General features: G+C 39.8%; 5 protein-coding genes across 5 annotated transcripts; 3 read left to right on the forward strand and 2 right to left on the reverse strand.

The window, feature by feature from the left end:
- Positions 1–39,333: 39,333 nt before the first annotated feature.
- LOC148567594 (uncharacterized) lies at positions 39,334–44,301 on the forward strand. The gene is made up of 3 exons (XM_088484580.1): positions 39,334–41,607; positions 41,869–42,957; positions 43,225–44,301. Exons 1-3 carry the CDS (start codon positions 39,334–39,336, stop codon positions 44,299–44,301), a joined length of 4,440 nt encoding a protein of 1,479 aa, XP_088340706.1.
- A 439-nt stretch (positions 44,302–44,740) lies between these two features.
- LOC148567595 (uncharacterized) lies at positions 44,741–46,508 on the reverse strand. The gene is made up of 3 exons (XM_088485547.1): positions 45,749–46,508; positions 45,267–45,676; positions 44,741–45,202 (listed from the first exon to the last, which is right to left on the reverse strand). The coding sequence occupies exons 1-3, from the start codon at positions 46,506–46,508 to the stop codon at positions 44,741–44,743; spliced, it is 1,632 nt and encodes a 543-aa protein (XP_088341673.1).
- A 2,375-nt stretch (positions 46,509–48,883) lies between these two features.
- LOC148567596 (uncharacterized) lies at positions 48,884–50,651 on the forward strand. Its single transcript, XM_088485548.1, has 3 exons — positions 48,884–49,643; positions 49,716–50,125; positions 50,190–50,651. Exons 1-3 carry the CDS (start codon positions 48,884–48,886, stop codon positions 50,649–50,651), a joined length of 1,632 nt encoding a protein of 543 aa, XP_088341674.1.
- Positions 50,652–51,090: 439 nt separating this feature from the next.
- Positions 51,091–56,058, reverse strand: LOC107615355 (uncharacterized). The gene is made up of 3 exons (XM_088484581.1): positions 53,785–56,058; positions 52,435–53,523; positions 51,091–52,167 (listed from the first exon to the last, which is right to left on the reverse strand). The coding sequence occupies exons 1-3, from the start codon at positions 56,056–56,058 to the stop codon at positions 51,091–51,093; spliced, it is 4,440 nt and encodes a 1,479-aa protein (XP_088340707.1).
- Positions 56,059–57,681: 1,623 nt separating this feature from the next.
- LOC148567597 (uncharacterized) lies at positions 57,682–59,416 on the forward strand. The gene is made up of 3 exons (XM_088484582.1): positions 57,682–58,441; positions 58,514–58,923; positions 58,988–59,416. The coding sequence occupies exons 1-3, from the start codon at positions 57,682–57,684 to the stop codon at positions 59,414–59,416; spliced, it is 1,599 nt and encodes a 532-aa protein (XP_088340708.1).
- Positions 59,417–61,942: the final 2,526 nt, after the last annotated feature.

Consider the following 61,942-nt stretch of genomic DNA (forward strand, 5'->3'; position numbering starts at 1 on the left):
CTTATTTCATGAAGCATGATGGAGTGCTCTTGATGTTCCACCCTTAGTTGTCCCATATTGGAACTCAATTCTTCTAGGAAGGTGTTGATTTTCTCCCAATAGTTTTGTGGAGGAAAGTGCATTTGAGGCATCTCCGGGATCTCATGGTGATGAGCTTCCTGTGCCTCTTGAGCTCCATGAATGGGCTCTCTTGCTTGCTCCATCTTTCTCTTAGTGATGGGCTTCTCTTCCTTAATAGGAATGTCTCCTTCTATGAAAGCTCCAGCTGAGTAACATAGATGGCAAATGAGGTGAGGGAAGGCTAACCTTGCCATAGTGGAGGACTTGTCAGCCACCTTGTAGAGTTCTTGAGGTATAATCTCATGAACTTCCACCTCTTCTCCAATCATGATGCTATGGATCATGATGGCCCGGTCTATAGTAACTTCAGACCGGTTGCTAGTGGGAATGATTGAGCATTGAATGAACTCCAACCATCCTCTAGCTATAGGCTTGAGGTCCAATCTTCTTAGTTGAACCGGCTTGCCTTTGGAGTCAAACTTCCATTGAGCTCCTTCTACACATATGTCCATAAGGACTTGGTACAACCTTTGATCAAAGTTGACTCTCCTTGTGTAGGGGCGTGCGTTCTCTTCCATGTTTGGCAAGTTGAACGCCAACCTCACATTCTCCGGACTAAAATCTAAGTATTTTCCCCGAACCATTGTAACATAGTTCTTTGGATCCGGGTTCTTACTTTGATCATGGTTCTTGGTGATCCATGCATTAGCATAGAACTCTTGAACCATTAGGATGCCGACTTGTTGGATGGGATTTGTTAGAACTTCCCAACCTCTTCTTTAAATTTCATGTCGGATCTCCGGATACTCATTTCTTTTGAGTTTGAAAGGGACCTCAGGGATCACCTTCTTCTTGGCCATAACATCATAGAAGTGGTCTTGATGGGCTTTGGAGATGAATCTTTCCATCTCCCATGACTCGGATGTGGAAGCTTTTGTCTTTCCTTTCCCTCTTCTAGAGGATTCTCCGGTCTTGGGTGCCATCAATGGTAATGGAAAAACAAAAAAAGCTATACTTTTACCACACCAAACTTAGAATATTGCTCGCCCTCGAGCAATAAACAAAAGAATAGAAGAAGAAGAAGAAGAAATATGGAGAGGGAGAGGGAGATGTGGTTTCGGCCAAGAGGAGTGTAAAGGGGTGTGTTGTGTGAATTTGATGAAGAATGGAGGGCTTTATATAGGGAAGGGAGAGGGGGAAAGGTTTCGGCCATATGGGTGGGTTTGGGTGGGAAATTGGTTTTGAATTTTTGAAGGTAGGTGGAGTTTATGAGGTAGGTTTATGGGGAAGAGTGGATGGATGTGAGTGGTGAAGAGGTGATGGGGAAGAGAGTTTGAGGTGATTGGTGAAGGGTTTTTGGGGAAGAGTGTTTATGGGGTTGTGTGAAAGAGAGTGGTGAGAAGGAGTGAGTGGAGGTAGGTGGGGATCCTGTGGGGTCCACAGATCCTGAGTGGATCCTGTGGGGTCCACAGATCCTGAGGTGTTCAAGGATTTACATCCCTGCACCCATTAGGCATGTAAAAATGCCTTTGTACCCAACTCTGGGCGTTCAGCGCCAGGTTGGTGGCCATTTTGGGCGTTCAACGCCCATTTGTGTGCCATTTCTGGCGTTGAACGCCAGAACCATGCTTGTTCTGGGCGTTCAGCGCCAGGATGCTGCCCATTCTGGGCGTTCAGCGCCAGAACCATGCTCTGTTATGGCGTTTGAACGCCAGACAGATGCTCCTCCAGGGTGTGATTTTTCTTCTGCTATTTTTGATTCCGTTTTCAATTTTTATATTTATTTTGTGACTCCACATGATCATGAACCTAAGAAAACATGAAAAACAATAAAAATAAGAATTAGATAAACATTGGGTTGCCTCCCAAGAAGCGCTTCTTTAATGTCAATAGCTTGACAGTGGGCTCTCATGGAGCCTCACAGATGTGCAGAGCTTTGTTGAGACTCTCCAACACCAAACTTAGAGTTTGGATATGGGAGTTCAACACCAAACTTAGAGTTTGGTTGTGGCCTCCCAACACCAAACTTAGAGTTTGGCTGTGGAGGCTCTGGTTGACTCTGCTTTGAGAGAAGCTTTTCATGCTTTCTCTCCATGGTTGCAGAGGGAGATCCTTGAGTTTTAAACACAAGGGAATCCTCATTCCATTGAAGGACTAGTTCACCTCTGTCAACATCAATCACAGCTCTTGCTGTGGCCAGGAAAGGTCTTCCTAGGATGATGGATTCATCCTCTTCCTTTCCAGTATCCAGGACTATGAAATCAGCAGGGATGTAAAGGCCTTCAACCTTTACTAACACATCCTCTACTTGTCCATAAGCCTGTTTTCTTGAACTGTCTGCCATCTCTAATGAGATTTTAGCAGCTTGCACCCCACAAATTCCCAGTTTCTCTATTACAGAGAGGGACATGAGGTTTATTCCTGAACCAAGGTCACACAGAGCCTTAAAGATCATGGTGCCTATGGTACAAGGTATTATGAACTTTCCAGGATCCTGTCTCTTCTGAGGCAATGTCAGTTGATCCAGATCACTTAGTTCATTGATGAACAAGGGAGGTTCAACTTCCCAAGTATCAATGCCAAATAATTTGGCATTCAGCTTCATGATTGCACCAAGAAACTTGGCAGTTTGCTCTTCAGTAACATTCTCATTCTCTTCAGAAGAGGAGTACTCATCAGAGCTTATGAAGGGCATAAGGAGGTTCAATGGAATCTCTATGGTCTCTAGATGAGTCTCAGATTCCTTTGGTTCCTCAGAGGGAAGCTCCTTATTGACCACTGGACGTCCCAGGGGGTCTTCCTCCTTGGGATTCACATCCTCTCCTTCCCTTACAGGTTCGGCCATGGTGCTTATGTCAATGGCCTTACACTCTCCTATTGGGTTCTCTTCTGTATTGCTTGGGAGAGTACTAGGAGGGATTCTAGTGATCCTTTTACTCAGCTGGCCCACTTGTGCTTCCAGATTTCTAATGGAAGACCTTGTTTCATTCATGAAACTTACAGTGGCCTTAGATAGATCAGAGACTAGATTTGCTAAATTAGAAGTATTTTGTTCAGAGTTCTCTGTCTGTTGCTGAGTTGATGACGGAAAAGGTTTATTATTGTTAAACCTGTTTCTTCCACCATTATTAAAGCCTTGTTGAGGCTTTTGATCCTTCCATGAGAAATTTGGATGATTTCTCCATGATGAGTTATAGGTGTTTCCATAAGGTTCACCTAAGTAATTTACCTCTGCTATTGCAGGGTTCTCAGGATCATAAGCTTCTTCTTCAGAAGATGCCTCTTGAGTACTGTTGGATGCAGCTTGCATTCCATGCAGACTCTGAGAGATCATATTGACTTGCTTAGTCAATATTTTATTCTGAGCCAATATGGCATTCAGAGTATCAACTTCAAGGACTCCCTTCTTCATAGGCGTCCCATTACTCACAGGATTCCTTTCAGAAGTGTACATGAACTGGTTATTAGCAACCATGTCAATGAGTTCTTGAGCTTCTGCAGGCATTTTCTTTAGGTGAATGGATCCACCTGCAGAAGTGTCCAGTGACATCTTTGATAGCTCAGATAAACCATCATAGAATATATCCAGGATGGTCCATTCTGAAAGCGTGTCAGAAGGACACTTTTTGGTCAACTGTTTGTATCTTACCCAAGCTTCATAGAGGGATTCACCTTCTTTCTGTCTGAAGGTTTGAACATCAGCTCTAAGCTTGCTCAGCTTTTGAGGAGGAAAGTACTTGGCTAAGAAAGTCGTGACCAGCTTATCCCAAGAGTTCAGGCTGTCTTTGGGTTGAGAATCCAACCATAATCTAGCTCTGTCTCTTACAGCAAAAGGGAAAAGCATGAGCCTGTAGACTTCAGGATCTACTCCATTAGTCTTAACAGTATCACATATCTGCAAGAATTCAGTTAAGAACTGAAAAGGATCTTCAGATGGAAGTCCATGAAACTTGCAGTTCTGCTGCATCAGAGAAACTAATTGAGGTTTCAGCTCAAAGTTGTTTGCTCCAATGGCAGGAATAGAGATGCTTCTTCCATGTAAATTGGAATTAGGTGCAGTAAAGTCACCAAGCATCCTCCTTGCATTATTATTATTTTTGGCTGCCATCTCCTCTTCCTGTTCGAAAATTTCTGAAAGGTTATCTCTAGATTGTTGTATTTTAGCTTCTCTTAATTTTCTCTTCAGAGTCCTTTCAGGTTCTGGATCTGCTTCAACAAGAATATTCTTGTCCTTGCTCCTACTCATATGACAAAGAAAAGGGTACAGAAAAATAATAACAATAATGGAGATCATTTATACCACAGTATAGGGATCCCTTTGTAAGTGGAAGAAAAGGGGGAGACAAAGAATGTAATATAATGGAAGAAACACAACTGTGAGGATGGCAGAGATGTGAGATGAGATGTTAGGATATGAATGAGTAAATAGAATAAGATGGAAGAGAGAGAATTTTCGAAAAATATTTTTGAAAAAGAGTTAGTGATTTTTGAAAATGGTTTTTGAAAAATGTTAGTATTTTTCGAATTTTTTTTTAAATCAAAAATAAAAATAATTAGTTAATTAAAAAGAAATTTTTGAAAAAGAGGGAAGATATTTTTGAAAATTAGAGGGAGAGAGTTAGTTAGATAGTTTTGAAAAAGTTAAGAAACAAACAAAAAGTTAGTTAGTTAGTTGAAACAAATTTTTGAAAAGATAAGAAGTTAGGAAGTTAGAAAAGATATTTTGAAATCAAATTTTTTAAAAAGATAAGATGAGAAGATATTTTTGAAAAGATATGATAAAATTAGTTTTGAAAAAGATTTGATTTTTAAAATCACAATTAATGACTTGATTCATAAGAAATCACAAGATATGATTCTAGAACTTAAAGTTTGAATCTTTCTCAACAAGCAAGTAACAAACTTCAAATTTTTGAATCAAAACATTAATTGCTATTGTTATTTTCGAAAATTTGGTATAAAAATAAGAAAAAGATTTTTGAAAAATTTTTTTTGGAATTTTCGAAAATAACTAAGAAATTTTGAAAAAGATAAGATTTTCAAATTGAAAATTTGATTTGACTCATAAGAAACAATTTGATTTTAAAAATTTTTGAAAAAGTCAATCCAAATTTCAAATTTGATGAGAGAAAAAGGAAAAGATATTTTTTTTTATTTTTGAAATTTTTTTGAAAAACATGAAAATTATGCAATGCATGAAATTTTTAGATCAAAACAATGAATGCATGCATGAATGATATGAATGTCAAGATGAACACCAAGAACACTTTGAATGTCAAGATGAACATCAAGAACCTATTTTTGAAAAATTTTTAATGCAAAGAAAACATGCAAGACACCAAACTTAGAATTCTTTAATGCTTAGACACTAAGAATTCAAGAATGCATATGATAAACATGAAAAGACACAAAACAAAAAATCATCAAGATCAAACAAGAAGACTTACCAAGAATAACTTGAAGATCATGAAGAACACCATGAATGCATGAAATTTTCGAAAAATACAAGATGCACATGCAATTGACACCAAACTTATGATATGACTCAAGACTCAAACAATAAACACAAATTTTTTTGATTTTTACGATTTTCTAATTTTTTTTTTTGAAAATTATATGAAAAAGAAAAATAAGGATTCCAAAATTTTTTACATGAATTCCAGGAATCTTGCATTCTTAGTCTAAAGCTTCAGTCCAGGAATTAGACATGGCTCACTAGCCAGCCAAGCCTTCAATGAAAGCTCCGGTCCAAAACACTAGACATGGCCAATGGCCAGCCAAGCTTCAGCATGTAATTCAGATATGACATGCCTGACATACTCATTCCCAAAGGAACAGACATGGCTTTACAGCCAGCCAGGCTTCAACATGCTTCATGAAACACTAGAATTCATTCTTAAAAATTTTGAATAAATTTTTTTTGAAAAACATTTTTATATTATTTTCGAAAACAGATGAGAAAATTTTAGAAATATTTTTGAAAAGTTTTTTTTTTTTGAAAATAAAATAAAAAGAAAATTACCTAATCTGAGCAACAAGATGAACCGTCAGTTGTCCAAACTCAAACAATCCCCGGCAATGGCGCCAAAAACTTGGTGCACGAAATTGTGATGTCCAGGTGCAAACTATTCCTGGCACGTGAGCAACTTGGTACGCGTAATCGTGATTACACATTCATAATTCGTCACAAATTCGATACAACTAACCAGCAAGTGCACTGGGTCATCCAAGTAATACCTTACGTGAGTAAGGGTCGAATCCCACGGAGATTGTTGGTATGAAGCAAGCTATGGTCACCTTGTAAATCTCAGTCAGGCATATATAAAGTGATAATGGTGTTTTCGAATATTATATAATAAAATAGGGATAGAGATACTTATGTAAATCATTGGTAGGAATTTCAGATAAGCGAATGGAGATGCTTTTCGTTCCTCTGAACCTCTGCTTTCCTGCTATCTTCATCCAATCAGTCTCATTCCTTTCCATGGCTAGCTTTATGTGATACATCACCACTGTCAATGGCTACTTTCGGTCATCTCACGGGAAAATGATCCAATGCCCTGTCACGGCACGGCTAATCGTCTGGAGGCATCACCCTTGTCAATGGCTTCATCTTATCCTCTCAGTGAATAATATGCTCACGCACCCTGTCACGGCACGGCTATTCATCTGTCGGTTCTCGATCATGCCGGAATAGGATTTACTATCCTTTTGCGTCTGTCACTAACGCCCTGCAATCGCGAGTTCGGAGCTCGTCACAGTCATTCAATCATTGAATCCTACTCGGAATACCACAGACAAGGTTTAGACCTTCCGGATTCTCTTGAATGCCGCCATCATTCTAGCTTATGCCACGAAGATTCTGGTTAAGAGATCTAAGAGATATTCATTCTAGCTTATTTCATGTAGAACGGAAGTGTTTGTCAGGCACGCGTTCATAAGGGAGAAGGATGATGAGCGTCACACATAATCATCACCTTCATCACGTTCTTGGGTGCGAATGGATATCTTAGAAGAGAAATAAGAAGAATTGAATAGAGAACAGTAGTACTTGCATTAATCTTTGAGGAACAGCAGAGCTCCACACCTTAATCTATGGAGTGTAGAAACTCTACCGTTGAAAATACATAAGTGAAGGTCCAGGCATGGCCGAGATGGCCAGCCCCCAAAACGTGATCAAAGGATCATAAGGTAATCCAAATATTCCAAATACAATAGTAAAAGGTCCTATTTATAATAAACTAGCTACTAGGGTTTACATGAGTAAGTAATTGATGCATAAATCCACTTCCGGGGCCCACTTGGTGTGTGTTTGGGCTGAGCCTGAGTGTTGCACGTGCAGAGGCCATTTGTGGACTTGAACGCCAGTATTTGTGCCAGTTTGGGCGTTCAACTCTGGTTTTGGATCCTTTTCTGGCGCTAGACGCCAAATTTGGGTAGAAGGCTGGCGTTGAACGCCAGTTTACGTCGTCTATTCTTGACCAAAGTATAGACTATTATATATTGCTGGAAAGCCCTGGATGTCTACCTTCCAACGCAATTAAAAGCGCGCCATTTCGAGTTCTGTAACTCCAGAAAATCCACTTTGAGTGCAGGGAGGTCAGAATCCAACAGCATCAGCAGTCCTTCTTCAACCTCTGAATCTGATTTTTGCTCAAGTCCCTCAATTTCAGCCAGAAAATACCTGAAATCACAGAAAAACACACAAACTTATAGTAAAGTCCAGAAATGTGAATTTAACATAAAAATTAATGAAAACATCCCTAAAAGTAACTAGATTCTACTAAAAGCATACTAAAAACAATGCCAAAAAGCGTATAAATTATCCGCTCATCACTAGCTCTGGAGATTTGCGGCAAAGTATTATTGCAGAAGCTCATCAAAGTAGATTTTCTATGCATCCTGGAGTAACAAAGATGTATCAGGATTTGAAACAAATGTTCTGGTGGCCGGGCTTGAAGAAAGAGGTAGCTGATTATGTCTCAAAATGTTTAACCTGCCAGAAGGTGAAGGTGGAACACCAAAAACCGTGAGGAACCCTGTAACCCTTAGAAATACCACAATAGAAATGGGAGCAGATCACTATGGGTTTTGTCACGGGATTGCCAAGGACCTCAACAGGACACAATGCCATTTGGGTAATTGTGGACAGGTTGACAAAATCAGCGCACTTCCTTCCGATTTGAGTTGACTATACATTAGAAAGGCTGGCATAGATATATATTCAAGAAATCGTACGATTGCACGGAATACCTTCGTCAATTGTTTCAGATCGAGATTCAAGGTTTACTTCCAGATTCTGGGGAGCTTTCCAGAAAGCATTGGGAACAGAATTGCATATGAGTACAGCATACCATCCTCAGACAGACGGACAATCAGAGTGTACAATCCAGACATTGGAAGACATGCTAAGATCTTGTGTGATGGATAACCAAGGCAGTTGGGATAGGTATTTGCCATTGGTCGAGTTCGTCTACAACAACAGTTACCAACAAAGTATCGGGATGGCACCATATGAAGCTCTCTACGGAAGGAGATGTCAGACACCATTGTGTTGGAATGACGACGGAGAAGCTAGTGTCTTAGGTCCAGACTTAGTGCAAGAAACTACTGAGAAGATAAAGGGGATCCACCAGAAGATCCAGACAGCACAGAGCCGTCAAAAGAGCTATGCCGATAATAGACGTAGACCCTTAGAGTTTAGTGAGGGAGACCATGTTTTTCTTAAAGTAACCCCGACTACTGGAATAGGAAGAGCCTTTAAGACTAAAAAGCTTAACCCTCGATACATAGGACCTTTCCAAATACTTAAAAGAGTCGGTCTAGTAGCTTATCAAGTAGCCCTTCCTCCATATCTGTCAAACCTTCATGATGTTTTTCATGTCTCGCAACTTAAGAAATATATTCCCGATGAGAGTCACATTTTACAACCAGAGACAGTACAGTTACGAATTGATTTGACATATCAAGCATCACCAGCTCTGATCGTAGAAAGAAGTGATAAGCAGCTGAGAGGCAAGACTGTTCGCTTAGTCAAAGTAGCTTGGGGACAAAGAGGAGAAGAAGAGCACACTTGGGAACTGGAAGATAAGATGAAAGCTGATTATCCGCATCTATTCTCAGGTAACTAAAATTTTGAGGGCAAAATTTTCTGTTAGGAGGGTAGAATGTAACAACCCCGATTTTCGAGTACGTGAGATCTTTTCTGAAAGTACGAATTTCTCCGGAAGATCAGTAAGGGGAAAACCTTTGATATATCATCAAGTATCTCAATCCTAATTGTCATTATGTCATCTTTAAGTTAGAACCTTTTCCGAGACAAGCTCAATAATGCGGTCGCGAAGAACCTAGTTTTTGAACCGTATCGGTTAGGAGTTTTGATTCGGTTTTTCGTAAATAGTCTTAGTTTGACAAACCGGACCCGCTTTATGAGAGAAGAGAGATAATAGGATGATATTATCATTATATTAGTATTAGAAGCTTCTTGAATGATATTATAAGATTACCTGATCAGTTTTAGTTAAAAACAGAAAAACCGATTTAACTGGGTTCACAATTTACTGGTGCAGCTTAGCACAAGCACTCTCTGATGAATTTAGCAATGCTAAGGCCTCATTATTCATGTTTTATTCTCATAATAAATATGTTACTAGTGTCATTTATGCTAGTAGCTCAGAAAATAATTTTTAGAGATGTTTTTGCAAGTGTTCCGATACATCTAGTTTTAGTAGTTATACACCTGAGATATTTTAATATTATTTTAATCCACCTCCAAGCCAACCAATCACAACTCACCCTACACCCCCAAAACCCCCAAGGCTGGCTCATTTTCACTTTGTGGCCGAAAATAGGTAGAGAGAAAAAGAGAGAAAAGTTCTTAGTTCCAAATCTTCAAAGCTTGATTTCTACTGAACTAAAACTCAAATCAAAATTCCAATCCGACCAAAATGATCCTCTCTTCTTTCTCTACATGATCATATGACTTATCAAGGCTGGGATCAAGGTGAGTTGGCTGCACCATCTCTCTTTTGATTCGGTTTCAAGGAAACATGCTTAAATATGTGTTTCCTTGATGTGATTTAGGAGGAAAAAGTGCTTAAGGACCACCTGAAAGTTTGATTGAATTAGGAGCAGCAAAACCAGGTAGGGTGTCACAAAATTAATCTTGATTATTTGTGTTTGAGTTGTAATTGGTTGCATATATGATTGATTCTTGGTGAAAATTTAGTGAAATTTTGATGAAATTTGATGAAATTCAAGCTTTAAAGTTCATGTTCTTGGGCAGCTGGAAAAACGAAACCCTAAGCTTAAATTGAGATTCAATTTGTGTTAAAATCATGTAGAAAAGATGGGGTTTTAGTGGCTGCTAATTTATTATGAATTATAGTAAAAATCGGTTGCCGAAAAGATTGAAAAACGGGTAAAAACAGAGAAAGAATCTGAAGAATTTATGAAGAACATGAAGAACACTTTGAGTGTGATGAAGAACAGTGAAGAACAGGCCTTAGATCTTAAAAAGGGCAAGGAAGTAAAATTTTTGGTGTCTAAGGGGTTGCTTGGGAATTTCTGAAAGTTAGGGTGGTAAAAGTAGAAATATTAAAAGTTACGGGTGGTAAAAAGTGAATTTTAAAGGATAAATGTAAAAGTAAGTTAATTTTCGAAAATTTAACGATAAAATAATAAAAAATAATAAAATATTAAATAATAATATTTAAATTAAAATAATATTTTAATAAAAATAATAAAATAATGCGGAAAAGGCAGTTTTCTGTAAAAGCTTTAGAAAGACAACTTTAAGCGCAGAATCTCATAATTACCTTCATAAAATAGTTAGAGAGTGGTAAAAACATATTAGTGAGGCAAAGATAAATAAAAGATAAAAAGTTGAAGAAAAGATAAAAAATCGAAGAAAAAGTCTGTAAAGTTTTAATGACATAAAAGCAGACAGAGACTAGTGAACGAATTAAGGCAACATAGTTAGTCCTGGAATTGCGAATAGGGTTAGGTATTATATGAAAAGTTAAACTGTTTCAGTATAGACTTAATGAACCTATACTTGGGATAGGCTAACTGTTCATAACGAAATTTACATAAGCTTTAAATACATACGTTAAACAGAAAAATCAGAGCAGAGTAGAGAGATACAGAAAACAGAATAACCAGAGTAAAGTAAAGAGATGAAGAGAAAAAGAGTAATATAGATACAGATGAAAAGAGTAATCAGAGAAGAGAAAAGAGATACAGAGAACAGAGTAATTAAAACAGAGTAAAGAGATACAGATAAAAGAGAAACTAGAACAGAGTAAAGAGATATAAAGAGAAGAGTAATATAATAAAGAGATATTTATATATATTAGTTGCTTGATGCAACCCAGAGCTATATATATATATATATATATATATATATATATATATATATATATATATATATATATTAGTTGCTTGATTCAACCCAGAGTTATATTTAATATATATTAGTTGCTTAATGCAACCCAGAGCTTCTGTAGGGAAACTAAGTCACCTATAGCTATTTTTCGCTTCCCCAGAGCAGAGCAGAGTATATATATATATATATATATATATATATATATATATATATATATATATATATATATATATATATATATATATATATATATTTTCCTGTAGTAAGCAGAGGCTGTCTCAAATGAGCGGCTATTATTATATGCACATTTATTTAGGAACGAAAAATCGTATTCGGGAAATCGGGATTACTCGTGACCGGATAAATGTCGGGATTGCGGGCAGCCAACCGACACATGAGCTCATGGCCTGTACTAGGGCTAGACATGCATCATTCTTGTTTGCGCATCACTCTCTGTTGCATTCTTTTTTGTGTGTGATCTATTTCTTTATGTTTGTTTGTTCGAGTGCTATGTCTATGCTTTATCTTCTTGTATTTTTCTGCTTGTGTTCTGTTCTTTGTTTTTCTATCTATTTTTAACCTCTGTTTACTACATTACTGTATTCTATTATCTATCTGCTAATCGAAAACGAATAAATGAACGTAACTAACAACCCCGACCCTACTAAGAACTCTCCAGTTCTTACCCCTTCTCTCCCTTCCTCCCCCTCAGATGGAGACGGGCGTGATCTTCTATGAATTCGAGGACCCTTACGTCTACGAGGATCCGATACATCACAGTTACTTCATCATGGGATTGGAGCCTCGTATTAGACGATATGCATTACCTAATCGAGCTTCTCAACATCCTCTGTCTAGCCCACATTTTGACCCTGATGCTCCTTACGACTTTCCCTTATCCTGGTTACATCCTGACGCACCTGGACATCCTTTTCCTGATGAACCTGAGCACCCTATACCAGCTCAACCTTTGAATGAGGCGGTACCTGAGCCTATCATTCCTGATGAGCCTGAGTTAGCTGGTGACTACGTACCTGTGATACCACCAGAGTGGGATTTTCCCCCTGAGCCGATCCCCGACTTGCCACAGCCTGATGAGCCGGCACTACCGGACGGTGGAGTGGCTCCTATAAACGCGAACGGACCTGTGCTCGCGAATGATTTTGTACATAGTGACAGCAGTATTTCTGGTGGATCTGAGGGTATAGCTGTAGCTGCGGACGATGAGGAGGAGGAGGATCCTGAGATAGAGATAGAGCAGGATGAGGAGATGGACGAGCCTCACGGCAATTCTCCGAACGGCCACGTGTAAATATAGTTTGACTGCGGAAGGGGCATTCTTTTGATGACACTCTAGTCTGACATTATCTGATAGTTAGTCTCTCACTTGTGTTAGTATACCCGAGAGCTAGGAGCTATATAGTGGTTAGGCTAGCCTGGGCGCCAGCTTAGTGGCTTTTTGTATGGGCCAGGCCCTGGGAGTGTCGTGTAAATATTAGCTACGTAGGATGACGAGGATGTAAACTAACTTGATCTTGTGTAAACGCTACATGTTTTGTTATAGTGTACATGATGTATATTATCAGCTGTATTTCTATGTTTCTTTATGCCGCTTTTCTATTACTCTCAAGGTATGCTTGTCTATTTTACCTGAACATTCAAAACAAAGAAAAAGTTACTCGTAAAATTGGCATCGCTCTAACAAGGAACAGGCTCATATATTAAAAAATAAATAATAATTAGGAAGGATAAGTTAGTAACACTTAGCTTCTTGTATGACCATGGCATACTGGGAGTTGGGTTGTTACACAAAGTTCCTTCCATGGCAAGCTCTATGTAAGGTGTCACCGTTGTCAATGGCTACTTCCCATCTCCTCAGTGAAAATGGTCCAAATGCTCTGTCACAGCACGGCTAATCATCTAGAGGTTCTCGATCATACTGGAATAGGATTTACTATCCTTTTGCGTCTGTCACTACGCCCAGCACTCGCAAGTTTGAAGCCCGTCACAGTCATCCAATCCCAGAATCCTACTCGGAATACCACAGACAAGGTTTAGACTTTCCGGATTCTCGTGAATGACGCCATCAATTCTAGCTTATACCACGAAGATTCTGATTATGGAATCTAAGAGATACTCATTCAATCTAATATAGAATGGAGGTGGTTGTCATGCACACGTTCATGGGTTGAGGAAGGTGATGAGTGTCACGGATCATCACCTTCTCTATAATTAAGCGCGAATGAATATCTTAGATAGGAACACGCATGTTTGAACGGAAAATAGAAGTACTTGCATTAATTCATCGAGACGCTGCAGAGCTCCTCACCCGCAACAATGGGGTTTAGAGACTCATGCTTCCAAAAGGTACAAATTTCAGATCTAAAATGTCATGAGATACAAAATAAATCTCTAAAAGTTGTTTAAATACTAAACTAGTAACCTAGGTTTACAGAAAATGAGTAAACTATGATAGATAGTACAGAAATTCACTTCTGGGGCCCACTTGATGTGTGCTGGGGCTGAAACTAAAGCTTCTCACGTGCCTGGGCTGTTTTGGGCATTCAACGCCAGGTTGTAACCTGTTTCTGGCGTTGAACTCCAACTTGTAACCTGTTTCTGGCGCTGGACGCCAGACTGCAACATGGAACTGGCGTTGAACGCCAGTTTACGTCATCTATCCTTGAGCAAAGTATGGACTATTATATATTTCTGGAAAGCCCTGGATGTCTACTTTTCAACGCAATTGGAAGCGCGCCAATTGGACTCCTGTAGCTCTATAAAATTCATTCCGAGTGCAGAGAGGTCAGAATCCAACAGCATCAGCAATCCTTTTTCAGCCCGAATCAGATTTTTGCTCAGCTCCCTCAATTTCAGCCAGAAAATACCTGAAATTATAGAAAAGTACACAAACTCATAGTAAATTCCAGAAATATGAAATTTTCCTAGAAACTAATGAAAATATACTAAAAACTTAACTAAAACATCCTAAAAACTACATGAAATTAACCCCAAAAAGCGTATAAAATATCTGCTCATCACAACACCAAACTTAAACTGTTGCTTGTCCCCAAGCAACTAGACAAATAAAATAGAATACAAATAAGTCACGAAGCAATAATATCTCCGTATTTTTGAGTGAAGCGCAGATTCTAATTAAATGAGCGGGACTAGTAGCTTTTTGCTTCCGAACAGTTTTGGCATCTCGCTTTATCCATTGAAGCTCAGAATGATTGGCATCTATAGGAACTTAGAATTCAGATAGTGTTATTGATTCTCCTAGTTCAGTATGTTGATTCTTGAACACAGCTACTTTTATGAGCCTTGGCTGTGGCCCTAAGCACTTTGTTTTCCAGTATTACCACCGGATACATAAATGCCACAGACACATAATTGGGTGAACCTTTTCATATTATGACTCAGCTTTGCTAAAGTCCCCAATTAGAGGTGTCCAAGGTTCTTTAGCACACTCTTCTTTTTGCTTTGGACCTTGACTTTAACCGCTCAGTCTCAAGTTTTTACTTGACACCTTCACGCCACAAGCACATGGTTAGGGACAGCTTGGTTTAGCCGCTTAGACCAGGATTTGATTCCCTTAGGCCCTCCTATCCACTGATGCTCAAATCCTTGGATCCTTTTTACTACCCTTGCCTTTTGGTTTTAAGGGCTATTGGCTTTTTCTACTTGTTTTTTTTTTTTGCAAGCTTTGTATTCACTGCTTTTTCTTGCTTCAAGAATCATTTTTATTTCAGATTATCAATAACATGTATCATGTTCATTATTCTTTCAAGAGCCAACATATTTAACATTCAAGAACATCAAATTCCAAAGACATATGCTCTGTTCAGGCATTCATTCAGAAGGCAGAAAGCATTGCCACCACATGTAAACAATTAGAATTTGTTTTATTAAAAATTCGAAAAATATTGCCTCCTTATTCTAAAGAAAATTTTCTATTTTATTCATGTTTAATGATGATGAGAAAAATAAATTATAGCTTAATTGGAGTTAAAATAACTACTAATTACCACTATATCTTCTAAGGTAAAACTAAAAATAAGAACAATTATCACAGAGTTAAGGTTAAGATTAGAGCTCAACAACCTTGAGTTTGGGATGTGGATGTTCCTCTAGTCTGTGGAGTGCTTGGTCCTTCAAGAGTTAACTTTTGACGCTTTAGTTCCTTTAAGTCACGCCCTTGCTCTTCTTGTTCCCTGAGCAGTTTGCAGAGCATACTGTTTTGATTTTGCTGTTCTTCCTTTATTTGGTCCATAGATTCTTGCAACTTGGTGACAGATGCTTCAAGCTGTTCCCAATATTCAAATTGTGGGACTTCCAGGAGGAATTCTTGCGCCCTCCTCTTGATGGGGTCATCCTGCATTTGTTGTTTTTCCATTGTGGTTTTAGTGATTGGTTGCTCTACTGAGATGTACTCCGTTATTCCCATCCTTACTCCAGCATCTTTGCAGAGCATAGAGATTAGGCTTGGATAAGCCAACCTGGCATCTTTGGAGTTCTTGTTTGCAAGTATGTAAAATTTAGATGGAATCAGTTGATGAACTTCCACTTCTTTTCCCAACATAATGCAATGGATCATCACTGCTCTTTTGACGGTGACTTCAGAACGGTTGCTAGTAGGCAATATAGAACGCCCAATGAAGTCCAGCCATCCTCTGGCGACTGGTTTGAGATCTTCTCTCTTGAGTTGATTTGGGACACCCTTGCTGCTGGTGGTCCACCTGGCTCCAGGGATGCATATATCCTCTAGAATCTTATCCAGGCCCTTGTTTGTTCTCATCATTCTCCTATTGAAGGAGTCTGGGTCATCTTTCAGCTGAGGTAGCTTAAAGATCTCTCTGATTTTGTCAGGGTAGATGTGAACAATCTTTCCTCTGACCATAGTCCGATACTCATAGAGGGCAGTTCCAGATATTCTCTGCCTGTCTGTTTGCCACAGATTAGCGTAGAACTCCTTAACCATATTCCTTCCCACTTTTGTTTCAGGATTAGCTAGGACTTCCCAGTTCCTGTTTCGAATATGCTCTTGGATCTCCGGATATTCATCTTCCTTCAGATCGAACTTGACTTCCGGGATCACTGATCTTAGACCCATTATTTTGTAGTAATGGTCTGAATGTTCTTTGGTTAAGAACTTCCCTTGATTCCAAAGTGGTTTTGGAATACTCTATTTCTTGCCTCTTGGAGTGATTTATTTTTCTTTAGGAGTCATGATCTTAGTGGGTATAATTTAGTGATCACGGATAAACACACCGAACTTAGAGGTTTGCTTGTCCTCAAGCAAAAGAAAAGAAAGGAGAGGGATAGAAGGAGAGCTAGTGTCGAATGGTGGATTTAAAAGGGAGGGGGGTGGGTTTTCGAAATTTTAAAAAAAATAAGATAGAAGATATGATTTAAAAAAAATAAGTATGATATGAAAAGATGTGATTTAAAATTGAAAAGATATGAAAGATATTTGAAAAAGATAAATTTGGATTTTGAAAAAGATAATGTGGAGATTTGAAAAAGATATTGATGAGTTGAAAGGAATTTAGAAGGAAAAGAGATAGATTTGTTTTGGAAATTTTTGAAAAAGAGTTGGATTGGATTGAAAAAGAATTTGTGTTTATGGATTAAGATACATTTGATATTTTTAAAGTAGGATTTTTAGAAATTAGGGATTTTAGAAATCAGGGTTTGTAACATGTTTATGCAAGAAATCATGAATTGAAACATGAAAATTAAAATTAAGTAAAAATTATGAAGTAAAAATGAATTTACCTCCTCCCCACCATCTTGGCGTTAAACACCCAAACGCTGCATGTCTTGGGCATTTAACGCCCAATTGCTGCTTCTCCTGGGCGTTCAACACCCAGCTGTTGCTTCTTTCTGGCGTTGAACACCAGGAACTCCTTTGTAACTGGGCGTTTTTTTGAACACCCAGGACACTGTAAATCTGGCGTTAAATGCACAGAAGGAGCTTCTTTCTGGCGTTCAACGCCCAGAAGATGCTTCTTTCTGGCGTTTAACGCCCAGATAGCTATCCTTACTGGCGTTCAACGCCCAGTGGATACTTCTTTTGGGCGTTGAACGCCCAAAACAGACTTTTACTGGCGTTTTCTTGCCAGTGAGCTCTCTTTCTCTGTTTTGTGTGCTGAATCCTTCTGTAACCCTGTGAACTTATACAATTGACTCTTTACCTTAGTAGCAATGAACTTTATATAAATAAATAAAATCAAGAATAGGGCAAAATAACAGAAAAAGTCTTCCCAATGGCTGGGTTGCCTCCCAGCAAGCACTTCTTTATTGTCTTTAGCTGGACCTTGCTGAGCTTTTAATCTAGCTTCAGCCTTGAGCACTCTTGCTCAACATTTCCTTCAAGATAGTGCTTGATTCTCTGTCCATTAACAATGAACTTCTTATCAGAATCAATGTCTTGAAGCTCCACATAACCATATGGTGATAAACTTGTAATCATATATGGTCCCCTCCACCGGGATTTCAGTTTCCCTGGGAATAGCCTTAGCCTAGAGTTAAATAACAGAACTTTTTGTCCTGGTTCAAAGATTCTAGATGACAGCTTTCTGTCATGCCACCTTTTAGATTTCTCTTTATAAAGCTCAGCATTTTCGAAAGCAGTGAATCTGAATTCCTCTAGCTCATTCAACTGGAGCAATCTTTTTTCTCCAGCTAATTTGGCATCAAAGTTTAGGAATCTGGTTGCCCAGTAGGCCTTATGTTCCAGTTCCACGGGCAGGTGACAAGCCTTACCATACACAAGTTGGTACGGAGAGGTCCCTATAGGAGTCTTGAATGTTGTTCTGTAAGCCCACAGAGCATCATCCAAGCTTCGTGCCCAATCCTTTCTACAGGTACTTACAGTCCATTCCAGGATTCTTTTCAGTTCTCTGTTAGAAACTTTAGCTTGCCCATTTGTCTGTGGATGATATGGAGTCGCCACCTTGTGGCGAATCCCATACCGGACCATGGCAGAGTAAAGCTGTTTGTTGCAGAAGTGAGTGCCCCCATCACTGATTAGTACCCTAGGGACACCAAACCTACTGAATATATGTTTCTGGAGGAACTTCAGCACTGTTTTAGTATCATTGGTAGGTGTGGCAATGGCCCCTACCCATTTTGATACATAGTCAACTGCCACCAGAATATAAGTGTTTGAGTATGATGGTGGGAAAGGCCCCATGAAATCAATTCCCCATACATCAAACAACTCAATCTCCAAGATTCCTTGTTGAGGCATGGCGTAACTATGAGGCAAATTACCAGCTCTTTGGCAACTGTCACAGTTACGTACAAACTCTCGGGAATCTCTGTAGAGTGTAGGCCAGTAGAAACCACATTAAAGGACCTTGGTGGCTGTTCGCTCACCTCCGAAATGACCTCCATATTGTGACCCATGGCAATGCCCCTTCTGCTGGCTCTATTCGGGACAGATGATCAACCACTTGGTTTTCTGTCCCTTTTCTGTCTCTTATTTCTATATCAAACTCTTGCAGAAGCAATACCCATCTTATAAGCCTGGGTTTTGAATCCTGCTTTGTAAATAGATATTTAAGAGCAGCATGGTCAGTGTACACAATCACTTTTGATCCTACTAAGTATGATCTAAACTTGTCAATGGCATAGACTACTGCAAGCAATTCCTTTTATGTGGTTGTGTAATTTTTATGGGCATCATTTAAAACACGGCTAGCATAATAAATGACATGCAGAAGTTTGTCATGCCTCTGCCCCAGTACTGCTCAAATGGCGTGATCACTGGTATCACACATTAATTCGAATGGTAATGTCCAGTCTGGTGCAGAGATAACTGGTGCTATGACCAGCTTAGCTTTCAGAGTTTTAAATGCCTGCAGGCACTCTGTGTCAAACAAAAATGGCGTGTCAGCAGCTAGCAGGTTGCTTAGAGGTTTTGCAATTTTTGAAAAATCCTTTATAAACCTCCTATAGAATCCTGCATGCCCCAGAAAGCTTCTGATTGCCTTAACATTGGCAGGTGGTGGTAATTTTTCAATTACCTCTATTTTAGCTTGATCAACCTCTATTCCCTTGTTTGAAATTTTATGCCCAAGGACAATCCCTTCAGTCACCATAAAGTGACATTTTCCCAGTTTAAAACCAGGTTAGTCTCTTGGCATCTTTTCAAAACCAGTGTCAGGTGATCAAGACAGGAGCTGAATGAGTCTCCATATACTGAGAAGTCATCCATGAAGACTTCCAAAAATTTTTCTATCATATCAGAGAAAATAGAGAGCATGCATCTCTGAAAGGTTGCAGGTGCATTACACAGCCCAAATGGCATCCTTCTATAAGCAAATACTCCAGATGGACATATGAATGCTGTTTTCTCTTGATCCTGGGGATCTACTGCAATTTGGTTAGAGCCTGAATAGCCATCCAAAAAGCAGTAATAATCATGACCTACTAGTCTCTCTAGCATCTGGTCTATGAATGGTAAAGGAAAATGATCCTTCCTGGTGGCTGTATTGAGCCTTCTGTAGTCAATACACATGCGCCACCCTGTAACTGTTCTTGTAGGAACCAGTTCATTTTTTTCATTATGAACCACTGTCATGCCTCCCTTTTTGGGGACAACTTGAACAGGGCTCACCCAGGGGCTGTCAGAAATAGGATAAATGATCCCAGCCTCCATTAATTTGGTGACCTCTTTCTGCACCACTTCCTTCATTGCAGGATTTAGCCGCCTCTGTGGTTGAACCACTGGCTTAGCATTGTCCTCCAATAAGATCTTGTGCATGCATCTAGCTGGGCTTATACCCTTAAGGTCACTTATGGACCACCCAAGAGCTGTCTTGTGTGTCCTTAACACTTGAATTAGTGCTTCCTCTTCCTGTGGATTTAAAGCAGAGCTTATGATCACTGGAAAAGTATCACCTTCTCCCAGAAATTCATATTTCTGGGATGCTGGTAATGGTTTGAGCTCGGGTTTAGGAGGTTTTTCCTCTTCCTGAGGAAATTTCAGAGACTCTTTCAATTCCTCTGAATCCTCTAGATCAGGCGGAACATCTTTAAAGATGTTTTCCAGCTCTGATTCGAGACTCTCAGCCATGTTGATCTCCTCCACCAAAGAGTCAATAAGATCAACTTTCATACAGTCTTTTGGTGTGTCTGGATGCTGCATGGCATTGACAGCATTCAACTTAAACTCATCCTCATTGACTCTCAGGGTGACTTCCCCCTTTTGAACATCAATGAGAGTTCGTCCAGTTGCTAGGAAATGTCTTCCTAGAATGAGAGTAGCACTCTTGTGCTCCTCCATCTCCAGCACTACGAAGTCAGTGGGAAAGGCGAATGGGCCAACCTGACAATCATGTCCTCAATCACGCCTGATGGATATTTAATAGAGCCATCAGCAAGTTGGAGACATATCCGGGTTGGTTTAACTTCTTCAGTTAAACCAAGCTTTCTGATAGTGGATGCAGGTATTAGGTTGATGCTTGCTGCAAGATCACATAAGGCTGTCTTGGTGCAATTACCCTCTAATATGCATGGTATCAGAAAGCTTTCGGGATCTTTAAGCTTTTCAGGGAAGCTTTTCAGAATGACTGCACTGCATTCTTCAGTGAGGAGAACTTTTTCAGTTTCTCTCCAATCCTTCTTATGACTTAAGATCTCTTTCATGAACTTGGCATAAGAAGGTATTTGCTCAAGTGCTTCTGCAAACAGAATCTTTATTTCAAGAGTCCTGAGATAATCTACAAAGCGAGCAAATTGCTTATCCTGCTCCTCTTGGCAGAGTTTTTGAGGATAAGGTATCTTGGCTTTATATTCCTCAACTTTGGTTGCTGCAGGTTTATTTCCTACAGAAGTGGTTGAAGAAGCCCTTTTAGAGGGGTTGTCATCAGCACTTGTGTGTGTTTGATCCCTCACTAGCAATTGAATGCCAGGGTTGGAAGCTGGAGTGACGTTAGATGCCAACTCCTCAGCTGTTCCTGGCGTCTGAACGCCAGAACTGTGCTTCCTTTGGGTGTTCAACGCCAGTTCCTTGCTTGTTTCTAGCGTTGAACGCCAGTCCTGAGCATGGTTTGGGCGTTCAGCGCCAGCCTTCCACCCAATTTCTGGCGTTTTAGCGCCAGAATTATTTTTCCCCGGGCTCTTACTGTCCTCAGATGGAATTTGGGTAGTTTGCTCATTTCTTGGCTTCCTGCTGCCTTGAGGTGGGGTATTTAATGTTTTCCCACTTCTTAATTGAACTGCTTGGCATTCTTCTGTTATTTGTTTTGATAGCTGCTGCTTTGTTTGCTTTAATTGTTCTTCCATATTTATATTAGCCATCCTTGTCTCTTGTAGTCTCTCCTTGAATTCGACTAACTGTTTTGTTAGAAAATCCAATTGCTGATTGAATTCAATAGCTTGTTCAGCAGGACTGAGTTCAGTAGTCACTGTTTTAGCCTCTTCTTTCATGGAAGGTTCACTGCTTAGGTACAGATGCTAATTTTTGGCAACTGTATCAATGAGCTCTTGAGCTTTTTCAATTGTCTTTCTCATGTGGATAGATCCACCAGCTGAGTAGTCTAGAGATATCTGAACTCTTTCTGTAAGCCCATAATAGAAGATGTCTAGCTGAACCCACTCTTTCTTAGCATCTCTCTGTATCTCTCCCAGGCATCATAAAGATATTTATTATCTCCTTGTTTAAAGCCTTGGATGTCCAGCCTTAGCTGTGTCATCCGTTTTGGAGGAAAGTATTGATTCAGGAATTTTTCTGACAGTTGTTTCCATGTCCTTATGCTAGCCTTAGGTTAGTTATTTAACCACCTCTTAGCTTGATCTTTTACAGCAAATGGAAACAGTAATAATCTGTAGACATCCTGATCTACTTCCTTATCATGTACTGTGTCAGCAATTTGTAAAAACTGTGCCAAAAACTCTGTAGGTTCTTCCTGTGGAAGACCGGAATACTGGCAACTTTGCTGCACCATGATAATGAGCTAAGGATTCAACTCAAAGCTACTGACTCCGATGGAGGGTATACAGATACTACTCCCATATGAAGCAGTAGTGGGGTTAGCATATAACCCCAGAGTCCTTCTGTACTGTTCATTTCCACTTAGATCCATGATGGAGAAAGGGAGATGATGTGGCTTTATTTTATTTATTTTATTATATTAAAAAAATTCGAAATAATAAAACTATAATAAAAAAAATTGAAAATATTTTAAGAGGATTTTCGAAAAAAATGAAGAGAGAATAAGTGGTTAGGAGGTTTTGGAAAAGATATGATTTTCTTAAAAACTTGACAACTAAGATATAATAAGATAAAATTTTTGAAATTGAAATCTGAATTTTTATGAAGAATTTCGAAATATTAGCTTAAAAATAGTTAGAAAAGATATTTTTTTTTGAATTTAATAAGGAAAGAGAAAAATAATAAAATAGCACAAGATTTAAAATTTTTAGATCTAATGCTCCTTGTTTTCGAAAATTTTGGAGGGAAAACACCAAGGAACACCAAACTTAAAAATTTTAAGATCAAGACACAAGGAAAACTCAAGAACACTTTGAAGAATCACAAGAACCACAAGAACATGAAGGTAGAACACCAAACTTAAAATTTTTAGCAAACCAAACTAAAATTTTCGAAAATTATAGAAAGATTAACAAGAAAATACCAAACTTAAAGTTTGGCACAAGATTTAATCAAAGAAAAATTATTTTTGAAAAAAAGAAGATTTTAACAAGAAGATACCCAATTACCAAGAACATAGACCAACGCTCTAGCCAATTGGGCAGTAAATGTAACACTTGTTTTGAAGAAGTATTTTTTAATAACTAAAAAAAAAAACTCAATTATTAGTAAAAAAAATTTTGAAAAATTTAAAAAAAAAAAAGAGAAAATAAGGATTTAAAAAAAATAATTTCAACCAAAAACAATAATAGAAGATTCTAAACCAAAAAGAAAAATTTTTCCTAATCTAAGCAACAAAATAAACCGTCAGTTGTCCAAACTCGAACAATCCCCGGCAACGGCGCCAAAAACTTGGTGCACGAAAATTACTTCACACTATGTAATTCCGCACAACTAACCAGCAAGTGCACTGGGTCGTCCAAGTAATACCTTACGTGAGTAAGGGTCGAATCCCACGGAGATTGTTGGCTTGAAGCAATCTATGGTTATCTTGTAACTCTTAGTCAGGAAAACAATTCACTTATCAAATTGAATTACGAAAAATAAGAGAGTATGAAATAAATACTTATTATGCAGTAATGGAGAATATGTTGGGGTTTTGGAGATGCTTTGTCTTCTGAATTTCAGCGTTTCTCTTGTATTCCTCTTCCCTCATGCATGCAAAAGTGCAAAGTTCCTTCCATGGCAAGCTCTATGTAAGGTGTCACCGTTGTCAATGGCTACTTCCCATCTCCTCAGTGAAAATGGTCCAAATGCTCTGTCACAGCACGGCTAATCATCTAGAGGTTCTCGATCATACTGGAATAGGTTTTGCTATCCTTTTGCGTCTGTCACTACGCCCAGCACTCGCGAGTTTGAAGCCCGTCACAGTCATCCAATCCCAGACTCCTACTCGGAATACCACAGACAAGGTTTAGACTTTCCGGATTCTCCTGAATGACGCCATCAATTCTAGCTTATACCACGAAGATTCTGATTATGGAATCTAAGAGATACTCATTCAATCTAATATAGAATGGAGGTGGTTGTCATGCACACGTTCATGGGTTGAGGAAGGTGATGAGTGTCACGGATCATCACCTTCTCCATAATTAAGCGCGAATGAATATCTTAGATAGGAACACGCATGTTTGAATGGAAAATAGAAGTAATTGCATTAATTCATCGAGACGCTGCAGAGCTCCTCACCCCCAACAATGGGATTTAGAGACTCATACTGCCAAAAGGTACAAATTTCAGATCTAAAATATCATGAGATACAAAATAAATCTCTAAAAGTTGTTTAAATACTAAACTAGTAACCTAGGTTTACAGAAAATGAGTAAACTATGATAGATAGTGTAGAAATCCACTTCTGGGGCCCACTTGGTGTGTGCTGGGGCTGAGACTAAAGCTTCTCACGTGCCTAGGCTGTTTTGGGCGTTCAACTCCAGGTTGTAACCTGTTTCTGGCGTTGAACTCCAACTTGTAACCTGTTTCTGGCGCTGGACGCCAGACTGCAACATGGAACTGGTGTTGAACGCCAGTTTACGTCATCTATCCTTGAGAAAAGTATGGACTATTATATATTTCTGGAAAGCCCTTGATGTCTACTTTCCAACGAAATTGGAAGCGCTCCAATTGGACTCCTGTAGCTCCATAAAATCCATTCCGAGCGCAGAGAGGTCAGAATCCAACAACATCAGCAATCCTTTTTCAGCCCGAATCAGATTTTTGCTCAGCTCCCTCAATTTCAGCAAGAAAATACCTGAAATTATAGAAAAGCACACAAACTCATAGTAAATTCTAGAAATATGAATTTTCCTAGAAACTAATGAAAATATACTAAAAACTACATGAAATTAACCCCAAAAAGCGTATAAAATATCCGTTCATCACATACAAAATCACAAAGTGCCATTTTCAAAACAAACCAATTTCAACCCTTTTCAAGATCAACCAAAACATGCCAAAAATCAACCTCAAGCCTCCTCAACTCATACATTAACATTTTTATCAAATTCACAAACCACCATCCCACCATTTTAACCCATCTCAATCAAATAACACAATTTCAAACACATTTCCATGTCATATATTCTTCCTCATCCCAATTTCCACCAACACCATTTCCAATCAACCATCATTACATATAATCAATATCATCCTCATCATCAATATGCTTTCACCCACAATTCAACCTCAATCAATTATCAAGCATATATCAAAACCATGCATATATCTCTCATGTATCATACCATCAAAACATCAATATTCATAATCACATATATGATCACGCAATATGTCTTAACCATTTAATAACATCAACAATTCAATTCCTATCTTAGAGCCTCTAGCTTAAGTTTTCACACCACACTACATTTTAGATACAAGAAACCGAGACCATACCGTAGCCGATTTCCCCGCTCAACCCGGAGCACTTCCAAATCACTTTTCCACAAGCTCTCAAGGCTTCAACACCTCCAAGAACAGATTTTTATCACACCAAAGCCCTTTTCTAAACTTTCCAAAACCTCAATCAAGCTCCAACATACATATACACACATCCTAAACCATAATTATCACATCCAAACACAACAACTCAATACCCAAACATCATAAATCCACAAATTCCACTAGCGTTGAGAATCTTACCACACTCAAGGATCAAGGAGACAACATTAATCCTCTCCTTCAAGCTAGTTAGATCCTATAACATCAAAGAGCCCAAAATCTCAATATTTTTCTCCAAAAATTTGAATTTAAGGGCTGAGGAACTGAACTAAAATCGTGACTTACCTCAAGAACAAAGTAGTGGGTTTTGTAGAGCGCATCACGATGAATGCATGGCCGCAAGCGGTGCGGAAATCGGAGCTCCGGATCAAAAGTTATGGTGGTTTGAAGATCAAGTGAGGGTTAGAACCTTGGAAGAGTGTTCTTCCCTTTCTCATCGCATTTCTAGTATGTTTGAGGGTTTAGAGAGGAGAGAGAGTGCTGCTTTTAGGGTTTTAGGTTTAGTTTGGTTGGGTCAAGGGCTCAATATGGGTCCGGTTGGTCCGGTTTAGCCCGTTCGGTGCAATCTTAGGCCGATTTCTTTAAAATTGGTATCGAAATTCTTGTTTTAATCTCTTCTATTTTTGGCTTTCTAGAATAAATTATCATCTATGGGTTAATTAGTCATTAATTAACCGGGTTTTACATACAATATCTACTCCTAAGCTTGAAGTACGTCAAATAGGCTTGATCAACATCAACCCATAAGTCCCAACCTACTTACTAATTAGATTAGTAGTGGGTTGGTGTCAATGGGTATCAAATTGACCACCAAGGATTCTCAAATCACCAATTCATTGAGACCCAATATCTCAAGGTCACTCAATTCTCTTAGTCTAGGCCAAGAGTAAAGAAAACTACTCTAAAACTAGTGAAAGCATTTTAACAAACACCTGGAGTGAAATAAAAGTAAAGATCATAAAATACAAGAATTAATAAAACCCATAAATAATACAAGCAAGAAATCAACACTAGCAATGAAGATAAACATAAAGAGACATGAAAATATAAAATTGCATTAAAAGGAAAATGAAATCAACAAGGGTGTGTGAACATAAAAACAACAAAATAAAGGAAATTAACAACAAGAACTAGAAGAGCAAAGATGTAACAACAAGAAATTAAAAGGGAAAACTAAATCAAAACAAGAATTAAAAGTTGGATCTAAGGAAATTAAACCTAAACTACCCTAAATTCTAGAGAGAAGGAAGAGCTTCTCTCTCTAGAATTCTAACCTACAATATGATGTAAAACTCCACTAATGGCTTCTCCCCCCAATCCCTTGTAATCCTTGGGTTCAAAAGCATTAGAAATGAGTTGGATTTGGGCCTCCTTGAGCTCAAAAATCGCCCCTAGCGTTTTGCCTTTAGTGAAGTCACGTGCCACTTGTCACGCGCACGCATGGGTCACGTATACACATCGCTGGCAACTTCCTCTTCGACACGTGTGCGTGGGTGACGCGTGCGCGTCGCTGGCGAATCTCCTTCTCATGCGTACGCATGGATGACACGTACGCGTGGCCTTGGGTTCAGAAAGTCCTCATTTCTTCATGAATTCTCTATTTTTGGATGCTTTTTCTTCATTCCTTCAACCCAATCTTTGCTTTCTAAATCTGAAATCACTTAACAAACATATCAGGCATCGAATGAAATTAAAGTGAATTAAAATTAGCGATTTAAAGGCCCAAAAAGCATGTTTTTGCTCTTAAGCACAAATTAGGAAAAATTCACAAAACCATGCTATTTCATTGCATAAATGTGAAAAAAGTTGACAAAATTTCCTAAAATCAACACAAGATAAACTACAAAATTGGGGTTTATCAATGTGGCTGAGGTTTTGCAGCGTTATTTGTCACAGGGTTGAGTATCGGTGCTTGCATGTCGTGTTTAAAGTCGTTTTTGTTGCCTTGGAAATGGTCCGAAGCGGCGGCTATTGAAGGACGCGAGAAAAAGGGGTTTTAATCCATTTAGGTTTTGTGAGTTTCGACGAGTTGAGGTAGGGGATTTTATTTTAAAAATCAACAGTTTTTAATTTAAGAATGCCAAAAAGATTACTAAATAATTACAAATATTTTAAAATGCTATACATGATCAATTAATGAGAATTGGTGTGTGATGAACAGATATCTTATACGCTTTTTGGCATCCATTTCATATAGTTTTTAGGCTGTTTTGTTCAAGTTTTATTAAGTTTTCCTAGGTTTTAGTGCAAGAATCACATTTTTGGATTCTACTTTGAGTTTGTGTATTTTTATGCAATTTCAGGTATTTTTTGTTTGAAATTGAGGAGTTGGAGCAAAAGTTAGCAAAAGTCTGATTCAGAGACAGAGAAAGTACTGCAGATGCTGTCCTGATCTGACCTCCCTACACTCGAAAGAGATTTTCTGGAGCTACAGAAGTCAAATGGAGCATTCACAATGGCTAAGCTGACTTCCAGAGCTTTCCAGCAATGGTTAATAGTCTATACTTTGCTTTAGATTAGAAGGCCCAAACTTGGCATCCAACGCCAGCCTCTTACCCCATTCCAGGCGTCCAGCGCCTAAAGGAGGAGACCAGCGTCCAAACGCCCAAAGAGGACCCCTTAGCCAACGTTCAACGCCCTAGAGGCCTCCTAGAATGTGGATCTCAATCAAGCTCAGCCCAAACACTCACCAAGTGGGCCCTAGAAGTGGATTTTAGCACTAAAAACACTGTTTTACCCTTCTTAATGTAATCTTTAGTCATTAGTTTAGTATTTAAATACTTTTTCACCTCTCATTAAAGAGGATGCCATAATTTCGGGTATCATTGTGGTTTCATATTAGTATGAGTTTCTAAACCTCCTAGGTTGAGGGGAGGAGCCCTGTTAAGTTCTTTGAATTAATAAAAGTATTACTGTTTCTCTTCAATCTGTGTTTGATTCAATTCTAAGATGCATATTCATTCTTCAACTTGATGAATGGGATGATCCATGACAATCAGCTCCGTTCTTCATAGTAAGACCGCGTGCCTGACAACCATCCGTGTTCTTCTTGGGTTCGTATGAATACGTGACTGGAAAGCATCGAGCTGCCAGCTTGATTATACATTTCTTAGACGGTTAATCCACGACTTCGTTGGGAACTTCTTGAGACACCAGTTCAACCAAAGTACAGGGAGATTAGGGTCTCTCTGGTAGAGGCTAGAATCCAAAGGCGCAACATTTTTTGATCCGGAAGATCCAACCTTGTTTGTGGCATTTTGACTAGGATCATTAAGGAGAATGGACTGCAGAACTTCACCCTCAATCAGAATGGATTCACACTAATCCTGGGGTTCAGATCTGGAAGAGATTGGCGACCGTGACCATACGGGGTTGATCACATACAGCATGCCATAGAAGAAATTATTCACAATTGAAGAAGACAGTAATACCAGAGTTAATCTAGAAGGACAAAGCATCTCCAAGCCTTAACCATCTTCTTATCACTATTTACATTCAAATTCACAAAGCATTTTATACCCTTTTTCTTTATTCCTTTTTTTTTTTGCAATTAAACATGTCAACCTAGTTTAGATCTCACAAATCCAACAACTCTTCTATCCACCTGACAAAGACCTGCAAGATAGCTATAGCTTGCTTCAAACCACAATCCTTGTGGGATCGACCCTGACTTGCTCAGGTATTACTTGGACAACCCAGTGCACTTGCTGGTACAGTTGTACGAAGTGTGGGATTCGTACACCAAGTTTTTTACGCCGTTGTCGGGGATTGTTCGAGTTTGGACAACTGACGGATTATCTTGTTCCCTAGATCAGATATTGTCTTTAATTTTGTTAGAGTCTTTTATTTTATTTTATTTTTCTTCTTTTTCAAAAAAAATTAAAAACTTTTTCAAAAAACTTTTTTCTTTTATTTGTTTAATCTTTGTTTTTGGTTTGAGTCTTTTGCTTTTGTTCTTGTTGAAATTTTCGAAATTTTTGAGTCTTTCTTTTTAAAAATTTTCAAAAATAGTTTCTTTTGTTTGATTCTTGTGTCAATCTTTAAGTTTGGTATCTTCTTGTGTCTTTTCGTTGAATTTTCAAAAAATTGTGTCTTGGTTTTCAAAAATTTTAAGTTTGGTGTCTTTTGCATATTCTTCTGTTCTTTGAATTCTTTGAGTTTTGTTCTTGCTGTTCTTCTTGGTCTTCAAAGTATTCTTATTTTTCTTTTTGTTTTGATCTTAAAATTTTTAAGTTTGGTGTCTCTTTGTGTTTTTCTTGTTAATTTTCGCACACTAGGTCCCCTTAGGTCTAAAAATTTTAAGTTCGGTGTCTTTTTGTTGTTTTTTTGTTTCTTCGTTAAATTCAAAAATAAAAAATATATCTTTTCTATCTTTATTTTAATTAAAATTTTGAAAACTACATTGAAAATTCAGATTTTAATTTTAAATTATTATCTTATCTTATCTTAGTTTTCAAATTTCAAAATCGAATCTTTTCAAAAATCATATCTTTTTCAAAATCTTATCTTATCTTTTTATCTTTCTTTAAAATTCAAACAAATTAAAATTCAAAATTCAAAAATCTTATCTTATTTTATAATTCGATTTCAAAATTCAAAATTTAAAATTCAAATTTCAAATTTCAAAAATCAAACATTTTCAAAAATCAAATTTTTTTCAAATCTTTATCTTATCTTGTTTCAAATTCAAAAATTCAAAATTTAAAATTTCAAAATTTAAATCTTTAAATTCAAAATTCAAAATTCAAATTTTAAAATTTAAAATTCAAATTTTAATTTTCAAATTTAAAATTTAAATTTTAAATCTTTTTTATTTAAAAATTATCTTTTCTTAACTTCCTTATCTTATCTTTCTTACTCAACTTATCTTATCTTTTCTATCTTATCTTCTTTTAAATTTTAAAATTAAATATTTTTTAAATATTTTCAATTCTTATCTTATCTTGTTGACTTTTTCAAATATTTTTAAATTCAAATCTTTTCTAATCTTCTATCTTATCTTATTTTCAAATCTTTTCCTAATTAGTTACTTATCTTCTCTCTCTTCTTTTTCAAAACTTCCTAACTAATTCTTCTCTCTCCTAATTTTCAAAAATCCCTCCTCTCTTTCTCTATCTTCTTTTTCGAAAATTCATTAATTAATTTTCAATTCTTTTTAATTCATTAAACTTTATTTTCGAATTACATAAATAAATAAAACAAAAAAAAATATTTTAATTCTTGTTTATCTCTCTACTCCTAATATTCGAATTCTTCTTCTCTTCTCTCTATTCTCATTCTTCGTTCTTCTTCACATCTCATAGGGAGTTCTCTATTCTTTGACATAGAGTTCCCGTTCTTCTTCTTCCTTGTTTTCTTTTTCTTATTTATGTATGCAGGAACACTGAAGTCACTATGGATCTAAAGGGGAATATACGAATTAGGAGACCTCTGGGTTCTTATTCATTTGACACTCCTATTGACTCAGATGAATTTAAGGTCAACCTAGATCAGATCCTGCTATTACGACAAAAGTGCCAGTTTCATGGACACTCACAAAAAGGCCCTAGTATATTCATCTCTGACTTTCTGCAGTTCTGTGACACTGTAGAAGCCAATGGAGTTGACCCTGAAGTCCCCAGACTAAAACTCTTCCCATTTGCTCTGAATGATCAAGCAAATGTATGGTGGCATATTAAACTTAGAGGAAGTGTGAACACTTGGGATAAAGTTGTTAACCAATTTCTGAACAGGTTCTCTCCCTCACAGAGACTAGCGAAGCTAGTGACAAATGTCCAAACCTTTAGGCAGAAGGAAAGCGAATCCCTCTGTGATGGTTGGGAGAGGTACAAGTTGATGTTTAGAAATTTCCCTCCCCAAATGTTGTCTGGATAGGGCAAGACAATCATCTTCTATGAAGTTATCTCTAAGATGGCTAGAGAGACAATAGATCACTTTGCTGGCGGTTCTCTGGACCTTATAGAGACACATAAAGAGGCAAATGGGCTTATTGAGCTGGCTGTCAATAGCTAGCACTTACACTCCTGTGTGGAGACCCTAGTCAGGACAGAAGTTCTAAATATGGAGATTGTAGCCACATCTCCTGCTGAGGTTTATACTGCTCCTAGTGCTATGAGTGGTGACCACCCTCAAGGAGACACTCACACCTATGACCAGTGGACACCTGAGTAGGGTAATATTCCTTTTACTGAGTTGTTTGAGGAAGTGCATCCCTATAGGGCCCTCACAGAAAGCCTAATGCTCTCTGGTAAGGAGACCTTAAAAGAAGGTGAGACAGTAGTCTTCACCAAAAAGGCTGAACCTTAGGATTCTGCTACTGAGGGACTGAAGGCAATCACAGACCAGAAGGATCCTGAGACTGCTATTGAGCACGACCCTACAGAAGAGAAAGAACCTCAAGTTGATTCTTCTCGGGGCGTGCAAGAGGAGCATGTGATTACCACAGAGCTCGTCCTTGCAGAGGTGAAAGAGCCTCAAGAGTTGCCTTTCCTAGGCGTGTAGAAAGAACCGGTAGATGAGCAGTTGGCTCATTTCCTAGCAGCCCTTAAGGAGCTGCAACTCGATATCTCTGTTGGAAAGGTATTGGGAAAAAGGACCCCCTATACGGCCTGTCTAAAAGACATTCTTTTTGAAAAGAATGACCTATGGGGAGATGAAATAGAGGTATTTATTGAGAAGTATAGTATCCTAATTCAGAATGAGCTGCCAAGGAAGATGTCAGATCCAAGGAGCTTTCAGATCCTATGGACTACTGCAAAGCTCACTTTTGACAAAGCCCTGTATGATCTTGGCTTAAGTTTAAATCCGATACCTTCATCTATGATGAAGAAGCTGGGAATCCAAGAGGTACAAGAAATAAGGATTACCTTGAATAAGGACTGGATGGTGTTCAAGGTTCTTGACGCTCTATTATCCCCTGACAAGGGGGGCACTTGCATAAAGAATTCAGCATTCAAGCCTCCTCCCTTGGATAAAACCAATTCCCTCCTAAGACCAAACGTAAGTTTGTTATTGGATGTACACTATCCACAAAGGAGGAAGGCCCCAAAAGGAAGATGCCTAGGGGCTAGAAAAATAAAAATATCCCTACTGAAGGCTTTTCACCATGGAAGATGGTAGTATTCACTTATCTCATCGTGGTATTCACCATGGAAGAGGGAAGTGGCAAAAAGGGACACCAGCATATTGCTGCAAGCCCAACCTTGCCTCAGGCGGTGAACAAGATCCTGTCTCTTAAGCGTCTTATGCTAATCCATGAGAGCACAGGAAGGACGCTCCCAGTAAGGAGTAAGGATTTATTCCTCTATGAATATCTTCCTCCTTGAAAGGGGCCATCCGTCAATTTAATGACATTAAAGAAGTACTTGTTGGGAGGCAACCCAACCATAAGTAGAGTATTTCTGTTCTTATTCTTTTGTTTATTTTTATTTTAGTTTATTTTTAGAGTTTTCCCTTGCTTTTTAATGTTTGTGATCATGTGCAGTAGTTAGAACAGAAACAGAAACAATCAGAGCTGGAAATAGAACACCCTGGAGTAGAAACCTTACTGGCGTTGAACGCTAGACAAGGGGGGCACTTGCATAAAGAATTCAGCATTCAAGCCTCCTCCCTTGGATAAAACCAATTCCCTCCTAAGACCAAACGTAAGTTTGGTATTGGATGTACACTATCCACAAAGGAGGAAGGCCCCAAAAGGAAGATGCCTAGGGGCTAGAAAAACAAAAATATCCCTACTGAAGGCTTTTCACCATGGAAGATGGTAGTATTCACTTATCTCATCGTGGTATTCACCATGGAAGAAGGAAGTGGCAAAAAGGGACACCAGCATATTGCTGCAAGCCCAACCTTGCCTCAGGCGGTGAACAAGATCCTGTCTCTTGAGCGTCTTATGCTAATCCATGAGAGCACATGAAGGACGCTCCCAGTAAGGAGTAAGGATTTATTTCTCTATGAATATCTTCCTCCTTGAAAGGGGCCATCCGTCAATCTAATGACATTAAAGAAGCACTTGTTAGGAGGCAACCCAACCATAAGTAGAGTATTTCTATTCTTATTCTTTTGTTTATTTTTATTTTAGTTTATTTTTAGAGTTTTCCCTTGCTTTTTAATGTCTGTGATCATGTGCAGTAGTTAGAACAGAAACAGAAACAATCAGAGCTGGAAATAGAACACCCTGGAGTAGAAACCTTACTGGCGTTGAATGCTAGACAAGGAGCTAGAGTGGGCGTTCAACGCCCTCTAGGGAGTAACAAGCTGGCGTTGAATGCCAGCCATGGTGTAGCAGTTGGGCGTTCAACGCCTATATAGAGGGCAGGGAATTCAATTGCCTTAGCCTCTCAAGACCTGTAGGTCCCACAGAATCTCCACCTACACCACCCTCTTCTACCCTATCCTTCCCCATTGTTCATATTTGCTCGAGGACAAGAAAAACTCCTAAGTTTGGTGTTGCAAAACCTTTGCTTTTTGACTTCTACCACTCCTAAGTTTGGATTCGTTCTCTTAATCCCCTTTCTTATGTTATTTTTTTCTATTTTCTGTTATGTTTTCTGTTCTCTTATTCATGTTGCATGAACATCTATGTCTTAAAGTTATAAAATGTTCCATATATCTTTCACCTTGCTTAAAAAGAAAATTTTATTTGAAAAAAATTGAGAGCTACATGAATTTCAAGTTTATCATAAGAATAGTTCAATTATCTTGATGTGGTGGCATTGCTTTTGTTTTCTGAATGTATGAATAAATAGTGCATATTTGAAGTTGGAAATTTTAAAATGTTGGCTCCTGAAAGAATGATGAAAAAGGAAAAGTATTATTGGTAATCCAAAAAATCTAAAAATTGATTCTTGAAGTAAGAAAAAGGAGCAAAAATAATAAAAGAAAAAGCATGTTGCAATAAAAGAAAAAAATTATATGCATGCAAAAAAAATAATAAAATGGCAAAAAAAAATTAAATAGAAAAAAATAAGAAAAAGCAAAAAAAGTCAATAGCTCTTTAAACCAAAAGGCAAGAGCAAAAAGCCAATAACCCTTTAAACCAAAAGGCAAGGGTAAAAGGATCCAAGACTTTGACCATCAATGGTTAGGAGGGCCTACCAGGAATCAAATTCTGGCCTAAGTGGCTCAACCAAGTTGTCCCTAACCATATGCTTGTGGTGTGAAGGTGTCAAGTGAAAAGTTTGAGAATGAGCAGTTAAAGTCGTGGTCCAAAGCAAAAAGAGTGTGCTTAAGAACTCTAGACACGTCTATCTGGGGATTCTAGCAAAGTTGAATCACAATCTGAAAAGGTTCACCTAGTTAAAGTGTCTATGGCATTTATGTATCCGGTGGTAATATTGGAAAAAAAAAGTGCTTAGGGTCACGTCCAAGACTCTGAAAGCTGTGTTCAAGAATAAAAAAGAACTAAACTAGGAGAGTCAATAATATCATCTAGATTCTAAATTTCTAAAGAGACCAACCATTCTGAGTTTCAACGGATAGTGAGATGCCAAAACCATTCAGAAGCAAAAAGCTACTAAGTCCCGCTCATCTAATTGAAACTGAGCTTCATTGGAAACTCTGAGATTTATTGTATCGTACTCTTCTTTTTATCCTACTATGTTTTTAGTTTCTTGAGGACAAGCAACATTCTATGTTTGGCATTGTGATGAGCGGATATTTTATATGCTTTTTGGCATCCTTTTCATATAATTTTTAGCATGTTTTGTTCAAGTTTTATTAAGTTTTCGTAGGTTTTAGTGAAAAAATCACATTTTTGGATTCTACTTTGAGTTTGTGTGTTTTTATACAATTTCAGGTATTTTCTGGCTGAAATTGAGGAGCTGGAGCAAAAGTTAACAAAAATCTGATTCAGAGACAGAGAAAGCACTGCAGATGCTGTCCGGATCTGACCTCCCTGCACTCGTAAGAACTTTTTGGAGCTACAAAAATCCAAAAGGAGCGTTCTCAATGGCTATGGAAAGCTGACTTCCAGAGATTTCCAGCAATGTATAATAGTCCATACTTTACTTCAGATTAGAAGGCCTAAAACTAGCGTCCAACGCCCGCCTCCTGCCTCATTCTAGGCGTCCAGTGCCAAACAAGGAGATCAGCGTCCAAACACCCAAAGAGGACCCCCTAGCCAGTGTTCAACGCCCTAGAAACCTCCTAGCACGTGGATCTCAATCAAGCTCAACCCAAACACTCACCAAATGGGCCTCCAGAAGTGGATTTTAGCACTAAAAATACTATTTTACACTTCTTAATGTAATCTTTAGTCATTAGTTTAGTATTTAAAGACTTTTACACCTCTCATTAAAGAGGATGCCATAATTTCCGGTATCATTGTGTTTTCATATCAGTATGGGTTTCTAAACCTCCTAGGTTGAGGGGAGGAGCCCTGCTGAATTCTATGAATTAATAAAAGTATTACTGTTTCTCTTCAATCCGTGTTTGATTCAATTCTAAGATGTATATTCGTTCTTCAACTTGATGAATGGGATGATTTGTGACAATCAGCTCTGTTCTTCATACTAAGACCGCGTGCCTGACAACAACCCGTGTTCTTCTTGGGTTCGTGTGAATACGTGACTGGAAAGCATCGAACCGCGGGCTTGATTATACATCTCTAAGACGGTTAATCCACGACTTCATTGGAGACTTCTCGAGACACCAGTTCAGCCGAAGTATAGGGAGATTAGGGTCTCTGTGGTAGAGGCTAGAATCCAAAGGCACAGCATTCTCTAATCCGGAGGATCCGACCTTGTTTGTGACATTTTAAGTAGGATCATTAAGAAGAATGGACTGCAGGAGCTTCACCCTCAATCAGAATGGATCCGTACTAACCCTGGGGTTCAGATCTGGAGGAGATTGGCGACCGCAACCATATGACGTTGATCACATATAGCCTGCCATTGAAGAAATCATTCACAATTGAAGAAGACAGTAATATCAGAGTTAATCCAGAAGGACAAAGCATCTCCAAGCTTTAACCATCTTCTTATCACTATTTACATTCAAATTCACAAAGTATTTTATACCCTTTTTCTTTATTCCTTTTTTTTTTTCAATTAAACATGTCAACCTAGTTTAAATCTCACAAATCCAACAACTCTTCTATCCGCCTGACTAAGACCTGCAAGATAACTATAACTCGCTTCAAACCACAATCCTCGTGGGAACGCCCCTGACTCGCTCAGGTATTACTTGGACGATCCAGTGCACTTGCTGGTACAGTTGTATGAAGTGTGGGAATTCGTGCACCAATGTGGTTGAAAATTGTTAGTGAATGTGAGCATGTCTGAGCATGCTGAAACTGAATTTTGGTATATTTAAAGGTGCTGTAAAGAATTGGGTGATTAAATGAGTTATATGTGTATTTGTTAATTGTGAATTTGTTATTGATGATGATATGGTTATAGTTGCTGCTGGTTGTATAGTAATTGTGAGTAATAAATGCGGTGTTGTTTGTTGAAATGGAAATATGAATAAAGTCTAAATTGAGGGCTGGTTTGGATTGAGATAAGTTGAGAAGTTATGAATGTTAGGGTGTTATAGGAGCGACGTTGCAAGCACAGAGGACATTGATTTCAAAATTGAAAAAAGGTAGCCTAACATCTAGATTAGTGAAAAAGCAATCATAGGCATAAAAGAAAGGGCATTCCGACCTATCAAGTGGGGAAAAACACACCTTTTCCTTGGAATCAACAACCACTATTTTATAGTTCCTCTCATCCTCCCGTTTTTCACACAACTTATGGTGCCTACGAAAGGTCTCAGCATACTCTATCAATAACAGGGACGGGAGTAAGAACAGAAATATCTACCGAAGTCAGGTGAGAGGGAACTTTGGTAGACATATTGTGAATAACAGATCAAGACAAATACAACAAATAAAGAAATCATCACAAAAGAAGTCGTACACCAAAAAAAGGAAGTCGGACTTTCTATCAATAGAACAAAAACATCGATTTCAAAAATAGTTTTTCAACAAAGAAACCCAAAATATCGAAATGGCATCACTTTCAAACAAGAAAAAGCGACACCATTTAGGGACAATACAATTATAGTACACAACAACAATCTCAAGCAGCGACAGTTTCAAATAGCTTCAAGATACAACAAGCAGCAAAGGAAATACAAAAGTCTCCATTACCAACAACAATTCAAATCACTATTCAAAGTGTCATTCAAAACAAGGAAATACAAGTACTACCTAGAGCAAATCAAAAATAGAAAACAAAAAAAAATGGGCAAAAGCACCAACCTTGATGAAACGAGAAAATAGAAGGGCACGTCAAATAGCAATAATCACGAACGTTCCTCTCCAAAATACAAACAAAACCTTTAAAAGATTCAAGATGGAGAAATCTTGAACTGGAACACAGTTATGGATGAAGAACGAAGAAAGTGAAAGAAGGAAGCAAGTAACCAAGCAAAATAAACGTTTTTATAAATGGAAAAGAAGGAAGAGGAAAGAGATGAAGGATTTATAAGGGCAAGGGGAAAAAAAAGACATTTCACAGCCCACCTTTGATGCCACGCACGAAGCCCAAGTGAAACAACCGTGTAATGTGCGCCACGTCATCAAGTAGCAACATTTCAAAATTTTGAAACATGTCGAGTACCCGACCTCATAAAGGCGGCATACCCAACTAAGGAAACTGGAACCACAAATTCTTGAGTCCGACCTCATGAAAGCTCAGACTCAAACAGGGATACTATTCATACCCTGACCCAAAATAAAGCCAGGACCATTAAGGATAAAGGCCCACCAACAGTGGCCTCTTCCACTTACCCGACCTCTTAAGAGGTCGGATGCGACAAGGAGATCCAGTCTTACTTATCTAAATAAGTAACTGCCTCCCCAAATCTCTCCTACTATCTCTATCTCACCTAGAAGATAGATTCTAACAAATTCCAAAGATAAAGGGAACGGTTATCCACCAACAAAGGTGGAAGTACTCCAAAATGATGGTTATCTATTTTATAAATACATTGATACCCTCAGGTATATTCAAGTCCCAATCTACTTAAAGTCCTTGCTAAGTTAAGTATTGGAGTCTCTTGTAGGTACCACTCTCAACTCCTCACAAAGAATTCGGACGGCGACATCTCGGCAACGATACAAGTCAGACGCTGCTTTAAAAGAAGTCTAGACCTCATGTCCCGACCCAAAAGCAATCTAATTTCAAGTAACTCCTGAAATAATTTGATAAAACATTTTTAGATATGAAAGTGATATGGTCACCATTAATACGAGCTATAACTCGGCCCCATAACCGTTACTGACCATCACCATAACTCGACATTTTGCCGTTATTGCTCGGCCCTTATGAGCTATAACTCGGTGGCGTTAATATTACCATAACCGACGTCCCAAACGGAAAGATAAAATCGGTTACGAAACCGATTTTATCACCTACAATGTAACGGACGAACATATTTCTATAAAAGGAAGGTAAAATGTCTTTTTTGGTATCTTTATCTTGAACTTAACACCATAACTGACTTAAGCATTGGAGTGCCTTTGCAGGTACAACCTACTCCCTTTGTATTGCTCGTACCTTCATATCTACAACAAACATAAAGAGCTCGGACTCTGAGGAGCGGACGCCCAACCTCGCAGCACATAGCTCGGCTAACCTCGAGGAGTGGAAGCCGACCTATTTCCCAGGCAAGATCAATTGGCGCCCACCGTGGGGCCGAGGAAATCATATTTTTTCTTTTGGTCCCATCACTTCCATCTGCATCAATGGCTGACGTACCGCCTCCGTCACTGTCCGAACTCATGCGAATGGTAGCTGAGCTACAACAAGCTAATCAACGGATGGCTGACGAAAACCAAATAATGTCTGCTCAAATTGCTGAACTAAATCATGCTCGGATTGAACACAATGATGCTCACCGCCAACAGGCGGAAGACGAGGAACATCAATCCCAACCGACTCATGTTTCGGAAACCGCTCAACATGAAGAGCAGCAGCCCGATGACGAGAAAGAAGAATCCGAGGACCTTGTAGGCCCCTTTACAGAAGAAGTAATGAACTTCGAACTGCCGAAGAGGTTCACTCTGCCGTTGACCCTCACGCCTTATGATGGACTCGGAGATCCGAGGAAGTTCATAAAGAAATTCCGATCAATAATGATCGTCAATGGTGCATCAGATACAGTCTTATGTCGTTGTTTTCCGAATTATTTAGACGGTCCTGCACTTGATTGGTTGTGTGCTTTGCCTGCAGGTTCCATTTCACGCTTTCATCAGCTGGCGAAGTTATTTGAAGAACATTTCGCCGGATCTGCAATATACTTGCACGACTCTGATTACCTGAACACCATCAAGCAAGGACCAAACGAAAGCCTAAAGGACTATATGACTCGTTTTACCAAAATCGCAATCAGCATACCAGATCTCCACCCCGAGGTCCATCTGCATGCAATTAAAAGCGGCCTCCGACCCGGGAAATTCCAGGAGACGATCGCAGTGGCAAAACCGAAGACTCTAGCAGAATTTCGAGAGAAAGCAAAAGGACAAATTGACATCGAGGAACTCCGACAAGCTCGGAAATCTGACAAGTCACACTTCCGCGAAGAAGATAAGAACTCAACCACTAAGAAAAGTTTTAAACTAACACCTCGATTTGATTCTTATACGCAGTTTAACACTAAAAGGGAAGACATAATCAAGGAGATCTTGAACTCCAAATTAATCAAGCCACCAAGAAAGGCCGGCACATACCAGGATGCAAGGCATGTAGACAAATCAAAGTACTGCGCTTTCCACCAAAAACACGGCCACAATACCGATGATTGTGTGGTCGCCAAAGATCTCTTAGAACGACTAGCAAGACAAGGCCACCTAGAAAAATACATTGGTGGTCACATCCAAAAACGTGGCCCCAGTTCCACAACAAACGACCTCTCTGAACAACACCGAGGAAAAGAGAAGGCATCCTCAAACCAATATGAAAGACCACGAGGTATAATCAATTGTATTTCAGGAGGATACGCAAGTGGGGGATACTCAAACTCAGCAAGGAAAAGGTCATTCAGAGCAATATGCTCAGTAGAAGGACCAAAGCAAGATACAGCAATCAATAACTCACAACCAGAGGTCACCTTCACACAGGCCGACTTTAACTCCAACATACAAAATTTGGACGACCCTGTGGTAATCACCCTCCAGCTAGGGGATCTATTAGTGAAAAAAGTACTCTTGGATCCCGGAAGCAGTGCCGATGTTCTGTTTTACTCAACATTTCAAAAGATGAAGCTCAGCGACAACATGCTACAGTCCACAGGAGGAGACTTAGTCGGATTCTCGGGAGAACGCGTTCCAATACTCGGTTCAGTGTGGTTACAAACCACACTGGGTGAGCATCCTCTTTCAAAAACTAATGATATTCAATATCTAGCAGTTGACTGTTTCAGTCCATATAACCTTATCCTTGGCCGACCTTTTTTAAATAAGTTCGGCGCCATTGTCTCTACCGTCCATCTCTGTGTAAAGTTTCCATTGCAGGATGATCAGGTTGCAACAATCCATGGAGATCATAAAGAGGCCCGACAGTGTTATAACACCAGCATGAAGTTCCAAAACCGCTCAACACAACAAGTCAACAATGTCGAACTCAAGCAAAACGAGGACACACTAGCTGACCTCGACCCAAGAGCCGATTTTCTCGAGCGACCAAAACCATCCGATGACCTGCAAAAAGTGTATTTTAATAATGACCCTAAAAAATTTACATATGTAGGTACATCAATCAACCCAACTGAGTTACAGGCCATAAAAACGTTTCTACAAGAAAACGCCGAGCTTTTTGCCTGGAAACCTGCAGACATGCCCGGCATTGATCCACAAATTATCACTCATAAACTAGCAATAAACTCGGCAGTCCGACCAGTACAGCAGAAGAAACGAAAACTCGGCGAAGAAAAGAGGAGAGCGTCACTAGAAGAAACACAAAAACTCATCAACGCTGAATTTATCAAAGAGATCAGATTCACTACATGGCTAGCCAATGTGGTAATGGTAAGGAAACAAAACGGTAAGTGGCGCATGTGCGTCGATTTCACCGATTTAAACAAGGCATGCCCCAAGGATTCTTACCCCCTACCATCCATAGACTCTTTAGTAGACAATGCATCAAGTTACGCTACTTTAAGTTTTATGGATGCGTATTCAGGGTATAATCAAATACTCATGCACCCCTCCGATAAAGATAAAACAGCTTTTATCACTGATTTCGGTAACTATTGTTATAAAGTTATGCCATTTGGATTAAAGAACGCAGGTGCAACTTATCAACGCCTTATGGATAAAGTGTTCGCCAAACAAATCGGCAGAAACATCGAAGTTTATGTCGATGATATGGTCGCCAAAACAAAAACCGGACATAATCACATCAGCGACCTTACAGAAATATTTGGCCAGATCCGCCAGTACAACATGCGCCTCAACCCCGAGAAATGTGCCTTCGCCGTTCAAGGGGGTAAGTTTTTAGGTTTTTTACTAACGTGCAGGGGAATAGAGGCAAACCCAAACAAATGCCGAGCAGTGTTGGACATGGCCAGCCCCAAAACAGTAAAAGAAGTTCAGCGTCTCACAGGACGCCTTGCCGCACTTTCCAGATTTGTTCCCTGTTTAGCTTCAACTTCTATTCCTTTTTTCCAAACAATTAAAAAGAAAAACAGATTTGAATGGAACGACGATTGTGAGAAAGCATTTTCCAAATTAAAAACAACTCTCTCACAACCGCCAATTTTACAAAAACCCCTACAAGGGGAGGACTTATTTCTATATCTGTCAGTCACTGATTGGGCGATAAGCTCGGCCCTTGTATCAGAGAGAAACAAAGTGCAACATCCGATATACTTCGTCAGCAAAACTCTCCAACATGCCGAGCTCAATTACCCAAGGATTGAGAAGCTCGCACTGGCACTAATATTCTCGGCACGACGTCTCCGACCTTACTTCCAGAGCCACGTTATCTACGTCAGAACAGATCACCCACTAAGACAAGTGTTACACAAACCAGAAATCGCAGGACGACTCATAAAGTGGGCAGTCGAACTGTCTGAGTTCGATATCAGATACCAATCCAGAGGACCGATCAAGTCACAATTTTTAGCAGATTTCATCGCCGAGTTTACTACACCATCTGAGGAAGATCATGCAAAACAATGGATCTTATATGTGGATGGATCTTCCAATAATGGGGGTTGTGGAGCAGGAATACGCCTGGAAGCCGAGGACGGATTCATACTTGAACACTCAATACACTTAGCTTTCAAAGCCAGCAATAACCAATCCGAGTATGAAGCACTGCTCGCTGGACTCCGACTCTGTTTAGATCTCCAAATCTCGACGATCAAGGTATATTGTGATTCTTTGTTAGTAGTACAGCAGGTAAACGACCTTTTCCAGGTAAAAGATCCTCTACTCTCTAAATACCTGCTATTAGTCAAAAAATTATTAAAAAAATTTGTCAAATTTGAAATAGAACATATACCACGCGAACAAAATCAAAGGGCAGATATCTTATCAAAGCTCGGCAGCACACAATCCGAGTTATCCACACTGCAACAATTCACAATAACATCACCCACTGTTACTCTGACAAATGTGTTAAGTGTTACACAGGTAAAAGATTGGAGGGAAGACTTTATACACTATTTACAAACAGGTAATATACCAGAAGGGGTCGAGAACGATAAAAAGTTCCGACGGCAAGCATCCTCCTTCACAACACTCAACGGAACATTATATCGACGTGGATATACTCGCCCCCTACTAAAATGCCTCAACAAGCCAGAAGCTGACATAGCATTAGCAGAAGCACATGAAGGAATCTGTGGCACACATACAGGAGCTCGGAGCCTAGCATCAAAAATCCTCCGAGCTGGATTCTTCTGGCCGACATTGAAACAGGACAGCCAACAAAAAATCAGGACATGCCAGAATTGCCAAAGACACGCACCATTGATACACATACCTGCCGAGCAAATGCATCATTCAGAAATCAGCTGGCCATTTAACCAATGGGGTTTGGATATACTCGGGCCGTTTCCTACGGCACCGGGCCAGTTTGCCGACCAAAAGTTTCAATCTTTCTTGCAGAATCTCAAAATAAACCAACACTTCGCCTCCGTTGAACACCCTCAAATGAACGGACTAGCTGAGGCTGCAAATAAGGTCATCCTGCATGCACTAAAAAAGAAACTAGATGACGCCAAAGGACTCTGGGCCGAACTAATACCTGAAGTCCTTTGGGGATACAACACCACCCCACAAACATCAACAAAAGAAACGCCATTCAGACTGGTATATGGATCGGAAGCCATGATCCCCCTAGAGATCTCCCAGAACTCAATCCGAACTTACATGGACAACCAAGACGAAGCTCGGAAATCCGAGCTCGACATCATTGAAGAAATCAGAGACATCGCCGCCTTGAAGCAACGCGCGGCGCAGCAAGTAATTGCTCGACAGTACAACAAGTCGGTCAAAAGCAGATCATTCGTCAAAGGAGACTTAGTCCTCCGCAAGACCGAAACTGCTCGGAAACCACCAACACATGGAAAGCTCGCAGCCAATTGGGACGGTCCATACCGAGTATCAAACGTACTCGGTCAAGGAGCATACAAGCTAGAATCATTAGATGGTAAACTCATGCCTAGTACATGGAATGTGTCTTCCTTAAAGAAATTTTATAGTTAAAAGACAGGGACAGGCTTGTACTCTTTTTCCTACTGCCAAGATTTTATCCCAAAGGGTTTTGCTTGGAGAGGTTTTAACGAGGCTAGCCTACCTGCACCTTTGTATTCAAAAGGTTCATAAAAACTCCGAATATATAGGAGACAAATATCATCTTCTTTATCAAATAACTATACGACTAGTATTGTCGATCAAATATAACCCTATCAAATACAGCTCAGACAAAGCCTAATATATGTCTAAGCTACAACCTGCCATCATCAGATAACCACAGCAACAAAGATAGCAATAAGCTCGGAACATTTTCCGGCAAATATCAAACAGCTTTTATAAAAAGCATCACATTCAAAATTCAAACAAGTCAAATTCAACAAAGTTCAAACAAAACAAGCTAACTATCACATATGCAAAATAAATTCAAACACGTTTCTAACAGAACACACTAAACATTATCGGCTTCATCTTCTGCATCGCCATCATCTTCGATCAGTTGACCATCTCGAACTATCTTTCCAGGATCCATACCAGAAAGATCGGCATCTGGAACCAAAAACTTAACCTGCAACCTCGCCCTTTCAAAACCTTCAACAAAAGAATCTAATATCTCATCCGCCTTTTTCTTCTCCATCTCCTTAAATTGAGCAGTAACCTCAATCAAACGAGTTTGTATGTTCACCAGATCACTTTCCTTTTTCTTCAAATCTTCCACATCTCTAGAATAACTTTCTTTAGTCTCCTTCAACAACTTCTCGGTCTCAGTCAAACGAGCTTGAAGCTCAGCAGCAACACTCTTACTCTTCACCAACTCCTCCTTCAAAACAGAAACCTCTCCTTTCTCTGCAGAAACCCTCTTATTTTTCAACTCTTGGCTACGCCCAAGACTTGCAAGACGAAGACCAACAACCTAAAGAAATAAACTCATAAGACTCCCAAAAAGAAGAGTAAAGAAAAACCAATAAAATCATTACCTGCATATACTGCCCAACAGCCATGTCCCCGACTTCCTTTGCAAGAGTAACGTCAGCCGACGACTGACAATACTCATCCACCACAGCCATATAGGGATACTCCTTTCCCCACACCGAAAATGCCTCACTTTGTTCCGAAATTTCATGAAGCCTTTTTTGATTGCCCATAAAAGCCTGTATCTCTTCAAGAGGAACCCCTATCTCCTTATCGTCAGAATCATCCGACAAATCAACAAGGTCGGACTTCTTCCTCTTCTTCGCAATCACCTTCCTCCGACCTTGACGAGGCTGCGTAACCTCGCCGACACCAGCAACTTTCTCAGCATTAGACGACGATACCTCTTTCTCCAGATTCTTATTTTTGAAACGCGTCCTCAAAGACGCAGCTGAAACACCAGGATATTTACCACCTGTGAAAACAACAAACACATCAGACACACGACAAGAAGCAATAAACACCTTATAAAAACCCTATGACTCACCCAAATAGGCTACCACAGCATCTTTATCCTCCTCCCACTTCAGAAGCTCATACATTGAAATTAAGTCTCCCCGACCGATATTTTCAACAAGAAACTCAATCACACAAACGTTCCTCGGAGAAATAACCTCAGGACCGAGTATATTCTGAGGTTCCGAGCACCAATACAATGGGAACTTCTCAGCCAGATTTTCATCCACGAAAAACGGAAAATCTTTTTCCAAAGCACTAACCTTTAAATACATCTCTTTAAAATCTTTAAAAGAGGATTTGTACAATTTGAAAATGCCAAAACCAGGGGTGCTATTGAAGTTTATCCAACCACCTTTCCACACCCCTTTGGCTTGAAATAAAGAAAAGAAAAGGTCAACAGACGGCACCACTTCCAGAAACTCCATTAAAATTTCATACGAACGGAGAAACGCCCACCCATTGGGATGAAGCTGCGACGGAGCACAGTTTAACTGCCTCAACACCTGACATTCGAAATCAGTGAAAGGTAATCTAACTCTCAACTCCTCAAGAACACAGCTGTGCATATAGAAAAATTCAAAGTCTCTACCCCGGTGATAAACCCTATCATTAACACTACAGGGGAGCAACTCAACCCCAACCCCAGAGTTCCGCCTCACCACCCTACTAGCATCTACTTCCTTAACAGCAGCTTCATCACAGAACAATGACACCCGAGACCTCACGTCATCCCCTACCCAGTCATAAGACCAATCTATTTCACCTTTCTTCTCCTTCTCAAACCCCATTAGAAACAGTAAACAAACATGCAACCAAGAAATACAAAGAGTTGAGAGAAGAAACGAATTAGAAGAAGACAAACGTGACCATACCTCTCTTGCTCATTCTCCAGACAAGAAGCAGAAAACCAAAAACGCTCAAAATTCCAATCAGCAAAAACAATTAATCACAACCAAAAAACGTTCCAAATATCAAAACCCCCTCAGTCACATCAAACGACGAAAGAAGCATTGGAAACCATCAAAACATTAATGAAGAACCCACTCCTTCTCTCTCCTGAACAAAAAACACGCACAATTTTCCACGTGGCGCAAACGGGAAGTTACTTTAATGAAGTACGTTGAACTGGGGGCTCACTCAGTAACCCACTTAACCGAGTTATAACTCATTACAAAAGCTCAACCTGCTTCATTAAAAAACTTTCCTCAGGCTAAGCTTGGGGGCTGTGATATGGTCACCATTAATACGAGCTATAACTCGGCCCCATAACCGTTACTGACCATCACCATAACTCGACATTTTGCCGTTATTGCTCGGCCCTTATGAGCTATAACTCGGTGGCGTTAATATTACCATAACCGACGTCCCAAACGGAAAGATAAAATCGGTTACGAAACCGATTTTATCACCTACAATGTAACGGACGAACATATTTCTATAAAAGGAAGGTAAAATGTCTTTTTTGGTATCTTTATCTTGAACTTAACACCATAACTGACTTAAGCATTGGAGTGCCTTTGCAGGTACAACCTACTCCCTTTGTATTGCTCGTACCTTCATATCTACAACAAACATAAAGAGCTCGGACTCTGAGGAGCGGACGCCCAACCTCGCAGCACATAGCTCGGCTAACCTCGAGGAGTGGAAGCCGACCTATTTCCCAGGCAAGATCAGAAAGCTTCCTTCCAGGTAATTTGATTTTGATTGTTAAAATTATTGAGAAATAGTACATTTGGTTGAAGTTTATGTCATTATGTGTATGTTATGTGTTTAGTAACTAATTTTTTATAATGTAGATAACATTTTTGTACTTTCACGTATCCATTTTTATAGGTACTCGTAGTGGTAGGTTAAGGTTAGTGTAATTTTTTAATCCCGCTCTATTAGAATTAGAATTGACTGTGATTAGTGTTTTTAGCCTAAACTAAAAATTACTCTATAATCCGAGCTTAAAATTACCTACAATGTCAACTGTACATATATACGTTGCTAAAGTTTTTTTTTTTTTCTTTTTTTTTTCAGGATATACTTGCACACCCGAACTAACAACGGCCAGCATGAGTATACTCCCAAAATAATTAAGGAACTCACTAATTCGTTATCATGTTATCTTGTGAAAAAGGTATTTGAGAATAATGCTAGGTATTTAAAATATTATAGATAATAAATAAAAATATATAATTAATATTATTTGTATTGATAAAAAAATTTAAATTATTTTTTTAACTTAATGATATAATTAATTTTTTTATAATTATTTTTTTTATTTAATTACATCTGATCTTGCCTGGGAAATAGGTCGGCTTCCACTCCTCGAGGTTAGCCGAGCTATGTGCTGCGAGGTTGGGCGTCCGCTCCTCAGAGTCTGAGCTCTTTATGTTTGTTGTAGATATGAAGGTACGAGTAATACAAAGGGAGTAGGTTGTACCTGCAAAGGCACTCCAATGCTTAAGTCAGTTATGGTGTTAAGTTCAAGATAAAGATACCAAAAAAGACATTTTACCTTCCTTTTATAGAAATATGTTCGTCCGTTACATTGTAGGTGATAAAATCGGTTTCGTAACCGATTTTATCTTTCCGTTTGGGACGTCGGTTATGGTAATATTAACGCCACCGAGTTATAGCTCATAAGGGCCGAGCAATAACGGCAAAATGTCGAGTTATGGTGATGGTCAGTAACGGTTATGGGGCCGAGTTATAGCTCGTATTAATGGTGACCATATCACAGCCCCCAAGCTTAGCCTGAGGAAAGTTTTTTAATGAAGCAGGTTGAGCTTTTGTAATGAGTTATAACTCGGTTAAGTGGGTTACTGAGTGAGCCCCCAGTTCAACGTACTTCATTAAAGTAACTTCCCGTTTGCGCCACGTGGAAAATTGTGCGTGTTTTTTGTTCAGGAGAGAGAAGGAGTGGGTTCTTCATTAATGTTTTGATGGTTTCCAATGCTTCTTTCGTCGTTTGATGTGACTGAGGGGGTTTTGATATTTGGAACGTTTTTTGGTTGTGATTAATTGTTTTTGCTGATTGGAATTTTGGGCGTTTTTGGTTTTCTGCTTCTTGTCTGGAGAATGAGCAAGAGAGGTATGGTCACGTTTGTCTTCTTCTAATTCGTTTCTTCTCTCAACTCTTTGTATTTCTTGGTTGCATGTTTGTTTACTGTTTCTAATGGGGTTTGAGAAGGAGAAGAAAGGTGAAATAGATTGGTCTTATGACTGGGTAGGGGATGACGTGAGGTCTCGGGTGTCATTGTTCTGTGATGAAGCTGCTGTTAAGGAAGTAGATGCTAGTAGGGTGGTGAGGCGGAACTCTGGGGTTGGGGTTGAGTTGCTCCCCTGTAGTGTTAATGATAGGGTTTATCACCGGGGTAGAGACTTTGAATTTTTCTATATGCACAGCTGTGTTCTTGAGGAGTTGAGAGTTAGATTACCTTTCACTGATTTCGAATGTCAGGTGTTGAGGCAGTTAAACTGTGCTCCGTCGCAGCTTCATCCCAATGGGTGGGCGTTTCTCCGTTCGTATGAAATTTTAATGGAGTTTCTGGAAGTGGTGCCATCTGTTGACCTTTTCTTTTCTTTATTTCAAGCCAAAGGGGTGTGGAAAGGTGGTTGGATAAACTTCAATAGCACCCCTGGTTTTGGCATTTTCAAATTGTACAAATCCTCTTTTAAAGATTTTAAAGAGATGTATTTAAAGGTTAGTGCTTTGGAAAAAGATTTTCCGTTTTTCGTGGATGAAAATCTGGCTGAGAAGTTCCCATTGTATTGGTGCTCGGAACCTCAGAATATACTCGGTCCTGAGGTTATTTCTCCGAGGAACGTTTGTGTGATTGAGTTTCTTGTTGAAAATATCGGTCGGGGAGACTTAATTTCAATGTATGAGCTTCTGAAGTGGGAGGAGGATAAAGATGCTGTGGTAGCCTATTTGGGTGAGTCATAGGGTTTTTATAAGGTGTTTATTGCTTCTTGTCGTGTGTCTGATGTGTTTGTTGTTTTCACAGGTGGTAAATATCCTGGTGTTTCAGCTGCGTCTTTGAGGACGCGTTTCAAAAATAAGAATCTGGAGAAAGAGGTATCGTCGTCTAATGCTGAGAAAGTTGCTGGTGTCGGCGAGGTTACGCAGTCTCGTCAAGGTCGGAGGAAGGTGATTGCGAAGAAGAGGAAGAAGTCCGACCTTGTTGATTTGTCGGATGATTCTGACGATAAGGAGATAGGGGTTCCTCTTGAAGAGATACAGGCTTTTATGGGCAATCAAAAAAGGCTTCATGAAATTTCGGAACAAAGTGAGGCATTTTCGGTGTGGGGAAAGGAGTATCCCTATATGGCTGTGGTGGACGAGTATTGTCAGTCGTCGGCTGACGTTACTCTTGCAAAGGAAGTCGGGGACATGGCTGTTGGGCAGTATATGCAGGTAATGATTTTATTGGTTTTTCTTTACTCTTCCTTTTGGGAGTCTTATGAGTTTATTTCTTTAGGTTGTTGGTCTTCGTCTTGCAAGTCTTGGGCGTAGCCAAGAGTTGAAAAATAAGAGGGTTTCTGTAGAGAAAGGAGAGGTTTCTGTTTTGAAGGAGGAGTTGGTGAAGAGTAAGAGTGTTACTGCTGAGCTTCAAGCTCGTTTGACTGAGACCGAGAAGTTGTTGAAGGAGACTAAAGAAAGTTATTCTAGAGATGTGGAAGATTTGAAGAAAAAGGAAAGTGATCTGGTGAACATACAAACTCGTTTGATTGAGGTTACTGCTCAATTTAAGGAGATGGAGAAGAAAAAGGCGGATGAGATATTAGATTCTTTTGTTGAAGGTTTTGAAAGGGCGAGGTTGCAGGTTAAGTTTTTGGTTCCAGATGCCGATCTTTCTGGTATGGATCCTGGAAAGATAGTTCGAGATGGTCAACTGATCGAAGATGATGGCGATGCAGAAGATGAAGCCGATAATGTTTAGTGTGTTCTGTTAGAAACGTGTTTGAATTTATTTTGCATATGTGATAGTTAGCTTGTTTTGTTTGAACTTTGTTGAATTTGACTTGTTTGAATTTTGAATGTGATGCTTTTTATAAAAGCTGTTTGATATTTGCCGGAAAGTGTTCCGAGCTTATTGCTATCTTTGTTGCTGTGGTTATCTGATGATGGCAGGTTGTAGCTTAGACATATATTAGGCTTTGTCTGAGCTGTATTTGATAGGGTTATATTTGATCGACAATACTAGTCGTATAGTTATTTGATAAAGAAGATGATATTTGTCTCCTATATATTCGGAGTTTTTATGAACCTTTTGAATACAAAGGTGCAGGTAGGCTAGCCTCGTTAAAACCTCTCCAAGCAAAACCCTTTGGGATAAAATCTTGGCAGTAGGAAAAAGAGTACAAGCCTGTCCCTGTCTTTTAACTATAAAATTTCTTTAAGGAAGACACATTCCATGTACTAGGCATGAGTTTACCATCTAATGATTCTAGCTTGTATGCTCCTTGACCGAGTACGTTTGATACTCGGTATGGACCGTCCCAATTGGCTGCGAGCTTTCCATGTGTTGGTGGTTTCCGAGCAGTTTCGGTCTTGCGGAGGACTAAGTCTCCTTTGACGAATGATCTGCTTTTGACCGACTTGTTGTACTGTCGAGCAATTACTTGCTGCGCCGCGCGTTGCTTCAAGGCGGCGATGTCTCTGATTTCTTCAATGATGTCGAGCTCGGATTTCCGAGCTTCGTCTTGGTTGTCCATGTAAGTTCGGATTGAGTTCTGGGAGATCTCTAGGGGGATCATGGCTTCCGATCCATATACCAGTCTGAATGGCGTTTCTTTTGTTGATGTTTGTGGGGTGGTGTTGTATCCCCAAAGGACTTCAGGTATTAGTTCGGCCCAGAGTCCTTTGGCGTCATCTAGTTTCTTTTTTAGTGCATGCAGGATGACCTTATTTGCAGCCTCAGCTAGTCCGTTCATTTGAGGGTGTTCAACGGAGGCGAAGTGTTGGTTTATTTTGAGATTCTGCAAGAAAGATTGAAACTTTTGGTCGGCAAACTGGCCCGGTGCCGTAGGAAACGGCCCGAGTATATCCAAACCCCATTGGTTAAATGGCCAGCTGATTTCTGAATGATGCATTTGCTCGGCAGGTATGTGTATCAATGGTGCGTGTCTTTGGCAATTCTGGCATGTCCTGATTTTTTGTTGGCTGTCCTGTTTCAATGTCGGCCAGAAGAATCCAGCTCGGAGGATTTTTGATGCTAGGCTCCGAGCTCCTGTATGTGTGCCACAGATTCCTTCATGTGCTTCTGCTAATGCTATGTCAGCTTCTGGCTTGTTGAGGCATTTTAGTAGGGGGCGAGTATATCCACGTCGATATAATGTTCCGTTGAGTGTTGTGAAGGAGGATGCTTGCCGTCGGAACTTTTTATCGTTCTCGACCCCTTCTGGTATATTACCTGTTTGTAAATAGTGTATAAAGTCTTCCCTCCAATCTTTTACCTGTGTAACACTTAACACATTTGTCAGAGTAACAGTGGGTGATGTTATTGTGAATTGTTGCAGTGTGGATAACTCGGATTGTGTGCTGCCGAGCTTTGATAAGATATCTGCCCTTTGATTTTGTTCGCGTGGTATATGTTCTATTTCAAATTTGACAAATTTTTTTAATAATTTTTTGACTAATAGCAGGTATTTAGAGAGTAGAGGATCTTTTACCTGGAAAAGGTCGTTTACCTGCTGTACTACTAACAAAGAATCACAATATACCTTGATCGTCGAGATTTGGAGATCTAAACAGAGTGGGAGTCCAGCGAGCAGTGCTTCATACTCGGATTGGTTATTGCTGGCTTTGAAAGCTAAGTGTATTGAGTGTTCAAGTATGAATCCGTCCTCGGCTTCCAGGCGTATTCCTGCTCCACAACCCCCATTATTGGAAGATCCATCCACATATAAGATCCATTGTTTTGCATGATCTTCCTCAGATGGTGTAGTAAACTCGGCGATGAAATCTGCTAAAAATTGTGACTTGATCGGTCCTCTGGATTGGTATCTGATATCGAACTCAGACAGTTCGACTGCCCACTTTATGAGTCGTCCTGCGATTTCTGGTTTGTGTAACACTTGTCTTAGTGGGTGATCTGTTCTGACGTAGATAACGTGGCTCTGGAAGTAAGGTCGGAGACGTCGTGCCGAGAATATTAGTGCCAGTGCGAGCTTCTCAATCCTTGGGTAATTGAGCTCGGCATGTTGGAGAGTTTTGCTGACGAAGTATATCGGATGTTGCACTTTGTTTCTCTCTGATACAAGGGCCGAGCTTATCGCCCAATCAGTGACTGACAGATATAGAAATAAGTCCTCCCCTTGTAGGGGTTTTTGTAAAATTGGCGGTTGTGAGAGAGTTGTTTTTAATTTGGAAAATGCTTTCTCACAATCGTCGTTCCATTCAAATCTGTTTTTCTTTTTAATTGTTTGGAAAAAAGGAATAGAAGTTGAAGCTAAACAGGGAACAAATCTGGAAAGTGCGGCAAGGCGTCCTGTGAGACGCTGAACTTCTTTTACTGTTTTGGGGCTGGCCATGTCCAACACTGCTCGGCATTTGTCTGGGTTTGCCTCTATTCCCCTGCACGTTAGTAAAAAACCTAAAAACTTACCCCCTTGAACGGCGAAGGCACATTTCTCGGGGTTGAGGCGCATGTTGTACTGGCGGATCTGGCCAAATATTTCTGTAAGGTCGCTGATGTGATTATGTCCGGTTTTTGTTTTGGCGACCATATCATCGACATAAACTTCGATGTTTCTGCCGATTTGTTTGGCGAACACTTTATCCATAAGGCGTTGATAAGTTGCACCTGCGTTCTTTAATCCAAATGGCATAACTTTATAACAATAGTTACCGAAATCAGTGATAAAAGCTGTTTTATCTTTATCGGAGGGGTGCATGAGTATTTGATTATACCCTGAATACGCATCCATAAAACTTAAAGTAGCGTAACCTGATGCATTGTCTACTAAAGAGTCTATGGATGGTAGGGGGTAAGAATCCTTGGGGCATGCCTTGTTTAAATCGGTGAAATCGACGCACATGCGCCACTTACCGTTTTGTTTCCTTACCATTACCACATTGGCTAGCCATGTAGTGAATCTGATCTCTTTGATAAATTCAGCGTTGATGAGTTTTTGTGTTTCTTCTAGTGACGCTCTCCTCTTTTCTTCGCCGAGTTTTCGTTTCTTCTGCTGTACTGGTCGGACTGCCGAGTTTATTGCTAGTTTATGAGTGATAATTTGTGGATCAATGCCGGGCATGTCTGCAGGTTTCCAGGCAAAAAGCTCGGCGTTTTCTTGTAGAAACGTTTTTATGGCCTGTAACTCAGTTGGGTTGATTGATGTACCTACATATGTAAATTTTTTAGGGTCATTATTAAAATACACTTTTTGCAGGTCATCGGATGGTTTTGGTCGCTCGAGAAAATCGGCTCTTGGGTCGAGGTCAGCTAGTGTGTCCTCGTTTTGCTTGAGTTCGACATTGTTGACTTGTTGTGTTGAGCGGTTTTGGAACTTCATGCTGGTGTTATAACACTGTCGGGCCTCTTTATGATCTCCATGGATTGTTGCAACCTGATCATCCTGCAATGGAAACTTTACACAGAGATGGACGGTAGAGACAATGGCGCCGAACTTATTTAAAAAAGGTCGGCCAAGGATAAGGTTATATGGACTGAAACAGTTAACTACTAGATATTGAATATCATTAGTTTTTGAAAGAGGATGCTCACCCAGTGTGGTTTGTAACCACACTGAACCGAGTATTGGAACGCGTTCTCCCGAGAATCCGACTAAGTCTCCTCCTGTGGACTGTAGCATGTTGTCGCTGAGCTTCATCTTTTGAAATGTTGAGTAAAACAGAACATCGGCACTGCTCCCGGGATCCAAGAGTACTTTTTTCACTAATAGATCCCCTAGCTGGAGGGTGATTACCACAGGGTCGTCCAAATTTTGTATGTTGGAGTTAAAGTCGGCCTGTGTGAAGGTGACCTCTGGTTGTGGGTTATTGATTGCTGTATCTTGCTTTGGTCCTTCTACTGAGCATATTGCTCTGAATGACCTTTTCCTTGCTGAGTTTGAGTATCCCCCACTTGCGTATCCTCCTGAAATACAATTGATTATACCTCGTGGTCTTTCATATTGGTTTGAGGATGCCTTCTCTTTTCCTCGGTGTTGTTCAGAGAGGTCGTTTGTTGTGGAACTGGGGCCACGTTTTTGGATGTGACCACCAATGTATTTGTCTAGGTGGCCTTGTCTTGCTAGTCGTTCTAAGAGATCTTTGGCGACCACACAATCATCGGTATTGTGGCCGTGTTTTTGGTGGAAAGCGCAGTACTTTGATTTGTCTACATGCCTTGCATCCTGGTATGTGCCGGCCTTTCTTGGTGGCTTGATTAATTTGGAGTTCAAGATCTCCTTGATTATGTCTTCCCTTTTAGTGTTAAACTGCGTATAAGAATCAAATCGAGGTGTTAGTTTAAAACTTTTCTTAGTGGTTGAGTTCTTATCTTCTTCGCGGAAGTGTGACTTGTCAGATTTCCGAGCTTGTCGGAGTTCCTCGATGTCAATTTGTCCTTTTGCTTTCTCTCGAAATTCTGCTAGAGTCTTCGGTTTTGCCACTGCGATCGTCTCCTGGAATTTCCCGGGTCGGAGGCCGCTTTTAATTGCATGCAGATGGACCTCGGGGTGGAGATCTGGTATGCTGATTGCGATTTTGGTAAAACGAGTCATATAGTCCTTTAGGCTTTCGTTTGGTCCTTGCTTGATGGTGTTCAGGTAATCAGAGTCGTGCAAGTATATTGCAGATCCGGCGAAATGTTCTTCAAATAACTTCGCCAGCTGATGAAAGCGTGAAATGGAACCTGCAGGCAAAGCACACAACCAATCAAGTGCAGGACCGTCTAAATAATTCGGAAAACAACGACATAAGACTGTATCTGATGCACCATTGACGATCATTATTGATCGGAATTTCTTTATGAACTTCCTCGGATCTCCGAGTCCATCATAAGGCGTGAGGGTCAACGGCAGAGTGAACCTCTTCGGCAGTTCGAAGTTCATTACTTCTTCTGTAAAGGGGCCTACAAGGTCCTCGGATTCTTCTTTCTCGTCATCGGGCTGCTGCTCTTCATGTTGAGCGGTTTCCGAAACATGAGTCGGTTGGGATTGATGTTCCTCGTCTTCCGCCTGTTGGCGGTGAGCATCATTGTGTTCAATCCGAGCATGATTTAGTTCAGCAATTTGAGCAGACATTATTTGGTTTTCGTCAGCCATCCGTTGATTAGCTTGTTGTAGCTCAGCTACCATTCGCATGAGTTCGGACAGTGACGGAGGCGGTACGTCAGCCATTGATGCAGATGGAAGTGATGGGACCAAAAGAAAAAATATGATTTTCTCGGCCCCACGGTGGGCGCCAATTGATCTTGCCTGGGAAATAGGTCGGCTTCCACTCCTCGAGGTTAGCCGAGCTATGTGCTGCGAGGTTGGGCGTCCGCTCCTCAGAGTCCGAGCTCTTTATGTTTGTTGTAGATATGAAGGTACGAGCAATACAAAGGGAGTAGGTTGTACCTGCAAAGGCACTCCAATGCTTAAGTCAGTTATGGTGTTAAGTTCAAGATAAAGATACCAAAAAAGACATTTTACCTTCCTTTTATAGAAATATGTTCGTCCGTTACATTGTAGGTGATAAAATTGGTTTCGTAACCGATTTTATCTTTCCGTTTGGGACGTCGGTTATGGTAATATTAACGCCACCGAGTTATAGCTCATAAGGGCCGAGCAATAACGGCAAAATGTCGAGTTATGGTGATGGTCAGTAACGGTTATGGGGCCGAGTTATAGCTCGTATTAATGGTGACCATATCAACATCAAAAATAAACTTCAAATTTAATAGGAATCAAATTTTAAAAAATTCTCTTTTGTTACACTCATAATTCTATAATTTATTTTAAATAAAAATTTTAAATTTTGACATTTTTAATCCTAAAAAAATCTCAAATCATTTCGATCTATTTTATAAAAAATAAAAATATCTTAAATTTAATTAGTCTATATTTATTGAAATTAGAAACATCCAGAATTATTAGTGATCTTGCCTGGGAAATAGGTCGGCTTCCACTCCTCGAGGTTAGCCGAGCTATGTGCTGCGAGGTTGGGCGTCCGCTCCTCAGAGTCCGAGCTCTTTATGTTTGTTGTAGATATGAAGGTACGAGCAATACAAAGGGAGTAGGTTGTACCTGCAAAGGCACTCCAATGCTTAAGTCAGTTATGGTGTTAAGTTCAAGATAAAGATACCAAAAAAGACATTTTACCTTCCTTTTATAGAAATATGTTCGTCCGTTACATTGTAGGTGATAAAATCGGTTTCGTAACCGATTTTATCTTTCCGTTTGGGACGTCGGTTATGGTAATATTAACGCCACCGAGTTATAGCTCATAAGGGCCGAGCAATAACGGCAAAATGTCGAGTTATGGTGATGGTCAGTAACGGTTATGGGGCCGAGTTATAGCTCGTATTAATGGTGACCATATCACAGCCCCCAAGCTTAGCCTGAGGAAAGTTTTTTAATGAAGCAGGTTGAGCTTTTGTAATGAGTTATAACTCGGTTAAGTGGGTTACTGAGTGAGCCCCCAGTTCAACGTACTTCATTAAAGTAACTTCCCGTTTGCGCCACGTGGAAAATTGTGCGTGTTTTTTGTTCAGGAGAGAGAAGGAGTGGGTTCTTCATTAATGTTTTGATGGTTTCCAATGCTTCTTTCGTCGTTTGATGTGACTGAGGGGGTTTTGATATTTGGAACGTTTTTTGGTTGTGATTAATTGTTTTTGCTGATTGGAATTTTGGGCGTTTTTGGTTTTCTGCTTCTTGTCTGGAGAATGAGCAAGAGAGGTATGGTCACGTTTGTCTTCTTCTAATTCGTTTCTTCTCTCAACTCTTTGTATTTCTTGGTTGCATGTTTGTTTACTGTTTCTAATGGGGTTTGAGAAGGAGAAGAAAGGTGAAATAGATTGGTCTTATGACTGGGGAGGGAATGACGTGAGGTCTCGGGTGTCATTGTTCTGTGATGAAGCTGCTGTTAAGGAAGTAGATGCTAGTAGGGTGGTGAGGCGGAACTCTGGGGTTGGGGTTGAGTTGCTCCCCTGTAGTGTTAATGATAGGGTTTATCACCGGGGTAGAGACTTTGAATTTTTCTATATGCACAGCTGTGTTCTTGAGGAGTTGAGAGTTAGATTACCTTTCACTGATTTCGAATGTCAGGTGTTGAGGCAGTTAAACTGTGCTCCGTCGCAGCTTCATCCCAATGGGTGGGCGTTTCTCCGTTCGTATGAAATTTTAATGGAGTTTCTGGAAGTGGTGCCGTCTGTTGACCTTTTCTTTTCTTTATTTCAAGCCAAAGGGGTGTGGAAAGGTGGTTGGATAAACTTCAATAGCACCCCTGGTTTTGGCATTTTCAAATTGTACAAATCCTCTTTTAAAGATTTTAAAGAGATGTATTTAAAGGTTAGTGCTTTGGAAAAAGATTTTCCGTTTTTCGTGGATGAAAATCTGGCTGAGAAGTTCCCATTGTATTGGTGCTCGGAACCTCAGAATATACTCGGTCCTGAGGTTATTTCTCCGAGGAACGTTTGTGTGATTGAGTTTCTTGTTGAAAATATCGGTCAGGGAGACTTAATTTCAATGTATGAGCTTCTGAAGTGGGAGGAGGATAAAGATGCTGTGGTAGCCTATTTGGGTGAGTCATAGGGTTTTTATAAGGTGTTTATTGCTTCTTGTCGTGTGTCTGATGTGTTTGTTGTTTTCACAGGTGGTAAATATCCTGGTGTTTCAGCTGCGTCTTTGAGGACGCGTTTCAAAAATAAGAATCTGGAGAAAGAGGTATCGTCGTCTAATGCTGAGAAAGTTGCTGGTGTCGGCGAGGTTACGCAGCCTCGTCAAGGTCGGAGGAAGGTGATTGCGAAGAAGAGGAAGAAGTCCGACCTTGTTGATTTGTCGGATGATTCTGACGATAAGGAGATAGGGGTTCCTCTTGAAGAGATACAGGCTTTTATGGGCAATCAAAAAAGGCTTCATGAAATTTCGGAACAAAGTGAGGCATTTTCGGTGTGGGGAAAGGAGTATCCCTATATGGCAGTGGTGGACGAGTATTGTCAGTCGTCGGCTGACGTTACTCTTGCAAAGGAAGTCGGGGACATGGCTGTTGGGCAGTATATGCAGGTAATGATTTTATTGGTTTTTCTTTACTCTTCCTTTTGGGAGTCTTATGAGTTTATTTCTTTAGGTTGTTGGTCTTCGTCTTGCAAGTCTTGGGCGTAGCCAAGAGTTGAAAAATAAGAGGGTTTCTGCAGAGAAAGGAGAGGTTTCTGTTTTGAAGGAGGAGTTGGTGAAGAGTAAGAGTGTTGCTGCTGAGCTTCAAGCTCGTTTGACTGAGACCGAGAAGTTGTTGAAGGAGACTAAAGAAAGTTATTCTAGAGATGTGGAAGATTTGAAGAAAAAGGAAAGTGATCTGGTGAACATACAAACTCGTTTGATTGAGGTTACTGCTCAATTTAAGGAGATGGAGAAGAAAAAGGCGGATGAGATATTAGATTCTTTTGTTGAAGGTTTTGAAAGGGCGAGGTTGCAGGTTAAGTTTTTGGTTCCAGATGCCGATCTTTCTGGTATGGATCCTGGAAAGATGAAGCCGATAATGTTTAGTGTGTTCTGTTAGAAACGTGTTTGAATTTATTTTGCATATGTGATAGTTAGCTTGTTTTGTTTGAACTTTGTTGAATTTGACTTGTTTGAATTTTGAATGTGATGCTTTTTATAAAAGCTGTTTGATATTTGCCGGAAAGTGTTCCGAGCTTATTGCTATCTTTGTTGCTGTGGTTATCTGATGATGGCAGGTTGTAGCTTAGACATATATTAGGCTTTGTCTGAGCTGTATTTGATAGGGTTATATTTGATCGACAATACTAGTCGTATAGTTATTTGATAAAGAAGATGATATTTGTCTCCTATATATTCGGAGTTTTTATGAACCTTTTGAATACAAAGGTGCAGGTAGGCTAGCCTCGTTAAAACCTCTCCAAGCAAAACCCTTTGGGATAAAATCTTGGCAGTAGGAAAAAGAGTACAAGCCTGTCCCTGTCTTTTAACTATAAAATTTCTTTAAGGAAGACACATTCCATGTACTAGGCATGAGTTTACCATCTAATGATTCTAGCTTGTATGCTCCTTGACCGAGTACGTTTGATACTCGGTATGGACCGTCCCAATTGGCTGCGAGCTTTCCATGTGTTGGTGGTTTCCGAGCAGTTTCGGTCTTGCGGAGGACTAAGTCTCCTTTGACGAATGATCTGCTTTTGACCGACTTGTTGTACTGTCGAGCAATTACTTGCTGCGCCGCGCGTTGCTTCAAGGCGGCGATGTCTCTGATTTCTTCAATGATGTCGAGCTCGGATTTCTGAGCTTCGTCTTGGTTGTCCATGTAAGTTCGGATTGAGTTCTGGGAGATCTCTAGGGGGATCATGGCTTCCGATCCATATACCAGTCTGAATGGCGTTTCTTTTGTTGATGTTTGTGGGGTGGTGTTGTATCCCCAAAGGACTTCAGGTATTAGTTCGGCCCAGAGTCCTTTGGCGTCATCTAGTTTCTTTTTTAGTGCATGCAGGATGACCTTATTTGCAGCCTCAGCTAGTCCGTTCGTTTGAGGGTGTTCAACGGAGGCGAAGTGTTGGTTTATTTTGAGATTCTGCAAGAAAGATTGAAACTTTTGGTCGGCAAACTGGCGACCGTTGTCAGTTGTGATATGTTGAGGTATGCCAAATCGGCAAATTATGTTTTTCCAAACGAAAGAAATAATTTGTTGAGATGTTATTCTTGCTAAAGGTTGGGCTTCCACCCATTTGGAGAAATAATCAATGCCGACGATAAGAAATTTTACCTGGCCCGGTGCTGTAGGAAACGGCCCGAGTATATCCAAACCCCATTGGTTAAATGGCCAGCTGATTTCTGAATGATGCATTTGCTCGGCAGGTATGTGTATCAATGGTGCGTGTCTTTGGCAATTCTGGCATGTCCTGATTTTTTGTTGGCTGTCCTGTTTCAATGTCGGCCAGAAGAATCCAGCTCGGAGGATTTTTGATGCTAGGCTCCGAGCTCCTGTATGTGTGCCACAGATTCCTTCATGTGCTTCTGCTAATGCTATGTCAGCTTCTGGCTTGTTGAGGCATTTTAGTAGGGGGCGAGTATATCCACGTCGATATAATGTTCCGTTGAGTGTTGTGAAGGAGGATGCTTGCCGTCGGAACTTTTTATCGTTCTCGACCCCTTCTGGTATATTACCTGTTTGTAAATAGTGTATAAAGTCTTCCCTCCAATCTTTTACCTGTGTAACACTTAACACATTTGTCAGAGTAACAGTGGGTGATGTTATTGTGAATTGTTGCAGTGTGGATAACTCGGATTGTGTGCTGCCGAGCTTTGATAAGATATCTGCCCTTTGATTTTGTTCGCGTGGTATATGTTCTATTTCAAATTTGACAAATTTTTTTAATAATTTTTTGACTAATAGCAGGTATTTAGAGAGTAGAGGATCTTTTACCTGGAAAAGGTCGTTTACCTGCTGTACTACTAACAAAGAATCACAATATACCTTGATCGTCGAGATTTGGAGATCTAAACAGAGTGGGAGTCCAGCGAGCAGTGCTTCATACTCGGATTGGTTATTGCTGGCTTTGAAAGCTAAGTGTATTGAGTGTTCAAGTATGAATCCGTCCTCGGCTTCCAGGCGTATTCCTGCTCCACAACCCCCATTATTGGAAGATCCATCCACATATAAGATCCATTGTTTTGCATGATCTTCCTCAGATGGTGTAGTAAACTCGGCGATGAAATCTGCTAAAAATTGTGACTTGATCGGTCCTCTGGATTGGTATCTGATATCGAACTCAGACAGTTCGACTGCCCACTTTATGAGTCGTCCTGCGATTTCTGGTTTGTGTAACACTTGTCTTAGTGGGTGATCTGTTCTGACGTAGATAACGTGGCTCTGGAAGTAAGGTCGGAGACGTCGTGCCGAGAATATTAGTGCCAGTGCGAGCTTCTCAATCCTTGGGTAATTGAGCTCGGCATGTTGGAGAGTTTTGCTGACGAAGTATATCGGATGTTGCACTTTGTTTCTCTCTGATACAAGGGCCGAGCTTATCGCCCAATCAGTGACTGACAGATATAGAAATAAGTCCTCCCCTTG

This window comes from Arachis ipaensis, chromosome B4, assembly GCF_059453495.1.
Source record: "Arachis ipaensis isolate K30076 ecotype BB chromosome B4, ASM5945349v1, whole genome shotgun sequence".
In the NCBI taxonomy this organism is placed as follows: domain Eukaryota; kingdom Viridiplantae; phylum Streptophyta; class Magnoliopsida; order Fabales; family Fabaceae; genus Arachis; species Arachis ipaensis.

Coding starts and splice junctions, on each gene's coding strand:
- LOC148567596 (XM_088485548.1), top strand. CDS start 48,884: ATGGGGTTTGAGAAGGAGAAGAAAGGTGAAATAGATTGGTCTTATGAC. Junction 49,644..49,715: donor TGCTGTGGTAGCCTATTTGG/GTGAGTCATAGG, acceptor TTGTTTTCACAG/GTGGTAAATATCCTGGTGTT. Junction 50,126..50,189: donor CTGTTGGGCAGTATATGCAG/GTAATGATTTTA, acceptor TTATTTCTTTAG/GTTGTTGGTCTTCGTCTTGC.
- LOC148567595 (XM_088485547.1), bottom strand. CDS start 46,508: ATGGGGTTTGAGAAGGAGAAGAAAGGTGAAATAGATTGGTCTTATGAC. Junction 45,677..45,748: donor TGCTGTGGTAGCCTATTTGG/GTGAGTCATAGG, acceptor TTGTTTTCACAG/GTGGTAAATATCCTGGTGTT. Junction 45,203..45,266: donor CTGTTGGGCAGTATATGCAG/GTAATGATTTTA, acceptor TTATTTCTTTAG/GTTGTTGGTCTTCGTCTTGC.
- LOC148567597 (XM_088484582.1), top strand. CDS start 57,682: ATGGGGTTTGAGAAGGAGAAGAAAGGTGAAATAGATTGGTCTTATGAC. Junction 58,442..58,513: donor TGCTGTGGTAGCCTATTTGG/GTGAGTCATAGG, acceptor TTGTTTTCACAG/GTGGTAAATATCCTGGTGTT. Junction 58,924..58,987: donor CTGTTGGGCAGTATATGCAG/GTAATGATTTTA, acceptor TTATTTCTTTAG/GTTGTTGGTCTTCGTCTTGC.
- LOC148567594 (XM_088484580.1), top strand. CDS start 39,334: ATGGCTGACGTACCGCCTCCGTCACTGTCCGAACTCATGCGAATGGTA. Junction 41,608..41,868: donor CTACATGGCTAGCCAATGTG/GTAATGGTAAGG, acceptor TTTGGATTAAAG/AACGCAGGTGCAACTTATCA. Junction 42,958..43,224: donor TCCAAATCTCGACGATCAAG/GTATATTGTGAT, acceptor AGTGTTACACAG/GTAAAAGATTGGAGGGAAGA.
- LOC107615355 (XM_088484581.1), bottom strand. CDS start 56,058: ATGGCTGACGTACCGCCTCCGTCACTGTCCGAACTCATGCGAATGGTA. Junction 53,524..53,784: donor CTACATGGCTAGCCAATGTG/GTAATGGTAAGG, acceptor TTTGGATTAAAG/AACGCAGGTGCAACTTATCA. Junction 52,168..52,434: donor TCCAAATCTCGACGATCAAG/GTATATTGTGAT, acceptor AGTGTTACACAG/GTAAAAGATTGGAGGGAAGA.